Consider the following 58,712-nt stretch of genomic DNA (forward strand, 5'->3'; position numbering starts at 1 on the left):
ACTTACATAGTCACCAACAGAATTTGTAATATTTACTTAATAAATTAATGAATTTATCATCAACTAGTGATAATGAATAATGCCCTCTACAACAATCTATATTTAGCATGAATTTAAAAATTAAATTTAATATGCTTCCTTATTTAATAAATATTTATTGTTATTAAATGCCTATGAAGTGCCAGGCTGTGTAGATTTTGAGTAACTGAATATCATTGTTTCTTGCAACCATTTTTGATGAAATAAGAAAAAAAGGGCAGAAAGAAAGGAAGAGGTTATGACAAGCTGGTAACATTAAAAAACAAGCCACCTAATGAAATCTTGTAACAAACCAAGGTGATATAACCCAAATGTGTGGTTTTCTGGTGGTTTGGTTTTATAAAAGTTAGAGCCTAAATATATAGTTAACTGAATATATTTAACATGCTTCAAAAGAGTGTAACTGAAAGGATGAAATACCTTCTGAGTCCAGACACTCAACCACAGCTTCTGCCAGAGAAAATTGGTAGGTGAAAAGCTATCTCTTGACTTAAAAATTAATTGCATTCTTACCAGCCATAAGAATTTTTGTGGCAAATTATACATTCTTCTGCAAAAATTAAGGAGCCTATACCAGGTTCACGCAAAGATGAGCGATAAAAGAAACAGTAGACAAAACTCAAATTTTCTTCTCAAAATGTCCTATGTCACATAAAGGGCTGTTTCATAGAATATATTTTGTCCTAAATATGAAATCTTAGGTTTTTACTTCTTCGAAATAAAGTTTCAATGGAATATCATTTTTACACAATGTTTAAACGAACTGTAGTAAAAATGTTAACCCATCTTCACTTAAAGAGACTCATTAGATGAAATAACATTCTCCATTTCAGAAAATCAAACCAGTGAAATATTAAATCCTTGTGGCCAATAATAATCCCTAATATCCCCACACACTTTTGCTCCTAACAGTTGAGTTATATGCTTGTTCAGAATTATTATGGTGTATTGCCAAATCTGTCATGCAACTGCATATACAGAATCATTGTGGTATATTGCCAAATCTGTTACACAGTGGCAAACTCAGAATCATTGTGGTATCTTGTCAAATTTGTTACACAGTTATATTATTATAATTGCAAATGTTATTGGTAAATTATAGGAACTGATAAAATAAAAATATGAAAAATGATCTCAGTTTTTATATAAAAATTGGGTTGAAGTCATTGAAAGACTCAAAGGAAATGAATCATTACAAAATGACATTGAATTAGATCCAGGGAAAATAACTAAATTTCAAAGAAAAGTGTAAAGAATCTGGGCAGATTTGTAACTCCAATTGCTTCACAACCAAGAGAGAAGCTGAAACCACAAATGTAGTCAATGTATTGAGGTGTGCTTTATGTAAGAAAGATAGTGCACAGATTTCATCAATAAAAATTATGTTTTTTACTTTCTAATAAAAATTAAAATGTGAGTCACATCAGCAAGATGGCATCATAGAAATACCCCAGTCCTCATCCTCTCCCATAAACACCAATTTGGCAACCATGCACAAGCAAAAGTGCCTTTGTGGGAGCTTTGGGATCCGGGTAGGAAGTTGAGACACCCCAGTGGAGCCCAAGACTGAGGAAAGCCACTTTGAGAAGGCAGGCCTCTGCCCTGGTAGCAGACCTACTGACCATGGAAATGGCTGCAGATCTGGAAGTAGCCCCATATCCCTGTGGACTCCGCTCCAGCCTTGCTCTTCCATGGCCCTGACGCCAGTCCCACCTGTCCATAGAACCAGCAAGAACCATGCCCACCTGCAACCCCAGCAACAAGTCTGCCTGCCACAGACCTGGCTGCAAACTGGTAGCAACCCTGTGATCCAGCTCCAGCTCATTCAACCACAGCCCCAAAGGCAGTCTTGTCCAACCAGAGACACTGGAAGAGCAACACCATCTGGTAATAGGCCCGCTGACCCTGGAACCAATTCAGGACCTAAAGCATCCCTGAGACTTGCCTCCAGCCCACTCAGTCATGACCCCAGCACAGTTCCATCAGTCCAGAAACCTGGCAGGAGAAGTCTTTATTTGCCAAAACCAGTCTGTAAAGACTGGAAGATGTGACTGCTCATTCAAATGTAAAGACATCAATGCAAGGTTTCAAGGATCATGAATAATCAGGCAAATATGACACTACTAAAGGAAACTAACAAAGCTCCAGTAGCCAACTGTAAAAAAAAAAAAAATGGAGATTCATGAACTGCTTGACAAAGAATTTGAAATAATCATCTTAAAGAAGCTCAATTAGCTACAAGAGAACACAGATAGACAACTAAATGAAATTAGGAAAACAAAATATGAACAAAATGAGAAATTCAATAAAGAAATAGAAACTATATCAAAAAAAAAAAAGAACCAAACAGAATTCCTGGAGTTGAAGAATATAATGACTGAACTGAAAAATTCAACAGAGAACTTCAAAAGTAAAATAAATCAAGCAGAAGAAAGAATCAGCAAATTTGAAAACAAGTCATTTGAAATTACCCAACTAGAGGAAAAAAGGAAAAAAGAGTTGAAAACAGTCAAGAAAGCCTATGTGACTTATGATGGGACCTCATGAAGCAAAATGATGTACACATCATGGGAATACTAGGAGAAGAGAGAGAAAGGGGCATTAAAGAAATAATGATAGAAAAGTTTCCCAATCTAGAAAGGGAAATAGACTAGATTCATGAAACCCAAAAATTCCCAAAAGATTGAATCTAAAGAGGCCTACAGAGAGACACTTTATAATTAAATTGTCAAAAGTCAAAAGCAAGGAATGCATCTTGAAAGCAGCAAGAGAAAAGCAACTTGTCACATATAGGGGAGCCCCCATAAGACTATCAGCATACTTCTCAGCAGAAACCTTGCAGATCAAGAAAGAGATGGATGACATATTCAAAGTACAAAAGAAGAAAATTGCCAACTAAGAATATTTTACCAGTAAAACTGTCATTTAAGAATAAGAATAAATAAAGACTTTCCCAGACAACAAAAGGGAGCTCATCACCACTAGACCTGCCTTATAAAAAGTAAAAAAAGGAGTTCTACAAGTTGAAACAAAAAGACACTCAACAGCAACATAAAAGCATATAAAAGTATCTATCTCACTGCTAAAGGTAACTATAAAGACAAACACAAAACATTGAAAAACGTAATGATGCACCTAACTCACTTTTAATGCTAGTATATAAATTGAAAGAAAAAATAGTAAGAATAACTACAACCACAGATTTCTTAATGGCAACAATATAGAAAGAAGTAAAATCTGACATCAATTACATAACGTGTGAGAGGGAGTAAAGTGTAGAGTATGCGATTGAAATTAAGTTTTCATAGCTTAAAACAGACTGCTAAAACTATAAAATATTCACTGCAAGCCTCATGGTAACAAGAACAAAACAAATACAGTAGATATACAAAAAGATAAAGAGAACAGAATCAAATCATCAAACCACAAAGAAAGACAACAAGAGAAGAACAATAGAACTACAGAATAGACAAGAATAAGTAAAATGGCAATAGTAAGTCCTTACATATCAGTAATTACTTTATATGTAAATGGACTAACCTCTTTAGTCAAAAGTCATAAAGTGGGTGGGGCCAGCCCCATGGCCAAGCGGTTAAATTTGAGCACTCCACTTTGGCCTCCCAGGGTTTCACCAGTTCGAATCCTGGGAGCGGACATGGCACCACTCATCAAGCCATGCTGAGGCAGTGTCTCACAGGCCACAACTAGAAGGACCCATAACTAAAAATGCACAACTATGTACCAGAGGGCTTTTGGGATAAAAAGGAAAAATAAAATCTTTAAAAAAAAAAGGCATAAAGTCACTGAATGGATAAAAGAAAAGAACAAGACCCAACTATATACTGTCTACAAAAGACTCACTTTAGATTTAAGAACACACACAGGCTGAAAGTGAAGGGGTAGAAAAAGAAATTGTCTGCAAATAGTAATCAAAACACAGCAGAGGTGGCTAAACTCATACCAGACAAAATAGACTTTAAGTAAAAAATTGTCTCAAGAGATAAAGAAGATCATTATATAATGATAAGAAGTCAGTTCAAAGAAAGATATAATGATTGTAAATATATATGCACCCAATATCAGAGCACCTAAATATATAAGGTAAACATTGACATAACTGAAGAGAGAAACAGAGAACAATACAATAAAGTAGGAGATTCAATACTCCATTCCCTAAAAAGGACAGATCATCTAGACAGAAAATCAATAAGGAAACAGCAGAACTGAGCAATATTACAGACTAAGTGGGCCTAACAGACACATATAAAACATTCCATGCAACTCATTCAAGTACACATGATACATTAATGAGGGTGGAGACTAGATCACATGTTAGGTCACAAAACAACTCTTTAACAAATTCAAGAAGAGTGAAATCATTCCAAGTATCTTTTCCAATCACAATGACATGAAACTAGAAATCAATAATAGAAAGAAAATATGAAAATTCACAACCACATGGAAATTAAACAATACACTTTTAAACAACTATTGAGTCAAAGAAAAGATTCAAAGGAAATTAGAAATTATCTCAAGACAAACAAAAATTAAACACAACATACCAAAATTTACGGGATACAGCAAAAGCAATACTAAAGAGGGAAATTTATGGCAATAAATGCCTATGGTATGAGAGAAGAAAAATAATAAAGAATGCAACTTTACACCTCAAGGAATTAGAAAATGAAGAACAAACTAAACCCAAATTTAGCAAAAAAAGGAATACCATAAAGAATAGAGCAGAAACAAATGAAATAGGGGAAAGAAAACCAATTTTAAAAATCAGAGAAACTAAAAGTGGATTTTTTGAAAAGATAAACAAAATTGACAAATCCTTAGCTAGACTAGGAAAAAAAGAGCAGATTCACATAAATAAAATCAGAAATGAAAGAGAAGATATTACAACTATTCTCACAGAAATGAAAAACATCATAAGGGACTATTATGGACAGTTATAAACCAACAAATTGGACAATCTAGAAAAAATGGAGAAATTCTTAGACATACAACCTACCAAAAATGAACCATGAAGAAATAGAAAGGCTGAACAGATGAATAGCAAATAAAGAGATTGAAGGAGTAATCAAAACACTCCCAACAAAGGAAAGCCCAGGGCCAGATGACTTCATGGGTAAATCCCACCAAACATTTAAAGAATTACTACCAGTTCTTAACCTCTTTCAAAAGAGAAAAGAAGAGGGAACATTTCCAAACTCATTTTATGAGGCCAGCATCAACCTGATAGCAGAGTCAGACAAAGATATCACAAGAAAAGAAAACTACGGCCAATATTCCTGATGAACATAGATGCAAAAATTCTAAACAAAATACTAGCAAAATGAATGGAACACCACATTAAAAGAATCATACACCATAATCAAGTTGAATTTACCCCTCTAAAATCCACAACAATGCAAGGACGCCCACTCTCTCCTCTCCTGTTCAATATGGTGCTGGAAGTCCTAGCCAGAACAATTATGCAAGAAAAAGAAATTAAAGCATCCATATTAGAAAGGAAGAAATAAAACTATCTCTGTTTATGGATGTTATGATTTATATGTAGAAAACCCTAAAGACTCCACACACACAAAACAAAATTGTTAGAACTAACAAACAAATGTAGTAAAGTTGCAGGATAAAAAATTAACATAAAAAAATCAGTTGTGTTTCTATACACTAACAATATCTTACACAAAAAGGAAATTAAGCAAACAATTCCATTTACAATGGCATCAAAAAGAACAAAATATTTAGGAATACGCTTCACCAAGTAGGTGAAATATTTGTACACTGAAAACTACAAAACATTGCTGGAAGAAACTTTAAAAGACACAAGTGGAAGGACAGCCTATGTTCATGGATTGCAGGAATTAATACAGTTAAAGTGTCCATACTTCCCAAATCAACCTATAGATTCAATGCAATCCTTATCAAAATCTCAATGGCATTTTTTGAAGAAATAGAAAAATCAATCCTAAAATTCATTTGGAGCTACAAAAGACCCTGAATAGCTAAAATAATTTTGAACAAGAAGAACAAAGCTGAAGGTATCAAACTCCTTGATTTCAAGGCATAATACAAAACTACAGTAATCAAAATAATATAGCACTAGCACAAAGACAGACCAATAAAACAGAATAGAGAGCCCAGAAATAACCCCTCTGGTATATGGTTAACTGATATTCAACATGGGTGCCAAGAATACACAATGGGGGAAAAATAGTCTCTTCTGTAAATGGTGTTGGGGAAATTGGATATATAAATGCAAAAGAATGAAATTGAACCCCTGTCTCACACTATAAACAATAATCAGCTTTAAATGACTTAAAGACCTAAATGCGAAACCTCAAACAATGCAACTCTTGGAAGAAAATAAAGGGGAAGGTTTGTAGATACTGGGCTGGGAAGTGATTTCCTGGGTATGACACCAAAAAGCACAGACAACAAAGACAACAATAGACAAGTGGGATTTCATCAAATTAAAAAGCACCTGCACAGTAAAGGAAACAATTAACAAAATGAAAAGGCAACCTATGGAATAGGAGAAAATATTTGCAGATTATCTATCTGATAAGGGGTTAATATACAAAATATATAAGTAACTCATACAACTCAAAAGCAAAAAAAAAAATGACCTGATTTTAAAATGTGCAAAGACACTTGAATAGACATTTCTCAAAAGAAGACATACAGATGGTCAACAGGTATATGAAAAGGTACTCCACATCACTAATCATCAAGGAAATGCAAATCAAAACCACAATGAGACCTCACACCTATTAGAATGGTTATTATCAAAAAGCAAAGGACAATAAATGTTGGTGTGGATGTGGAGAAAAGAATTCTTGTACACTGTTGGTAAGAATACAAATTTGTGCAGCCACTATGGAAAAAAGTATGGGAGGATGCAATTTGGGAGGACCAGCCACAGGCCTGATGAGCACAGTGGTGGCAGAGTCGAGAGGGTGGTGCAGGTTTAGTTTGACATAGCCTACTGCTCAGAATACTAGGAATCAGGCTCTGGCTCAAGCTCCAAGATGGAGCTAAGGCACATGCTGTGTCTGGGAAGCCTGTGCTCCTGCACCAACGTGGCTGGTGCAGGCCTCAAGCCAGATACAGGTTGAGGAAGCCCTACCTCCCTGTTCCAGTTGCCATGGTGATGGGAAAATCCAAAGGGCAGGTTTAGGCCAGTGATTCATATACCCTGTTCTTCTTAAAGGGAAGAGAGGACTATCGAGGACTTGTCTGGTTGATGGGTGGGTGAGGCAGAAAGGGAAAACTAAAAAAAATAAAGAAAAGAAAACAGTATGGAGCTTCCTCAAAAAATTAAAAATAGAACGACTACCTGATCCATCAATCCCATTCTGAGTATATACCTAAAGGAAATGAAATCAGTATCTCAAAGAGATACTTGTACTCTTGTGTTCATTGCAGCATTATTGACAATAGTCAAGGTATGGAAACAATCTAAATGTCATCAACAGATGAATGGATAAAGAAAATATGGTATACCATATGCATGCAATGGAATATTATTGAGTCATAAAAAAGAAGGAAATCCTGACATTTGTGAGAGCATGGATGAACCGTTAAGGTATTATGCTAAGTGAAATGTCAGACAGAGAAAGGCAAATACTGTCTGATCTCACTTATATGTAAAATCTAAAAAAGCTGAACTCATAGAATTGTGGTTGATGGGGCTAGGGGTGAGGGAAATGGGGAAATGATAGTCCAAGGGTAACCACTCAGCCACGGGGCCGGCTTCAAAACTTAACAGGTTTTAACAGGTTATTTAAACAACCCACAATTCAACTAGTGTTTAAATAACTTTTGGGCATGACAAAAATTAAATAAATTACAACATCTAAAGCTCTTAGAACATTACTCAGCACATTCATAAAGTATTATGTAATTACTAGCTATCATTATTATCGTTGCTGTTAGTATCATTTATCATCTAAGTAATTAAATAAAGCTTGACAAATACTTTCATCTTTCCCTATTCTTAAAATCTGACTCTAATGTTTGTTTCCAGACTAATATCTCTCTCTAAAATGAAAGCTTTGACACTGAAAAGTTCCACAGTGAGCATGAAAATCACAGAGAACAAAGTGGATTCATATGGTGAAAAGTTAGGAAACAACTATGTGTGTGTGTGTGCACACACACTCACACATATTGTTTGTTCACCAAAGGAAAATTCAACCAGCAAAATATCCCCTACCTTGCTTCATATTCAAAAATAAACTGCATACAGATAAAAATAAAAATATAAAACACAAATACTTAAATTAGGAAAAACATATAGGGGAATATTTTTAAAATTTGGGGGTACAAAAAGAATTCCTAATTAGAAAATAAAACCCCAAGTCAAAGTCAAAGTACAAGCAATAGAGTTCCTACAAGTGACAATGATATAGGACTTCACCAGTAATCATAAACTTGAAAAAGAAGAAAATATATATCATGTACCCTTCTCTATCAGATTGGGAAAATTTTAAAAGATGTAGGAAAATACATAGTCATAGGCATTGCTGGTAGAAGATAATTGGCAGAGTCATCTTAGACAGGTGATGTAACAGCATCTATAAAAAGTTTTAAATGTGCATACTTTCTGACATAGCAAATGCACAGGACAGATTTCATCATACAAAAATACTTCTACATGCCCAAAAGTATGTTATATAAGGACAGTCACTGAATTCTAGTGTTTGTACTAAGTTGTTTTAATTCAGGCACTAATCCCTGTGTATTGCAACGTCGGGTCTAGTAAAATAGATTATTTGTGAATACCAGTACTCTTTAGAAATCTAAAGGAGCAAGCAGATTTTAATTTAAAATATAAAACACTGAACTTTTCACGATTTTGAGAAACCATGGCAAGCATGTTGTTTGAATAGAAACAATCTGAGGATTTGCTATGCTTTTATCTTTGTACATTCAAATATTTTTCTCATCAAAAATCAGAAAAGGTCGTTAATGAGAGAGCACAAATGAGAAACACTGACCTTGAGAACATCTCTGTAGATATATATTGCCCTAACTCCAAGCTTTGCCCAAGATACCTGTGCAAAGATAAGGCAAGTACACGCTGACAGAGTGACTATGGTAACCCATTAACTGACCTTTCTGATTTTGAAGGTAGTTAATATGTAACCAGCTGAAATATCCTTCATTATCATTACTATCAGGAACTACACCTAGCCTAAAGGTTCTCATTTCTCAAGCAAAGTGAACTAAGTATAATAATTGGTACCGTTAGAGCAGCTATACTCAGTTCCTGGCAAGCACTGCAGAATAAAAGAGAAAAATAAATTTTGATTTATTTTTATTAAGCCCCATATACCTCCTAATCCTATTTTTTTCTCAGTTCCCAAATATTCCTCCTTTGTTCTTAACAGCTTGTGTTTTCCTGTAGTTTTCTGCCTTACTTTTTTCCCATCAACTGCCTTTCTTCTTTCTTCTACTTTCTTTTCTCTCTTACCCGTTTACCTCAGCTTTCTAACAGTAGTTATTTGCTAAAACTTGAAAATTGTGTAGAACTTGTCTAAGTTTTGTGTTCTCTTTTCAGTCAGGGACTTGTTACTCAGGTAACCTAGCTGTCTTTATTTGGATGCTGTCCTATATCAAAGCCCAGGGCAGATATGAAATCGACCACTTTCTCAGTTATTAAGATTCATAATATGAATATTAATTTTCACTGGGTCAGTAAGGTTTACAGTTTTAAAAACTGCTCCATATAGCATCTTGTGTAAAACTACCCCATGAAGATGATAGCACAGATATTACTATCCCCCTATTTATTGGTGAGGAAGCTGAGGCTCAGAGCCTTTAACTGAGCTATCCGGGACCACATGACTGAGTCAGAACTAGGACTCAGGTGTCCTGACAACTATCTAGTCATTTTTTCCCCTCTAGCTCATTTTCCCTCTTCCCAAGAAGAGAAAGTTCCATCTTGGTGAAGGCCGCATTTTAGATAAAACTTTTCTCTGTTTGTGGTTATACTTCTCCTGAGGATAATTCCTCCATCCACTTACCTAATACATCCATCTCACGCATCTTCAGAGTTCTCTCCTGGGATCATGCATCACTTCTCATTCCACAATGTTCAACCTCTCCCCTTCATTTGATTCTCCCTCTCAGCATTTAAAGAGTCGACATTTCATTTGAACTTGTTCAAGTCTCTCTCCTCTTAAAGAAACCTCCTCTCACTCTAACCTCTCTGCCAGGTACTGCTCTGTCACTCTCCTCCCTTTACACAAACTCAGGGAAACTGGCTCCAGTTCCTCATATTCCTCTTACTCCTCCACAAGCCCTACAGAGACACTGAAGCAGCTGGGTCTCAATGTTCTCCTTGTCCCTAAATCCAGCAGAAAAAATGATCATTGAGTCTTGCATTTGATTTCACAGTGACATTTGGCATGAATAGCCAGGGATTTAGCAATAACAATCTTTACAGATCATCTTTGTCATTTCTGATAAGACACCAAATGAATGCTCTTGATGTTCTTGGTCCCTCCTACTTTAAGTAATTCATCTTGCAAACAAGTGTTTAGTTAGTTCTAGTTTCTCAAAAACAATTTAAGTTCTGTTATATTTTGGATAAACACACTATTAAATCATGAAAGCTTTAGAAATTATTTTTTTTTAATTTTGTATGCTATTAACATTGAGGTCTTAGCATAAAGCCCCATCACTCTGACTAGTAAAAATCTTCTCTTGACTATTCTGATCTTAAAATTGTCCATTCTTTGGGGCTCAGAGATTCCCCACACTCTCCTGACTGTGTTTCTCTCTCTCTCTCTGGCCCTTCTTGTTCCATGTGGGTGCTCCTGCCCATTGCCTTGACACTAGTGTTCCTTGGGGTTCTGTCCTGATTTCTTTTCTCTTTTCATCAGCATATCCTACTTGGGTATTATCATCCATGTCCATGGCATCAGCTCTCCCAATAAGCTGATAAATCTCTAATCTACATAAGTAGACCAGATCTTGGTAAACCAGTAGTGTTCAGATTGCTTTAACTTTAACCTATAATAAGAAATTTTGTACATGTTCATTAGCTCACAATGTAATACTATCACAATCTCACAATGTAACTTTTACATTGTGACCTAGGACACTCATAGTTAAGGACAAAGATGATCAAGATAGATAGTGATAAGGAAAGAGAAATGATATTGGTTAAGATACAAGTTTTTCTGCTCTAACAAAGAGATCTCAAGATGCAGTGGCTTAAATAAGACAAAGTATTTTTCTCTTGCATGAAAGTCCACACTAGAGTGGCCTTTGGATGATTCAGGAACTCAGACTGTGTCTTGCTTGTTGTTCTGTCTTCCTTGACAATGGCTTCCATCTTATGCTGTGTGATAGAAGCTCAGATACCATCATCATGTGCACATTCCAGCCAGTCGTAAGGAAGAAAGGTGCAGCACAGAACCTAACTTTCCTTTTTAAGCCACAAACTAAAAGTTGCATACATCACTTCCACTCACAATCCAATCACCAGAACTTAGTTCTATGTCACGTCCAGCTTCAAGGGAGAAGGCTATGAAACAAAGTTCTAGCTAAGCAGTTTGTGCCCAGCTAAAACTCAGGAGTTCTGTTATTAAAGACAGAATTGGAGAAGGGGTAAAAGGACACAACCAACAGGTTCTACTGCATATATGTGAAATAGATGTTTCCAAAATCAATATTTTCACTTATTCTGTTTGATACACTGGTTTCTATTTTATTATATTCTATTTCATTTTTTAAAATCTTAGTCATGACTCAGTGATCATGATATTATAATTTACTATAGATGGTGACCTATAATTTGAAAAACATTGCTCTAAACCCACTATGTCAAATATGGTAACCAGTAGCCACATGGGTTATTGAGCACTTAAAATGTGACTAGTATAAACTGATATGTCTTGTTAGTGTAAATTCCACACCAGATTTCAAAGACTTTGCACGAAAAAAGAATGTAAAGTATCTCATTAATAATTTTTATATTGATTAAATGTTGAAATAATATTTTTGATATATTGAGTTAAGCAAGATATATAATTAAAGTTAATTTAATCTATTTCTTTTTGTTTTGTAATGTGGCTACTAGAAAACACAAAATTACATAGGAAGCTCACATTATATTTCTATAAGACCACACTGCTCTAAGCCCTAGATGTAAATGTTAAACTCTCTATGAATATCGATACTTAAATATCCCACAAGCACATTCTAAAATAGACTCTATCTTCCCAACTCTCAGCCCTCCGTCCTCCTTCTATTCCCACCCTGTGTTTCCTCTGTTTCTCTCAATCTCTTAAAGGCAACACAATTCACTCAGTGACCAGCCAGGAAAATCGAAAGGCACATTCTCTTTTATCCATCACATGCACATATATGCCCTATGTGCTATAATTTTACCTCTTAAATATGATATAAATCCATCAACCTCTTTCCAATCTTATTATGAATTCTCTAGTTCAAAATGTAATCATCTCTCACCTGTATAATTGTGTCAGCTCCCAAATGGTCTCCCTGCCTCCTGGACTGCCCTCTTCCAGTCAGTGTTCCAAATTTCAGTTAGAGTGATCTTTCCAAGAAACAGATCTGGGAAAGTCACTCCACTGACTATTCCCCAAACACCTTAATAGTGCCAACAAGTTCATTTTTTATTTGAAGCCAGCTTGCTTCACCACTTTTCTAAGTGTATAGGTATTTTCTCCATTCGAAATACTTCTCATTTTACTGAACGTGTCATGATTGTTCTCACCTCCTGAGCCTTTGTAAATGTCATTCTTAATGTGCACGTTTCACCTCCTTCCTTCCTCTGGCTAACCACTACTCTTACTTCAGAGCTTAATTTACATTTTTCTTTCCCTTAGATTTCCTTTCCAAGGCCCAAGTCTGGCTTGTGTACACCTCTTATGTGCTCCCAGAGCATCCTGAATTTCTCTGATCATAATGTTTGACCACCGTATTTTTGTTGCTTATTTCTCTGCTCTCACACCAATAAAAATGTAAGACCTCTTAGTATGGATCCGTTTCTACATATTTGATCATTCCATCTCCATGATTTTGCATGATATCCGGCCCTGCTAGGCTCAACAAATACTTATAAAACAACCAAATGGATAGATAGATGGATGGATGGATAGAATAGTGTATATGATTAAAGACTGGTGAGGAGTAGCATATTTAGAAGGCAGTAAGGAAATTTGTACAGTAGCTGGTAAAGGCAATTGGATCTTTTTAGGCACAATAAGTCAAAGCTTGTTTTTGAGGTCAGGCTACTTCTCCTTCCATCTTTTCACTTTCTTAATTCAGGAAAATATTTTCTATTGTTCCTTTTCCAGGGCCTGGCTCTTCATCTGCAATCCGGTGATATCTCTAAGGGCAAAAACCTATTAGCTTAATCCAATATCATTTCCACAGAGGACTGCTGAATTCTGAAGCTTCTTCAACATTTAAGGTAGGCGTTTCTAGTGGAGGACGTGCAGGCACACTGACTTGTAGTGAAATATCTATTTTCAGCCTGCCCAGTGTTGCTTAAATTGTAGCTTCCCTTGCCAACTATTCACGTAAGAAATGTGAGGAAAGCCACAAAAAGTGCTGTGGGGAAGTGGAAAGGAATAAGAGAGAGAAAGGGTCAAAAGCTGATTAGCTGCTTTACGGTAAAACCCAGAGAAAGTGAGCACTAACCGGAATGTGGATTTTATCCCTCCGGGAATTCTATTTAGCCCACGAGGAATTAACCTTGACTGTAAGTAGGCCCCTGAGAGCAATGACCCTTTCAGAAAATGTTCAGAGACTCTATTTTGTTTAGACAACTTGTGTGGGTGGAAATTCCTGTTTGCACAGAGAGCAGCATAAAGCACAGTTGCTCTGAGGAATGCTTGGGACCAGACCAATTGCAGGGAGTAGGGTACAATACAGTCTGATCTCCCTGAGTCCCTTCTTCCTGCAAGATGGGAAAGAGCAAATACCTTCATCCAAGTTTTATTCTCCTCCTTCTGGTCTTCATGCCTACAAATGCCTCAGTCTCTGGAAAACCGTGAGTTTCACGTAGAGCATAAACTTAAAGAGTCCTTTCATTTATTTCAGATTCTTCTTTACATCATTCATTTGCCTTTCCTATGAAACTGTCACTTTCTTATCTCTAAGGTCTCTTCCAATGATGAGCTTTCATAAATCTGGATTCTTCATTCTTCACTTATTCACAACCATTTTTCTCCAACACTCTGGATCTCTGAATCTCTAAATTCTCTGAGGATATATAAAGACTTTCTAAGGGGCATTGGAAATTGATACTTTTAAAGGAATCAATTTTCAGATCCTCAGATTCCTATTGATCTGCTTGAGACCATACTATTTATGGTTTCTTACCTCCCCTTCTTAATTGCCTATCTAACACTTCATAAGAGAAAGACAAACCTCTCCCTCAATCAGCTGTTACCATGAAGCACTGTCCTGGAGTATAAAAATCTCTAGGGTGCCAAATAAAGGAAGAATTTGAAATACTGATGATGCTGAGAAAGAAAAGGACTCTCATGACGGGAGAAAATCCTTTCGCAGATCAAGTGGTGATGAATTCTCTGTTTTAACAAAATTGAAGGAAGATCAAAAGGAAATATCAGGTGATAGATGATTAGAAGCAATTCTTGATAACAGAGCACTGGGTGATTTGGAACACATACTCTGGAAGGAGTGATATAATTGTTGTATCTGTCATTTATTTACTTTCACGTGAGCAGTTTTTCACAGCACTTGTATCTACACAAACCAAAAATAGCAAAAGAATTAATATTAGACCTTGTTTAATTCTTGCAATAAGGAATATCCATCCATGGATACATAAAAACAACTCATTATTCTTATTAAAGATGTGCTTTGAAAGTATTCTATATCTGTAAAGTGGAAACAAAGACTTGCCATACCACTTTCATAGGGTTGTTAAATATATATATATGTATATATATATTCAGTGAAATTCTGTAAATTGATTTTTGTAGTGCCCCACCTGAGAACGTGCTTCCTTTGTCCAGCAATCCTAGTGTAAAATAGATTTACAACATTAATAAATAAAATTAGTGTATTTTTTTTAAGATTTTATTTTTTTCCTTTTTCTCCACAAAGCCCCCTGGTACATAGTTGTATATTCTTCGTTGTGGGTCCTTCTAGTTGTGGCATGTGGGACGCTGCCTCAGCGTGGTTTGATGAGCAGTGCCATGTCCGCGCCCAGGATTCGAACCAACGAAACGCTGGGCCGCCTGCAGCGGAGTGCTTGAACTTAACCACTCGGCCACCGGGCCAGCCCCCAAATTAGTGTATTTTTATTTGAATTTATATGCACACATATTTGGGTTCCTTAAAGTGAGGTATACCTGCAAATTTTAATCTATTTAAGGCTCACTTCAAGTAAAATGTTCACTGCCATGGTGCTGATGATGGAAAGGGGAACAATTCTCACCCATGTCATTCAACAGCAGAGATCAATTTCATGCTTATCAATATGTCTTCTCTTGGTATAGAACTAATGATAGTAACAATAATTGTGATGTAAAATAGTGCTGTTGATAACAATACCTCTCCTCCTACACTCTCCTCTAACTGGACTCCCTCATTCCCAGGCACTATATGGTGCTGGTCCCCTCCCTGCTCCACTCTGAGATCCTTGAGAAAGGCTGTCTCCTTCTGAGCCAACTGAATGAGACCGTGACTGTAAGTGCTTCTTTGGAGTCTCTCAGGGAGAACAGAAGCCTCTTCACTGACTTGGTGGCAGAGAAGGACTTATTCCACTGTGTCAGTTTCATTGTGAGTATGGCTGTTTGACTTAATATACTTGGTTCTATTGGTCAGCACGATAGGGATCTAGAATTCAGTCAAGATAAGGCTTTGAGAGGCTGGCAAGGACTTCAGGAAGGAATCTAAATGTAACAACTAAGTGTGGAAATCAAGGAGCAATGCACTGGGGCCGCCCAGTGGTGCAGCAGTTAAGTTTGCACGTTCTGCTTCTTGGCGGCCCAGGGTTCACTGGCTCTGATCCCGGGTGCAGACATGGCACCGCTTGGCAAAAAGCCATGCAGTAGTAGGCGTCCCAAGTATAAAGGAGAGGAAGATGGACATGGATGTTAGCTCCAGGCCAGTCTTCCTCAGCAAAAAGAGGAGGAGCAAAAAAGTTTGGCTCAGGGCTAAACTTCCTCAAAAAAAAAAAAAGAAGCAATGCATGAATTTCCAACATGGGAGACAAATATTTATAAGCATATTAAAAATAAACTTAATAATCAAGGAAAATTCCTGTTAGAAAAAAAGCAGTATGCACCGGACAAAGGGAAAATGTGACTTCTTAAAATGGAAAAAAAAATATTAATGAAGCAAACTAAGCCCGTGTTCAACATAAGCCCCGAGTGGCAGGCTGACAGGAATGCATCACCGCATACTCTTTCTAAAAGTGAAAATTGTAGAAATTACCATGAACAGCTATCCAACATCTCTTCAGAGTTGGTCGTACGTAAAATGCTTACAGCCTACAGCAATAAAATATTGTAGTTTTCTTCCTCATACCCTTATGAGATGCTTCTACCATGCCCTTTTAGCACATAACACTAATTTGGTCAAGTTCAGTGTGCAGTTGAATCAAGACTGTACTGGCTGATCTATAAGGAGAGATGAGTCTCATTTATGGTTTCTCTTAGTGATGTGTTTTCCTCCATCTTGTGTTCTGTCTCCTCACTTGTAAAATGACAGAAGTAATTCTTGTCTGTGCCAACTCTCCCTGCTGAGAATAAGGGAGTGAAGTTAAGCAAAAAGGGCAAGATCTCCAGTGAGGAATGGAACCAGGGATGCTTGGGGACACTTGATAGACTGATTGGGTTCTCAGGGTCTTTCCTGTGTTTCAGGTCCCAAGATCGTCATCCAATGAGGAGGTGATGTTCCTCACTATCCAAGTCAAAGGAGCAACCCAAGAATTCAAGAAGCGGACCACAGTGCTGATTAAAAAGAAAGAGAGCCTGGTCTTTGTCCAGACAGACAAACCCATCTACAAACCAGGGCAGACAGGTACGAAGAGGCCTACAGTCAGGAAAACTTCAAAAGGAAAGCTCTTTCTTCCCTTCACATTCTCCAGTTAAAGGCCCTATAATTTGGGTTCCTTCATAGTTTGTCTTACCAGCCTATAGACCTGGTTTAACGTTTCTGGAGCTCATAGAAAATATTTCCGTTTCAGTGAACTTTCGTGTTGTCGTGTTGGATGAAAATTTTTATCCCCTGAATGAGTTGGTGAGTTTCCTAATATCTGTATAGAATCATTATTATCTGTATAAACAGGGTGGGAGTCTGTTTTTTTGGTGTTGGGGAAGTACCAGGCTTGGGGAAGTACCAATGTGACATCAATAACAGTAATTTCTGGCATTACAGTAGTGCAAGATCTTCATTTAAAACATAATCCCTTGTCAAGAAGGAGTTAATTTTGTCTACCTTGGTACTGATACTCAGTTCTCATGCAGTTAAATTTACTCTTTAGATAGTTCTCAATTAGGCAAATTAGAAAGATATGTTAAATAGTAGACACAACTAAATCATCAAGTAATTTAAGTTCAAATAATTTCTCCAAGATTTGGAATTTTTCTAAACACACCAACCAAAACCTCTTCTACAAAGAAAGATGAGTGTAATTAATTTTGTTACTCCAGGCTAACACTTGATATTTATGGTAAGAAAAATCTCTTTCAATTTTAATACAGACATCAAACCAAAGCCTTGATTTTTCTTTCCCAAATCTGTTCCTCCATCACAGAACCCACAGATACAGAGGGCAACTGAGCCCATAGCTCTGTTAGTGTTTATTTCTCAAACTGTAAAATTTTATAGAAAAAGGAGTGTTCTTTACTGGGATGCTATAAGCATTTAAGTAATGTTAGTAAATCTCTTTCCTAGTGAATAGCAGTACACATATATTTGTTACTGATGGCCTAGTAAGGTCTTACCATTATTTATAAATTGCTTAAAATGGATTAATTAAAAATTATGTAAAAAAATTAACCTGGAAGTTTTCTGTGTTCAACTACAGATAGAGTTATTCTACATAAAGCTATCTTGCTTACAAATCATAATTGAGAATATTTGAGAACAATTCTAAACTCCTTTCTTTCTCTTTTGTCTTTCAGATTCCACTAGTATACATTAAGGTAAGCAACATGAAACATTTGATAATTATAAGTAAAGTAATACATTTAGGGGAAATATTCTTGAGAGGTTCTTGCAATATCCCAGACACTTGTCATTAAGGAGAAGCCTTCAAACTTATATAGCACTAGATGGTTCTAACTCTCCACTCCTCACCATGACCCCATTTGCCCTTTTTGTTGATAACATGGGATTTTCCTAGATTTCCTTTTTTGTTTCTAATGCTCTAGACTATTTTGTAAGTTATAATTAATGTATCCACAGGACCCCAAAGAAAATCGCATTGCACAATGGCAGAATCTTAAGCTAGAGAGTGGCCTCAAGCAACTGACCTTCCCCCTCTCATCAGAGCCCTTTCAGGGCTCCTATAAGGTGGTGGTACAGAAGGAATCGGGTGGAAGGGCAGAGCACCCCTTCATCGTGGAGGAATTTGGTATGGATTATGGAAAATCATGGACCGTTTTTCTTCAGACTTAAACTTCTAGGGCCTAGAATTTGAGCCTACTTGGATTCCTTCCATTTCCCATGGAAATGGGTGAGATTGGGCTTGGAATAGAATTAATTATATCTAACTTCAATGAGAACCTTCAATGACTTGTGAATAGGACTTCATAAGGCTTGGTTATTTTTGTAGCAATTTTTAATTTCAAAAAAAATGTAAAGCATTCTTGTTTTACTGGAGTCTGCCATAATTCATTAAGGTTACAGTGATCTGTCATAGTCCTTCAACCAGAATCTCCATTTAAGAATAAGGTAGATATATTGGAGAGAAGAGTTACCTTTGCAGAGCCCTAAAATGTTATTAGGGAATTGTTATGGAGAACCTGAAAATACTAATTCCCCAAAAGTTGAAAACCAATCACCAACTTCCTTTATCTCCAATGAACAGTGCTTCCCAAGTTTGAAGTGCAAGTAACAGTGCCAAAGATAATCACCATCTTGGAACAAGAGGTGAATGTGTCAGTGTGTGGCCTGTGAGTTGACTTTTTTAATCTTTTGAGGGTAATTATTTAAAGGAGACTCACCATTTGGAATATTTTGGCTGGTTTCTCTAGAAACAGTGGCGGAAAAAATACTTTAAGTAAATGGGAGCATCCCCATCTCTAGAACTTTCCTGTTGCTTTTCTGTTTTTCCTTCTTACTTTCTTGCATGTCCTTATCAGTATTATTGTAACTACAATGGGGCAGGCAACTGTTCCTAGACAGACTACGCTATTAGGATCAATTCTGAAAGTGACAAAGCTGCAGATGTACACACACACACACACACACAAATGGGATAATGTTGAAGGGTACTGACTCACTCTTCACCAGATTGTCAAGGAAATTCAATCCTCAAAAGACCATTTACCTGACCTTGCATACAGAATGGAAAAATAGCTTAGATTCAGAATTTGTAGAAATAGGCATATTACTGAAATCTCCTCTAACTGATTGGTCTACCTAAGACATGTCGCATACCTCTTTGTACTGCATTTTTACTGACGAGACTGGACAAGACCTCTCAAGTATCATGTTTCCAGGATCTTGTGCGTCCATCTCCAGCAATCCAGCAGTAGGACTAGCAGAAAGAGCAGGCAGAGTGAAGAAACCGGTCCTGCCTAATGACCACATATGTAACACACTCACTATTCAGCTGAGTCCCTGCCCCAGCACTGTCTCAGAGTAATGGCCACCAAGTTCCTGTTCCCATATACCTGGTGAACCAATACTCTTGTAAATAGAGATATAGAGGATATTTTAAATAGGGAAGGAAACAAACGCTCTAGAAAACACAGCAATCATCATATTTATGGCACAATCCCATTTTTGTAAAAAGTAAACAAGGAAAACTCTACATAAACAGAGATGGCTACACATAGGGAAAGGATGATGGAAGGAGAGACACCATCCTATTAACAGTCTGTTTTCTTAAGTAGAATTGAGGGTGTTTGTTTCTTCTCTTTGTTTTCTTGGTATTGTTTTTCTCTTAAGAACAGGTTTAGCTTTTGTAGTAAGAAAGATATTTTTTAAAAGATGAAGTGGAAAATAAAAAATTAGGGGAAAAAAGGCATAATGAAAGAAAACTATAGTAAATTTCAGCATTTGCACTGGAGAGTTTTTAAAAAGAAGGGTCATCATTTAGTTCACTGGCCCTCCACATTATGAGCCCTGCAGAGATTAGGGGGAAGTACAGAGAGTAAACGCACAATAGCTAAAGGGGAAATATAAATAGGCAGAAAATGGGGATGTTCAATGTCTGTCTGCTTTGATTCATTTGGCAACCTCCTATGACAGATACACGTATGGGAAGCCTGTCCCAGGACATGCGACCGTGACCATGTGCAGAAAATATAGTAACCCTTCTAACTGCTTTGGCAGAGAGTCAGAGGCTATCTGTGAGAAATTCAGTCAGCAGGTAGGTGGAAAACTATTCCTTCTAGGGATAACAACAGAGGCACTGTTGATAAACAGTGAGTTCAACGTGATGCTAACTTGGAAGGAGAGCAATCTGTAAGAGAATTCTATGCTAGTTATTGCAGTTTTTAAAAAATTACATGATTTAGCACAATGGGAATTATTTATTTCCTGTAATTATTTATTGTGGGTGTTCTTGGTGCATCAAGCACCCAAAATGATGGAAGTTGAGCGAGCTCCACTACCTGGCATTCAAAGTCTTCTTGGGCATCCACTTGTATGATGGAAAAAGAGAAAACATCCACCTCCTAACCACCTTGGCTGGGAAGGGTGTCGGTATTGCTCTCTTTCTATTAGCAAGAGCTTGTCACATGGCCAGGGAGGTAGGAAACACAGTGCCCTGATGGGAAGCCACTCCGCAGCCACAGTTGTATACTCTGGGAGGGGAACCAGACTTTGGTGAAGAGTTAGCTGCCTGCTACAGTGAGATTACCCAAAAATTTTTAAGGCATTTCTATCTCATCTACCCTAGTGAATATCAGATATCAAGGAATACACTTGTCAATTATAAACCAGATACTGTTGTGAAATGTAATAATAATTAATCCCTAGAAAATGTTTATTGTGTTCTTATCATAGGAGATCCCTAGGCTATGTTTCCTTCCAAAATCCCAACAGATTAACTGATCACTGATCTGTCCAGTGTTATGTTGTTGTATTATATTTTTTCCCCTCTTAGCTAAACAACCAGGGCTGCTTCTCTCAGCAAGTGAAAACCAAGATCTTTCAGATGAAGAGAGAAGGGTTTGCAATGAAACTTGAAGTGGAGGCCAAGATCCAAGAAGAGGGAACAGGTTTGTGTACTACATGGTATAAAAGAAATAACAATGTATAAAAGAAAAAACAACGGACATTGATTTATTTCCTTTGCCAAATTATAAATTGAAAGAGAAGAGGTCACATAAGAAGTTCAGGGAGACCATCCTTCCAAAAAAGAACTTATTTATTTCTTCTTTTTCAGAGGTGGAATTAACCGGAAGAGGATCCAGTGAAATAACAAGAACCATAACCAAACTCTCCTTTGTGAAAGTGGACTCGAACTTTAGACAAGGGATCCCGTTCTTTGGGCAGGTGGAGTATTTTACAATTCACCATCAGACTATGTACTATCACCTAATAAGCAGAGCATAGTCTGCTAAAAACCTTACCTGGCTAATGTTATCTGTTGATTAATACAACCAAAGGCATAAAACCACATAAAAAGAAATGTGTTCCTCTATAAATTTGTATATGAAATCTATAAACTCATTCTAAAGCACTATCAAAATAGAAGATTTTTTTCACTTCTGGAACAGCATTGTGTGATGTCACTCAACCTCCTTTTGCTGATTTACCAGGCAGTCTCAGATTTTTATATTTTCTCACAAGAATCTCAAAATTCCTGGTGGCCACTTACATTATTCTTCTAACACTAACTTTGTTTGGAAATGAGTGGGTAAGTGGCTTTAATTTTTATTTTGAAGTATAAAAGATTCTACTGTACCTAGTGTTTTTTATGAATATTATATTTACATTAGCTTTTCTATAATACTTGTTATATAAATATAAGTATATTTTTAAAACAGTACACATAAGGGTAAAATACTGCTATTTAAGGTTCCCAGATTTTAAAATTACAAACTTTCTCACAGGCCTACAAAAAAATCTTCTATTGTTATCTTTCTATTATAAGCGGATGTACAAATGGATCTTTCTGACTTCAAAAGTCTGAGATGACAGTTTTATGTACCTCAGCGTCTAATTACTGTGTATCATGTTCTTAATGGACATGTTATAGGATTTTAGCTGTGGAAAGTGTAAAAGACAGAGAGACTAGACTTGACAAAAAAGTGCTGCAGTAAATTTTAGAATGTGTTGATCATGACAGCAAACATTCAGAAACTTTGGTCACTTCCTAAAATGAAAGTATAGTCTATTTTTTTTAACTTCTCAGATGTATATAGTAGTTTTTTGATATTTTATTCCTGCTAAATAACTATCCCATTAGTCATAAGGCTTTCTCACCAAAAGAGTAAGGATCAGAGTCGTGTTCCCATACTTGTCTTCGTACATACAGTCGACATTTCATTGTCAAACTTAGATTTTGTTAAATAATTACAGATACTGATCCAGTCTGCCAGTTGGCCTTCCTTCTGCCAAAATAGCTTATACTGAAAAAGAATCACCATCTTTACAATCTGCACTGGACTGCTCATCTCCTAAATTCAATATTAGCAGTATTTTGACTTTAGGCCCTTATTTAATACTTTGCGAGTCTTCTTAATTTTACATTTTCCACATGAGAAGAGCCTCATAAAATCTGCCTACCTTCCAAAGGTAGAGAAGGTTGAAAATCTAGGTTCAGAAACACATACCATATATAAAACAACTAGGGAAGCACTCGGGATAATGTATTAGCAGTTGCCTATTTGTGCACTTACTATATTTCAGAACACGAATCCATAGAAAGTTAACAGTCTACCACAAAATAGGTGTTTTGGGTTCAATTAAATTTGGCTAATGGATTAAAAATTTTTATTACTATATGATTCGTGTGTTCTGTGACTCTCCAAGAATTATATATAATACACAGCATTTTCAAAATATCCACACAATACATTTTTCAGGTCACCCCTATTATCTCTATCATTCTCTATCCCTTTACACTGCTTTATTTTTCCTCTTAGGACTGATTACTACTAAATCAATATATATTATTTCTTTAACACCTGTCTCTTTTACTAGACTGTAAGCTCTACGACGGAAGGAAACATTTTGTTCACTGCCATACCCTCAATGCATCGAACCATGCCATGTCCTATATGCCAACATATAAGACACATTCTATTTTGTGATAAAATGAATATGTTTGGTGTCTATTGGATATTAGCCATCTAACCGATCCACACTTTTTAATCCTCAGGTGCGCCTAGTAGATGGGAAAGGTGTCCCCATGCCAAATAAACTCATCTTCATCACAGCAAATGAAGCTAACTATTCTTCCAACACTACCACTGATGAGCATGGGCTAGTGCAGTTCTCCATCAACACCACCAACATCATGGATACCACCCTCACCGTCACGGTAAGTTTGGAAAGAAGTTACTAATGACCTGAAGTAGCCTTGGAAAAAAGGTTGCTACCTAAAAGTGATAAAATTTCCAAATTGTATTTAGTCCTATGGAGAGAAAAAAAATAGCAATTAGAAACTTACCTACGGTCAACTTTGAACAAGTTTACAAAAAAGGAGGCAGTACGGTGTTGTGGCTAAAAGTGTGAGTTCTACTTGTGCTTGGAATGTAAAATGGTGAGACCACTAGGAAAAACAGTATAGCAGCTCCTCAAAAAATTAAAAATAGGACTATCATATGATCCAGTAATCCCACTTCTGGGTATACATCCAAAAGAGTTGAAAGCAGAGTCTCAAAGAGGAATTTGCACACCCATGTTCATAGCAGCACCATTCACAATAGCCGAGAAGTTGAAGAGACTCAAATATCTGTCAAGAGATAAATGGATAAATCAAATGTGATATATACAAACAATGGAATAGCAATAAGCCTTAAAAAGAAAGGAAATCCTGTCACATGCTACAACATGGATGAACTTTGAGGATATTATGCTAAGTGAAATAGCCAGTCACAAAAAAACAAATGCTGTATGATTCCACTTAAATGAAGTATCTGAAGTGTCAAAGTCATAGAAACACAAAGTCAAAAGGTGATTGGCAGGGGCTGGGGAGAAGGAGCAATAAGGAGCTGTTAAAGAGTTTGAGATGGTTATAGAGTTTGAGTTTTGCAAGATGAAAAAGTTCTGGAGAACTATTGCACACTACTTTACACAACCAAACCGTACACTTAAAAATGGTTAAGATGGTAATTTTATGTTGTGTGTTTTTTACCATAATTTTTTTAAAAGTATAGGTTCCAGAATCAGATAAAGTAGGTTCAAATCCTGGCTCAACTCTGTATTAAGAGCAAATAACTAAAAATCTCTATACTTCATTTCCTTATCTATAAAATGAGTGTAATATTAATACCTAACTCTTGGGGTTATTGTGAGGATTAAATGAGATAATACATGTAAGCGCCCTTTAACCATTAAATATTATTACCTTAAAAGTATCATTTTAACATCATTAGCATTTAGGTTAAACATATAAACCCCATCAATTATCGTTCTTACTTTACTTTTGTTGTGCCGTTCTGATTTTCTCCAGATTTTCATCCATACCCATATAACTTGCTTTGTATAGCATATAGTCCTCTATTCGTCAATGGAGACGTAGATATACCTTTATAGATATATGGATACACAACAAATATTATACAATAATAGTGATGGAAAACTCTTGCCTCTTAGGACTTTTCATATAAATATAAAATAGGAATAAATAATATATTTTATTGATTCAGCTTTAAATAGATGGCATAAAAGCCCATAGCCCTAATAACTCAAAATTGAATGTTCACTCATTTATTCAATCAAGAAGTGTTTTGAATGCTTTCTATGTACAAGGCACTGTGCTAGTCCTGAAAATGAAAATATTATTTTTAAGTGCTCCCTCTTTTTGAAAATCATTTGTGTGTTATCACTAGAACATACACTGAGTTATGAACAAAGTGTTTTGCTGACACAAGGATTCAGTCATGCTACTTGGGAGGTGAGGATGAGGATAGGAGAAGCCTGGAAAGAATAGAGAACAACTTCTTCATGAAGAAAGTTGAAACACAACCCAAATAAGGCCTATAATCCTTCAGAATCCAGAACCACAGAAAGCATTAAAAATACTCAGCCTAAGACAGTGCAGGAGAGGTAGACTTCAGTTAATTCACCAACCCAACTCTGGAACCAATGCTGTTTACAGAAAGTGTTCTCAGACTCCTAAGGTTGCAATATTACATTTATTCATAACACCTATTTGAGGTATACCTCAAATACCGGCCACGAGTCCTCTACTTTCTGAAATGCAATTCTTCAGTTTCTGGAGATTATTTAGTCTCTTCAGTGAGGTCTCATAGCTCCAGTGTTTCTGTCCTCATAGGTCAAGTGGCCAAAGAAATGTTGCGCAAGCTAATCACAACAAAGGATGCCTCCTTTTATGCTCTTTAGAAATATAAATACCAACATACGGAGCCTCTGCAGTGTAAAGGCCTGTAATACAGATGAACAAAATGAGGGGCCCTTCTCTCTCACTTTTTACTGTGCAGCAAAAGATTTCTAGGTACTAGTTAAGGAGGAAAGTAAATAAATGCAGAGTTGTGAGAATATTGATTCTCTATAACATATAATCTATAAAATAATATTGGTTTTTTCTTTCATTAGGTCAAACACAAGGATCATAGCCCTTGTCATGCCTTTCAATGGCTGTCAGAAGAAAACGAAGAAGCTCATCACACTGCTAATCTTGTATTCTCCCCAAGCAAGAGTTTTGTCCACCTTGAGCCCATGCCTCGTGAACTGCCCTGTGGCCAAACTCAGACAGTCCAAGTACACTATATTCTAAATGGACAGGTCCTGCAGGAGCTGAAGGAGCTTGTGTTCTATTATCTGGTGAGAAGGGAGGCCACTGCATTGACTCACCTGTAGAGACAAAAGCTCTCTATGGGACAAGGAATTATGAAGGTCTTTAGGCATCACTATTTTGACTTCTTATCCATATTTCTTTCGAAAATTCGACTTCTCTCAGGGCTAATTATTGCCAGCAGGGGCTCAATAAAACACGCATCACAGGCTGGAAGGCAAGACTTAGGGTACCACCTCTGTCAGACAAATTAATTCCTTTTCATTTCCTTTTTTGCAGATGATGGCAAAGGGAGGCATTGTCCGAAATGGAACTCACACACTGCCTGTGGAGCAGGGAGACAGTAAGTATATCCGTAATTCCATATTTCTTCCCCACTCCAACACATCAACTTTATACTGCAGAAATAACAGGAATAGTCTCAAATAAAGAGAGAGAACTTCCATCTAACCCCGAAAAAGAAGAAGTTGAGGGGAGAAAGCAATAAGGTTTCTTTTTTTCACCTTTTATCAGATATTTCTTTTCTTTTCCTCAGCATATTCTGTTCAGATTATTTAAAATGTTGATATTGTTGTTTTATAATCTATGCTTATTCTAAATTTTCAAACCATAAATATTCATAGAACTTCTCCTCAAAATGACATTTCAAAATTGTTTTAGACAATGGAGAGAAAGTAAAATTTTGGAGTGTCTTCTATATCCTAGGCTTGTGTGGAGTCATTTGTATCTTTATATCATATTTTGCTTTTGAAGATAGCTATGGTTTATGAAGAGTTAAAGTGGATACTTCCACCACTGAAATAGACTCTCCCCATGAACAATTATGGAACAACATAAACCTCTGAAGGTTTCTCCTACTCTAAGGGAGAACCATCAGTGAACTGCTCTTCTCTTGCCTCTTCCTAGCAACACAGAAGCACCATGATAGACTTACAGAAGTTTAATGCAATGTCTAAAGAATCTACGTAGGCATCAAAAAGTAACTTTTAAAAGAGCACAGTACCCTCTTAAGAAGAAAAGAATAGAATATTTGGTTCATAGAAGGTTGAGGAGGATATAAGGATAAATACAATGTGTTAATCTCTTACTATTACATCTCACAACTTTAGGTTCTATTTCCCTTCTCAGTGTGAGGTATAGATCAGATGGGAGCCAAGTGGATGTCTCCATACACTTAGATAGCATTAGTGCCTTATATAGCTGAGCTAAAACAAAATTGGTGAGAAATCATTATGATTTAAGTGACAAGAGAGGGCTTTGATAAAGTTTTTCTCTACAGCTAGAGTTCTTAGAGATAAAACGTTTTTAGAGGTAGTCATCCATCCATTACATCTACTGTTCATGATATCTATTACACCTACTAATAGAAACAATCATTAACCAGACCAGGCTCCTAAAATGGCCTTGTGCAACAGAAAAATTTCATTTCAGCCCTGGGGAGATGTCTAACTCATAATCACTTCCTGAATCTCTCTGTGCTCCAGTGAGAGGCCATTTTTCTGTGTCAGTCCTGGTGGAGTCAGACATCGCTCCCATTGCTCGACTGCTCGTCTATACCATTTTACCTGATGGGGAAGTGGTTGGGGATTCTGCAAAATATGAAATTGAAAACTGTCTGGCCAACAAGGTGGGTGCTTTATATCACAAATTTTCAATGTTAAAACTAGAAGTTACTATTGTTATCAATTATTTTCTACTTGCACACATTGGGGCCAAAGGGGTTAAATGAATTCCTCAGAGAATTTCAGCAAGGTAATAGCAGTCACAATAAGAAGCCATGTCACTTGACTCCTAACGCAAAATTCTCATGCATTGTCTCTTACCACGTGGTACAGTTCAGAGTACCTCGTTCCCTTCTATGATGAAATGTTGGGAAATTGGTGAGGAAGTTTTTAAGACTACTAAAGAGCCAAAAAAAATACAAGAGCATCTAGAACTATTTGCATTCTACTCACAGGTAATAAACACTTCACCATGTATCAAAGGTAAAAATAGTATTTCAAATTAAATAATTTATAAGAATAATTAGATATCATGATAATGGCTCAACCGATTCTTGAGAGTGAAGTGTAGGGGAAAGACAGCCTCGAGTCTCATACAGTGTCAACCACCACAAAGTCCAAAAGACTGATTGTGCATTAAATGTGAGGAACACTCAGGAAATGCTGGCAAATGCATGATTAAATCAGGAAATTTGCCTTTCTGACTTTTCTCCACAATTCCACAGGTGGATTTGAGCTTCAGCCCAACACAGAGTCTCCCGGGCTCACCCGCCCACCTGCGAGTCACAGCTTCTCCTCAGTCCCTCTGCGCCCTCCGTGCCGTGGACCAAAGTGTGCTGCTCATGAAGCCTGAGGCAGAGCTGTCCCCGGCCTCAGTGAGTTCCCGGCAACCTCAGGGGCCAGGAAGGGCCAGGCAAGAGTCTTCAAGCAAGAAGAAATGCCTATCTGAGTAGGATAGGATCTATTACTATTAAATTTATCTAGGAGTTTATAGTTTTGAGCTCTTTCATGTGCACTTTTTTTGGTGAGGAAAATATTACATGTGAATATATATGTATAAAATCATGTATCATTCAAAGTCTTTGAGACCCTAGAGCTCTATAAAACCAATAACAGGATTTTCAAACTAGCTTCAGCATTTTAAAAACCCTAACAAAATGGTACATTTACTTGCACTGACTGCACAGGCTAAATGAAATATCAAATTTCTGTCATTATAAGCCTTATATCAGTTGAAACACTGGACGTCCCAAGATGCACACAATTTCTGAAGGCACATGTGTACTGTCTCTGATGAATCAAAATTAGGAATAATGATTACTATACGACAAATGACAGTGACAAATGAAATCTTTTAAATATTGGATTAGAGAAGAAATAAAGGAATATGCTGGAGTGGAACAATCAGAAAGCACTTAATAGCACGCAGTAATAGTCGTTTGCTCATATCTTCAAAGTTTCAATAGGAGGCCAATTGGAATAACCTCTTACTGAAGGTTTTTTACTCTTAAAATTTTACAAAGGGAAATTTACATTTTTGCTTCCCTAAAAGAGAAACTTCTAGGAAAGGATTTTTTACTCTTCAGTCCTTCCAATTGGATTTAATTGAAAATATTATAATACTTCTAAGTTAAGTATTAAGTAGTACATTTCAATAGTAGGAACAAGGGTAATATATGGAAAAATAATATTAATGTTTTATGTTTGTATAATATAATTTTAAAGTTCTCTAAGTTTTTTTTTAATTAAAGCAACCCTGGTGGACAGATAAAGCAAAAATCCTACTTAATTTGTTAATAAAGCAGAAGCATTCAGATATGTAGCAGTAGATCTGGGTTAAAACACTGGTTCCCCTCAATCCTTGATAATGTTTTACTAATGAAACACTTTGTTCCTAGTAGCAAAAGTTATTCATTCAACATGTATTTATTTAGTGCCTACTGTGTTCTAGGCATGCCTACTGTGTGTCTAAGTTCTGGGGATTTAGTAGTGAACAACTGGAAAGACAAAATCCATGCTATCATGGAACTTACATTTTTATACATTAGACAGACAGTAATTATGTAATATTCTTTGGAGGAAAAAAATGCTGAGAGGGGAGATGGAGAATATAAGAGGGAGCTGCCTTTGAGAAAGTGTCTAATTTCATTACACTACTCACTTTGCTAATCTATTCTTGTCAATCAACTTTAAAGTCCTATGGATATAATACAGCGCACCTATCAGCATTTTTATGTTTGTCTTACTCTTCCCCTTCAAATGAATTTGAAAGCATCATTTCTAGTATTTTACAGTTAAAATTTTATGTATTGTGTGAAGATCTGGAGCATTTTGCTCCCATGAATAATACCTAAAAAATACTATCCTAACCTATATAGACGATATATACTTATTCATGTGTCGGTTTAGAACATGTGTTCATTTACTTGTTATAATCGGAGTCATTTGCTAAGTTCAGGATAGAGATGAAAACTATCATTTTCATTCTATCATCCAAAGCTTTGTACAATGTCTCAGAAATAGCAGACCTCAATTTCTCTTAATAAAACTTTATTTCATTCTAGAATGGAATCTAGGGATTGCCTCTGAACTGTGAAACAAATGATTATGATCCTTGAATACTTAGACGGGAATATTTTTATTTTTTTTCCTAAAATTGTTACACATCTTCAAAATCATCTTCTTAATCGATTATCTAAGTAACAGAGGCACTCAAAGAAAGAGTATTATTCTTTTCTTTTCTCCTTTCACTTAAGAAAAATAAACCAAAAATATGTTTGTCCTTTTGTCCTTGCATTTGTACAGGTTTATAGCCTGCTACCAGTAAAGGACCTCACTGGTTTTCCTGAGAGTTTAAATCAAAATGAGGAAGACGATGGAGACTGTGTCAATCACCGTAATGTCTATATCAATGGAATCATGTATTCCCCAGTATCAAATACAAATGAAAAAGATATCTACAGCTTCCTAAAGGTAAATTCCTGATATTTTAGACAGTCAGTTCTTAAGGTTCACAAAGTATTATATATGGAAAAAAATATTTATTTTAATGCTTTCATATCAGAGTTAAGGATAATGAGACATCAAGAGTTAAGGACAGTGAGACGTAGTGACTTCTCCAAGGCCACTGCTACTCCAGAGGCAGGAGTGGAACTTTTTGGACTATTAATCAAGTTTTTTCTTTTTACTGAAATTTATTTCCTCATGATATTTATAAATATCACATATGCAAAATAATTACCATTGACAGAATTTTACAAACAGAATGAAATTACCTCTGTAAACATATCTATATCCATTCTACATATGTGAACATTAAACATTTAATATTAAGCTAATCACATTGTGTGTTAAATTCATTGATAAGAAGTTATGTGCCTATATACATTTTCTAATATTTATGTACTGATTAGATAATAATTTCCTTTACAGGATATGGGCTTAAGGGTATTTACCAACTCAAAGATTCATAAGCCCAAGGTATGTACCCAGCATGAATACTTTACAACACGGAAGTATGGAAGACTATTAGCTGCTCCAGGTAAAAAAAATTAATAACCTAATATGTTAACCCAAATAAAAGAATTTTTTAAAAGATAAAATGTAAGGGGCTGGCCCTGTGGCCGAGTGGTTAAGTTCGCGCGTTCCGCTGCAGGTGGCCCAGTGTTTCATCAGTTCGAATCCTGGGCGCAGACATGGCACTGCTCATCAAACCACGCTGAGGCAGTGTCCCACATGCCACAACTAGAAGGACCCACAACGAAGAATATACAACTATGTACCAGGGGGCTTTGGGGAGAAAAAGGAAAAAATAAAATATTTTTTTTAAAAAAAGATAAAATGTAAGAAAATTAACAAAAACGGACTGATTCAGATATATTAATGTTCTTGCTCAAGGTCAAATGGCAATACAAACCCCAAAATTCTGATTGGGTCAAGCCTTCACATATGCAAAGCTGGAGAGAATACAAGGCAGATGATGAAAAGTGTTGTAAGAGAGGTGCAGATATGCAGAATGAAAGAAAGGATTGATTCTGATTGAGGAATCAGAAAATCATTCATAAAGAATCTGCCTCCAGTAAGTGGAGATGTATGGGGTTGAAAAGGGAAGAGAAATTTTCCAGGCACAGGATTAGTGTAAACAGAAATAAAAGTGTTCACAAATGGTGACTACATTCTTACCAGTCAAGTAGAGAAGCTCTTTACCTTCCCCAAAACATCAGCCAATATTCATGTTGAAATCACACTCATTTTTCAATGCTGTGGCTACTTCTTTGATGAATCAGACCGTAATCAAGTATTCATTTATAGTCTGATATTGTCAAATTGTGGCTGAATATAGGCTGAGTACACACAAAAGAGTTTGTCAAAAATCAAGGAAAACATTCAGCGAGAAGCAATTGGCTATATGGAATTTTTAGAAAGATTATTCTGTATTTTTTATTATTTACAAATTATATTCTAGACTTCTTTATCAGTAAGATTTATAGTAACCTTGTGTACGTACAAGTGTATATATGCACACATTTTTTTCCAGAGAGCTGGTTGTTAATTGTTTACCAGCACACCATTAACAGAAGGTAAACAGGGTAAAACATCCTAACTCTGATTGTCTGACACATATGGAAATAAACAGCCTTTTTTATCCTTGATCCTTTCATTCTTATAAACTATTTCTCAAAGCCACTGTCATGATGTTTGGGTACGATTTTTCTTTGCTCCCACAGAGGAACACGTCAAATGGGAACTTTGACTGCTGCCCTCCTCCCACCCCCATGTCCTAGCACTCTCCACCCAGCACAAGGCGCAAGAGCCACAGAGGACTCCTTTCTGGTCCACAGACAATCCAAGGCTCTTTCTGGCTCTAGGTCTCTGTGTTCTCTGCTTGTACTTCTCTGCCCTCAGCTCACTCCCAGCTTCTTCCAATACTTCAGAATTCAGCTAAAATATTACCTCCTCAAAGAAGCTTTCCTTTAACACCCAAGCGTCCTCTCCTGGTTCCTGTCTATTTCATCACCCTGCTTCCTTTGTAGCACTTATTACAATCTCTCATAAGCTTTGTCTTTATATTTATTGTGTCTATCTCCTCCCTCACCCACCATAGGCTCAGTTGAATTGAGAGGAAGCCACGAGTTTTTCAGGGAGATACATGTTTCAGAGCCTCCCACAGAGACTGTGAGAAAGTACTTCCCTGAGACCTGGATCTGGGATTTGGTGGTAGTAAAGTAAGTAACTTCCTTTATATACACAATGCAACAAGATAGATTCCTTACAATTTGCAATTCTTAGCTAATTTTTCAATATCCAAGTATTTCTTTTAGATACATTGCTGTTTTCAGGAAAGGTCTAACACAAATACTTCTGTTAAGAAGTCTCACTAACCTAATTGTATCAGAGCTAAGAAATTTTGCCCAAATTTAATTCTAAGATCTCCAGAAAATGGGCATAAGGACTAAATGTAACCAAGCACTGCACCGATTAACACCTATAAGAGATTCTTCATTGGTTAATAATCGAGTTAAGCACAGAATCAGTCAGGCCGACTATACACAACGGGAGTGGAATTAAAAATTCTAAACCTGGCCTCAGCAGAACAATATTTTAGAGAGGAAAATTTAAGAACAATCTCAAATTACATATTTAGTTTATAACTATATTATCTATAATAGATTATACTACAACTGAATGTAGATAGGAGATTCTGATATAGACTAGGATTGAAAACAGTCAGAGTTGGAAGAAAATGACTTATATGTTCCCATTTCAAGCCTTGATTATACTCTCCATTATTGGTGTTTCTACTGAGTGCATGCAAGTCATGACCACAGAATCATTTATAGGGATTCTCTTCCTAGAAAGGATATATTTAACTGCTTACTTTTTGTTCTTCACATTGCCATCCTCCCCAGCTCATCAGGTGTGGGTGAAGTAGGAGTAAGAGTCCCTGATACCATCACTGAGTGGAAGGCAGGGGCCCTCTGCCTGTCCAGTAACACTGGATTTGGTCTCTCTCCAACTGCCTCCCTCCGAGCCTTCCAGCCCTTCTTTGTGGAGCTCACAATTCCCTACTCTGTGATCCGAGGAGAAGCCTTCACACTCAAGGCCACAGTGTTCAACTACCTCCCCAAACGCATCCGGGTAAGGACCTCTCTTTCTAAAAGTGAGCACAAGGTAACAGTCAACTAAATTAAAAATTGCATTGCTAGGAATACTGACAGACTCCTGTGTACACGTTGGCCTGACCAGAAGAGAAATTCATATGTTATATAACTACAGTTTCTGATATCTCCAAATACCAAATTGCAACTTAAAAAAAGTTTCTGACCCTTATCATAACCCTTTAAAGTTAGGAAGCTCATGCAGCATGCAGATTTCTGACATGAATAACAAAAATCAGTATGCTTATTCTGATGTCTTAGATTCTCCAAGATTTCAACCTCTACATTCTCAAATATTTATTTTCATATATCATTAATTATACTAAACCTTATTTTAAAAGTTATTTATGAGCATCTTACCTCTGCTGAAACCATAACTGTTTGTAAATCTTGTATGCTCTCCTGAAAGAGCTGAAGGAATGGTCAAGATCCCAGGAAAGAAGTGGAGTTCCCACAGGCAACATACCATCATGACTCTTCCTCTCTTCTGATCCCACCACATGAAAGAGCAGATTATCCCCAAATACTCAGATTTAGATATCAAGTCCACCTATAAGGTGCTCGGTCTTCATTTATATTATTTCCAGTATGAGGCAACATGAAATCTAACCCGTCCCCCACTATGCTTTATTTTGAGGCTTCTCCCTTTGGTTCCTTCTCCCTCTGATCTGTCTCTTTGTCTCATGTATGTGATTTCAGGTCAGTGTGAATCTGGAGGAGTCTCCTGCATTTCTAGCTGTCCCAGGAGAGAAGGAACAAGGGTCTCACTGCATCTCTGGGAATGGCCGACAAACTGTGTCCTGGGCAGTAACTCCAAAGTCATTAGGTGAGGGACAGTCTCCTGAAGACAATTCTCTACTCAAGGATTGTATTTATCTCTGGGATCCTTATGTCCAGTGCTGCTTCCCTCAGGCAAAGACCCTCCAGATAGTAGGATTTTTTTTCTTTGTCTTTCATTCTACGATGTCTAGAATATCCCACTTCCCTCACTTCCATCTCCACCTTGGAGTCTCAGTATCATTAGCCTTTAGTGCTGCTTCTATTTCTGCTCCTGTGTTTTTATAGAACAGAAAAAGGTTACAAAGCATTGAACATTTATAAATCTTGGGGTTTGGAGGCATGGAGGAAGAGAGAGATGTTGCTCACCTCTGTTGGCCCCTTTTTTCAGGGAATGTGAATTTCACCGTGAGTGCAGAGGCACTGGAGTCTCAAGAGCTGTGTGGGACTGAGGTGGCTGTGGTCCCTGAATATGGAAAGAAAGACACAATCATCAAGCCTCTGTTGGTTGAAGTAAGTCAGTCTGCCCATTTGATAGATCACAATGTGTCAAGAAAAGCAATGGCGAATCTAGTTAGGGTTCCAACTTTTAGATAAGAAAGGATAAGTAATATACGACCATGAGATATTTCACGATATTATTGTTCTCTCTCTCTTTCTCTCTCTCTATATATGTATATATATTCCCCTAACTTTCTTATCTATCAATCTGTCTCCTTCATATTGCTTATACTTATGGAATTTATTTGTGTAATACATTAGAAATTCAGTTCCCATTCTTTTCTTCACTGTCAGAAATTTGTGGTTCCCCTATCAACACATAAGTCTTAAAAGTCAGTCCATTCTCACCTTTAATTTTTCTTTCTTTCCACCTAAAGCCTGAAGGGCTAGAGAAGGAAGCAACATTCAACTCCTTGCTTTGTCCGTCAGGTAAGAGTCAGCCATCATAATTAAAGTTTGTATAACATTTGAAGTTCAAAGAATTTTGTATAGTATTCCTACACTTTCCCTATGAAGTAAGTAAGACCCAAAGAATCCTCAGCCCATTTGACAAATGAAGAAACTTGTCTGAGAGAGGCCAAATAATTTGATCATGAGAATATCCCTAGCTCAGCATTCTGAGTCTTTATCTCTTATAACATCTGCACAAACACCAAAATGTCTTTCTGACCAGTATATGATGTGGTCACAGGTAGAAAGTGGATAGAATAAAAATGAATATTGCCAAAGGGATATTTTCTTGAATATTGTTATACAACATAGGGGTTGCTAAATTCAGGTCACTCCAACACTGAGTTTTGCACGGGCAGCAACATTTGATAATGAGACCATGCTATTTCCTGAAGAGAGAGTTAGCCTTTAAAATTCCTGTCATACCAATATTTGTTTGATGCCAATCTTGTACCTAATCCCCTCTCAGTCATTTGATAAGGGACTAAAGAAGTTTACAGTAAAAGATATAACTTTATTTTGGTGGAGAATTTTCTAGTCTAAACAAAAACATTTATAGAAATTTAGTACACTAAGAAACTTGTCAGCATAATGTGTTCTCATCTCAAACCAGTGTTGAATCAACATCACAGTATGTTCCTTTCCTCTCTCTGTCTACTTACTAATTTCTATTTACTATGTTTTTTATATTGTAAAGACATAAAATATGTAGAATGTGTTCTAAAAAAATAATTACCTGGTTGTTTAGTCTTATTTCTACATTTAAATGAATTGGCTCTTACCACCAAATCCTTTCATCAGGGCTTCTCCTCCTTTTCTGAGTTCTTATTTTGACTTAGCTCTTCTGCATCTAGGGCTAATCATCAAGTAGTATTATTAAAATTAATTTTAATTACCTATATAATACAAAAATACATTCTCCTTTATAGAACAAAGCAGAGCCTCATATTAAAGGATAATGTCACCCGTTTTCAATGTTTTTCAATACTTTAATGATCATCCATGTGCCTTTAGAAATAATATGTGTAGATGAATTTGTTTGTGTAGGTGTGATTTACATAAATGGTATGAGTTTCATTCTATAACTTTCTGGTTTTTTTTTTTTTTTTACTCAGCAATCTGCCTTAGAAGTCTATCCATGTTAAATTATACATCTAGATAATGACTTTTAATTCCATACTGTCAATATATCACAGTTCTGCTTCGTTTGGTTTTTTTTTTAAAGATTTTATTTTTCCTTTATCTCCCCAAAACCCCCTGGTACATAGTTGTATATTTTTAGTTGTGGGTCCTTCTAGTTGTGGCATGTGGGACACTGCTTCAGCATGGCCTAATGAGCAGTGCCATGATCATGCCCAGGATTTGAACCGGCGAAACCCTGGGCTGCCAAAGCGGAGCATGTGAACTTAACCACTCAGCCACAGGGCCGGCCCCTCTGCTTGGTTTTTTACCCATTCCCAAATTGATTTTTCCAACTATTTGCCAGTATAAATAAATAAATAGATAAAAATCATCCTTGTGTACATAGGCAAGTATATCTAAGGTAGATACCGAAATGTGAAATTCCTGATTAGGAGGCAGTGTGTATATTCTTAGTTTTAACAGAACTGAAAAAAAAAATCCCTCTCTTTATTACCCAAATATGTTTATATTTCCTCCAGTTTATACTTCCCTACAGGATCACCATAATCTGTTTCCATCAAAATTTTTAGCTTTCACCAAAAATTTGGATGAAAAAATACATTGTTGTTGTTTTAATTTATACTTCTCTAAGTAAAAGTGTTGAGTTAAGTGTATTTTTGCATATTTATGAATTGCCATCATATCCTTTGACCATTCATGTCAGAGTAGTTTGTTTTTTTCTGATTCAGCTATATGGCCCTGATTCTTTATATATTGAATATGTTGCAAATATTTTCTTTCACTTGGTAATTTAGCTTTACTTATGGCATCTGTTTTTTCACAAAAGTTTTTTCTTGGATGGTAAGAGAGCTTTTATGGATATACAAGTAATACATACATAATTAATATAACCATGTCTATATTTAATATATAATTACACTATGCATTTACACACATAATTAAATTTAAATTTTATTATGTAATTGTATGATTAATATAATTACTAATACATACATAATTAATGTATACAATTTGATAAGTATACATCCATGAAACCATCACCACAATCTATACCATAAACCTATTCATCACCTCCAAGTGTTTCTTTCCATTCTCTTATTCATTATTATATTTTTGTGTGTGATAAGAACCCACAATACAAGTTCTATCCTATTAGCGAATTTTTAAGTGTACAATATAGTTTAGGCACTATGCTGTATAGTAGATCTCTAGCACTTATTGATCTTGCATAGCTGAAACATTGTACCTTAGGCAAAAAGTTTTAATGTCAGCCTTATCAGGAAGGGATGCAGTATGAGAATAAATACTACAGTAATTCACCAATATTAAAATGGCAGTAGATGTATACTTAGCAGCAATTATTTTATTTTTAATGCGTCAAATATGGTTCATCTTCACCCCCTCCCTCATGTCTAGAGCTTCCATAAAAATACTATCTTCGTATCTGGTGAAATTTGACGGAAGTAAGGACATAGCATTATTTTGGAATTCAGGAACTTTCTGGAGATTTTTTTTGTGCTTACGTATTTTTTTTTTCATACAACCATTGAATGAGGAGTTGAGGATGGACAGTAAATAGATAATCTTGTGAGAACTATTCTTGTGTTGGCCATAAGATGACAACAACAGAATCACAACGTCATCGGCACTCGTTGATTTGTAGCCTTCTTTTTGAATGCAACTCTATATATGGGAGGAAAAGATGGTTGGGGAAGGAGAAGTTCTGGAAATCTTAGAATCCCATTCATTCATTTTCAAGATAGAAAAAACTAGAATATTTTAAAAAGGACAAGTTTTCTGAAGAAGTTTAGGTGTAAGGCTTAGTTTTAGCTTCTGGATCTTGGAGCTCTTCAGAAATACATATAGCAGAAATAAATTTCATTATGACTGATTTCTTTCTTTCTCTAGATGCTGAGGTGTCTGATCAATTATCTCTGAAGCTGCCGCCAAATGTAGTAGAAGAATCTGCCCGAGCCTCCTTCTCAGTTTTGGGTGAAGCTCCAGCCCCTAGTGGACTAGTCTACTCTATTGACAGTTTCTACTCTATTCCTTTTCCATAAATACTCAACAAATTTAATTTTAACTTCTTTTTTCTCTCCTTCTTCGGGTTTGTTTATTGCTTCCAATCATACTTTTGTCCCTGGAAGACTTACCTTTCCTAAAAAATCCTCATTTCTTTAACTCAGATAAAGTATTCATTTCTTCTTAATAATTCTAATAGGTTATACTGTCTAAGCTTTATGACTTCCCATCTCTCCCATTCTCTAGGAGACATATTAGGCTCTGCCATGAGAGACACACAAAATCTCCTCAAAATGCCCTATGGCTGTGGAGAACAGAATATGGTCCTCTTTGCTCCTAATATCTATGTTCTGGATTATCTAAATGAAACACAGCAGCTGACTCCAGAGGCCAGATCCAAGGCCATTGGCTACCTTAACACTGGTGAGTGACTTATGAGTGAGTGAAAACTTCACAACGTTATTTAACTGAATTTCCTGGTAGGCTTGAGTTATTTATCGATACTATGATATATTAGCTTATCATACTATGATAATTACTATGATAAGAATACTATGACAATTAATTTCATGGTAACTATCCAGTGTCCAACCTCTAATAAAATGTTTAGAACTCAGAACCTTCTAACAAATGACAACAAAATTTAGGAAATATTACAAGGGAGACCAAAGCATTTTAGTAACTTCTCTGTCCCCAGCATGTACAATCTGTCATGTTGTTTCATTAACCTTCCATTTCAGGTTATCAGAGACAGCTGAACTACAAGCACCATGATGGCTCCTACAGCACCTTTGGGGAGCGACGTGGCAGAAGTGAGGGCAATACCTGGTAAGGGAAAGGCAGTTTTTCAAGCTTCTATTTTTGTGCCAACTCTCTTACATATATTATCAAAATTATATTCACAGTAACTCTATCATATATGTATTATTAAACTAATAGATGGTTATACTAGATAAATACACCAAGACTAGCAAAGTAACAAGCAGAAAAGCTGAGATTCAAATACACGTATGTCAGATTTGTCCCCAAAATTCATAATAAGGTTTTTTCTAAAATAGCTCCCATAACCATTAGTTTTTTAATGATATGGCCAGTGAACATATCATGTAACTTCTAGATAAACCATGTTATCTTCAGCTTAGCTTATGTTTTTTAGATTATACTCAACCCGACTGAGAATAAATTCACTAACAGGAGGAAAGAAATGAGAAGGACCCAGTGATATGAAATATTGTTTTAAAATCCCTAAGGCAAAACAATGTTAGAAGAAGTTATTGCATGTAAGACCTGAGAACATTCTGCCATCTACAGAAGGAAATTTCTAAAGGAAAGAAAGATTTAAAGCCTTATTCACATAAGGAAAAATAAGTACCATTAGAAATACTTAGACTGTCTGTAGCAAAGAGAAGGGGAGTCAGCACTAAATCTAGCAGATTCATCAAGTAGTCTAAAAAAGATGGGAGCTCTAAGTACATAAGAATTCCTATTAGATGACTCACATCAATGTAAGAAGTGTCATATGAAGCCTGTTGCTGTGAAGTGGTTATAAAACCATTGTAACAATGTAAATATCACCACTTCCTCCCCGCTCAGGCTCACAGCCTTTGTACTGAAGACTTTTGCAAAGGCTCGAACCTATATCTTCATCGATGAAGCACACATTACCGAAGCCCTCACTTGGCTCTCCCACAAGCAGAAGGACAATGGCTGTTTCAGGAGCTCTGGATCCCTGCTCAACAATGCCATTAAGGTGAAGTGTTCTCGGAGCTAGTTTTGATTTGTCCATTACGATGTGTACAAGAATGAGGAAGGAAATAGCAATGTAGGAAATCCTTAGAAAAGATATCAGAAGAAAATAAAACCTAGATAGCACCAGGAAAAAAGGGATGGAACTTAGACTGAATGTGATACTTTGCCCCCATCGAGAAGAACATGGGTGAAGGGAAATCCTGTGACATAGTGGAAAACAAAGAGCTGAATTCTCAGTTTAATTACTCAAATCTCTCTCACTCATCATATTTATAGGGTGGAGTACAAGACGAAGTGACCCTGTCTGCCTATATCACCATTTCCCTTCTGGAGATTCCTCTCCCAGCCACTGTAGGTACCTTTTCCTTCCTCTGATGAAGCCTAGTTTGGGATGCGATGAAACTGCCAGCCTGCTGCCTGAAATATCACCCCACCAAAAGCCAAGTGTCAGCTTTCCTCCTACGCAATGTCAGTGCTTCCCAGATCAATAGAGAATTTGGTCAATTTACTAAAAAAGATTTGTACTTTCCCAGGGATACTTCTAGGCTATTTCTCCCCTAACAATTCCCCACCAACACACACACACACACACAAACATACGCACAAAATGAATTCTAAAGATATAGCATATATTCCTGCCTTATGGATGTGAGAATAACAGATGAAAAATACCACCCACTCTATCCAGAAGAATAGGAACAGATGGACAAATGCATGTGAAAAACCTCTTTACCTCCTGTGCTATGATCCATGTGTTTACCTGGGAATGCTAGCCTCCTTGTTCACATCGCTCAGTTCCCTTCTTGTTCTCCCTTCACAGCACCCTGTTGTCCGCAATGCACTGTTCTGCCTGGAGTCTGCCTGGAAGTCAGCAAAGGAAGGACCCCATGGAAGCCACGTCTACACCAAGGCACTGTTGGCCTATGCTTTTGCCCTGGCAGGTAACCAGGACAAGAGGAGAGAAGTACTCGAGTCACTTAATGAGGAAGCTGTGAAGGAAGGTAAGAGCACACCTGAGATCTTTCTCCCATTGCACATTCTCTGTATCAAGAACTACACTGCAAAAGCCTCCTGTGCCTACCTCCCGTGATCCCTTTCCCCTCTTTTCTTTTGTCTATATCATTATAGAATCTAGGGTTTCTTAATCAAGCCACAAATCAAAAGATAAGAGGTAGTACACTGTGGTTGTGAGAAGCTCAGCCTCTGGAGACTAGCTCCAAAAGAGATTATCTGTGTGACCTTGGGCAAGTCACTTAACTTGTCTGTGTTTCAGTTTCTTCATCAGTAAAATGGGGATAATATTAAGGTTGCTGTCAGTGTCAAATGAGTTAATACATGTAAAGCACTTAATAGAGTCTATGGCACATAGTAAGTGCTGTAAAAGTACTAGTTAGTATGATGAAGATATCAGTTGTTAATACATACCCAACCCTGACCTGGTGAACCATATCATCTTAAACATAAGAGAGGATTGAAGAAAGTAACCCCATGAATAAAGTCTGGTATTTTATGCTCATTTCACAAGACTGATAATATTGATAAATCTATTTATATTCACATAATACTTCTGTGTATACCATGGTCTATATGAGGGGTCAAAGAAATAGAAAATAAAATGCAAATGATAATAAGATAGCCTATAAAAAATATTCTACTTTTCTCCCTTGACAGTGCCATTAAGTGTTTATTTTTAAATTGTTTTGGGAAATATTTCAGATATAGGCAAAAAGCCTTAAAGAATCATTAGCAAACATCTTTATACTCCCAGCTTAAAAAATAAAATATTCCAATGCCAGAAAAATGCCCTGTGCACCACTCCCACCCCCAAAGGTAACTGTTATCCTGAATTTGTCATACAATTTCCATAGATTTCTTTATGTTTTTACTGTATCTTGAATATTCAGAATTTTTACATGTTTTTCATCTAAGCAGTATCACACTTTTGAGTATTTCCGCCTCTTGTTTTCTTATCTGTTTCCTTGTTTGATTTGGGGGGTTTAAGTTAAACACTATCCTAATAGGAATTCCCTCTATGGGTGCCTGCAGCTGTAGTTCATTAATTTTCACTGCTGCATAATATATTACAATATATAAATAGGTTATAATTTATATGGAGAGTCTCTCCTCATGGCTCTTTTCTTGTTCCTTGTTTGTTGCTATTATAAACCATGCTGCAATGAATACTCATATCCATGTCTTCTTATGCATGTGTGTGAGTTTCTCTAAGTTATACTTAGAGAAGAGTCATTGCTGATAAGTAGGCTAAGCATATCTTTTCCTTTGCTGGAAATTGCTAACTTGCTCTCCAAGAGTAGTTTACTTCCCACAGCAGTGTGAATCAGTTCCCATTTTTTCACACACTTGTCAGCTTTTGGTAATTTTAAGGATTACTGTATTTTTTTCCCCAATCTAATGAGTGTGAACTCCCTTATCTCACGTGATCTGTGATCCTCACCGGAAACCGCTAAGGACAGGCTTTACAGAAAATTTAACAAACCCCAGATAGGGTCTGGATAACATTAGAAATAGGAAATTACCAAACCAGTGGGAGAACTTGCTCGACTATTTCTCCCAGCAGCCCAACAATAGCCACCATTTGAAAACTTGGATGGCTATGGACTTCTGACTCCAGCAACATCGTCTACTTTAGCCTGGCTGAAACAAACCAAGTTCAGATGTACATAGAGGGAAAAGCATCTAGATAAGGTTCAAGAGAATATAATGGGAATGCGACCCGACTTTAGCTCTGGATTGGGTACTTTCACCTTAAATTAAAGGTGTATATGTAGTCACTTATAAATCTCTTTTCTCACCCCCAGATAATTCTGTCCACTGGACACGACCTCAGAAACCCAAGGCACCAGTGGAACATTTTCACCAACCCCGTGCTCCCTCAGCTGAGGTGGAGATGACATCCTATGTGCTCCTCGCTTACCTCACGGCCCACCACACCCCAACCTCAGAGGACCTGACTTCTGCAACACACATTGTGAAGTGGATCACAAAGCAACAGAATTCCCAAGGGGGATTCTCCTCCACCCAGGTCTGTGGTTTGCCAGAACCTTTTACTTCACCTTTAGGTAGCAAAAGGTTTGAATGAGATATAAACATCCAAGAAAAAAATGCAGATGAGAATAATGTGAAATGAGGAAAATATTATTAATATTTGGGGATAGTGAGAAATAAGGGAAGATGAAAGCAAAGAGGGCTAAAAAGAAAATGTCTAGAATTCTCAGACCCATCCCGCATTATTATCACAGTCTCTTCTTTTCAATAACCCTACCTCACTAAAGCAATAGGGGGGCGCCAGGGCCCTATCCTCAGTGGCCACAGCAGAATGAATGAAAAGATCTACCATTTTTCTGGAAATTCTAAGTTGCTTTCAAACTGTTCCCGGCATGCTACTCAAAACCCAATAATCTCTCCTTGCAAATTTCTCCCTTCTTAGATTCCCTTTAACTGGTTTCTTTTAAATCTGACACATTTCATGCTTCTTCTCTCTACCTGTTAACACAAAAACACTTGTTCATCAGGAGCATAAAGAAGTATTTTTATTGTTCCAAACTCCTGAGCCTAACTATATAATCTTATATCTAAAAATTCATCAATATGTACATAGCAGGAAGTTCCATCTTCAGAGAATTTAGATGTTAGCCTATACATCCTAAAAAAGAAAAAGAATGTGACAAAATGATATCCCATCCTTTTTCCATTGTGTTTAATGTTTTATTTTTCCTTATGAATGGAAAAAAACTGAATAATTTTGTTAAAACAGTTATCATTCATTTCTAAGAAATATTTATTACTTAAATGATGTCCTCCAGATTCAGCACTGATGAGAACTGAAATATGACATATAGGGGAAATCCAAACTTCCAATACAAAAGGGAAGGCCAAATTAAAGTGTCAATAATCAAGAAGACAATTATAATTATTCATCATTTATTTCCTTTGGAGAAACTGAAGCACGACCCTAATCATGGTGGCAAAGGATGTTGGGTTCTCTCAGGCACTGACCTCAGCAGCACAGGAGAGTTTAGTTTGGGGTGAGAGTCTGACTGAACTTGGTTGGGTGGTGGCAGATATGACCACAGTTGTCAAGTAAGACATCATAGGTAAATAGCTAATGCCAATAAATGATTCCCATTCATATATATTTTCCACATTCCATATCCCACATATATTTATAGAAAGAAAAGGATCACTTTTCTGAGAAATAAAATAAACTCTAGGGCATATAGTCCAAAGCAGATATGTGAATGCTATGCTTCTGTCATCTATCTAAAGATTATAATCAATCTTGAAATCAGAACTCCAATATTTAAGTAGTGAAGGAAACAGGAAATAGGAAATCAAAGTCCTTTTTGCGGCAGCTAACATGAGCCTTTGGGCCCTCAAAGCGTTATCATACCTGAGCAGGTTCTCTCACTTGTCTCTTTCAGGACACAGTTGTGGCTCTCCATGCTTTGTCCAAATATGGAGCAGCCACTTTCACCAGGACTGGGATGTCTGCAGAAGTGACCATCGAATCTTCAAAATTTTCCAAAAAATTCCAAGTGGACAACAAAAACCGCCTGTTACTACAGCAAATTTCATTGCCAAAGGTGCCTGAAGAATATAGCATGAGAGTGACAGGAAAAGGTTGTGTCTACCTCCAGGTGAGACTTGGGGCAGATGAAGCTAGGGGGTCCACAATAACCATTCACGCTGAAAAGTCCTCATTCGGCAAATGATGGGACAAGTCAGAGAAAGAGTTGAGGAAGTTAAGGGGAATCCTGGGGAAGGAAGAAACACAGATTTTTGTCTTTGATGTTCCACAGACGTCGTTCAAATACAATATTCTCCCAGAAAAGGAAAAGTTTCCATTTGCTTTGGAGGTGCAGACTTTGCCCCAAACTTGCGAAGGATCCAAAGCCCACACCAGCTTCCAGATCACACTGAACGTCAGGTAAGACATTCTGACTGTACTACCTAATTCCAGCATAGCAACCAATCTTATTACTGGAATTCCTCATTAAGCAGAGCAATATGACAATAAATGTTTGTGCTACATTTTAGTGAAAAAGCAATGTGTTCTCACGATACAAAATTTCTCACTGATGGGGTTTACATTGTACATCTTCTGCCTCCAGGATCTATTATTGTCGAACCTCATTATTTAAAGGTCATTAATGTCCCTCAATAATAACTAAAGAAAGAAAATTATCCCTTGCCTCTGACCTGAATTTCTCATTTCATTCTAATGCAATTATTATCCTAATTTCATTCCAATGTAATGAAATCGTAAATTATTCTCCTTATATCCAGAATAGAGATGGAGAATTCTTGAAAAGCATGAACATAAGTAGTGACTCTCTCATTAGAATTCCTACTGGCAATAATCAAATATCAGATTATGTACAAAATAATCAACTTGGAGAAAAATACATATATGTGTAGCAAAATTCAAATAGCTACAGGGCTTACCAAAAAAATGTATCTGTCCACAAGAGTATTACGACCAGGTTGGGGACACTATTCAGGAGAAAAGTTAAGATATAGTATATGTAACAAATAACTGACATAGATTAGAGATCTCAAGCCTAGCTATGCATCACTTGTAGAGTTTTCTTTTTTTTTCTTTTTCCTTTGAGGAGGATTAGCCCTGAGGTAACTGCCACCAAACCTCCTCTTTTCGCTGAGGGAGACTGGCCCTGAGCTAACATCCATGCTCATCCTCCTCTACTTTTTATATGTGGGACGCCTGCCACAGCATGGTGTGCCAAGCTGTGCCATGTCCGCACCCGGCATCCGAACTGTCAAAACGCCGGGCCGCGGAGAAGCAGAACATGCGAACTTAATGCTGCGCCACGAGGCTGGCCCCCTGTAGAGCTTTCTTAGAGTCCACACACGTGAAGTCCTGATTCATCATGTCTAGAGCAGGCCTGGTCTCCAGGGCTTTAACAGGCTCCCTGAAGATCCTAGTGCACAGCCAGTTTTCTGAACCACCTGAGCAGAATATTTTAGGAAGATTCCTATGTACCTTTCAGGGCTGTTAAGTGCTTACTGTGGACATAGAAAAAGAGAGTATTTAGTGACACAGAAAACCCTGCTTCTTTTCTTCCCTGGATCTTCAGTTACACTGGGAGTCGCCCCGCCTCCAACATGGCGATTGCTGATGTGAAGATGGTATCCGGCTTCGTTCCACTAAAACCAACAGTGAAAACGGTAGGTTTATTATAAGCCCTGGAGTCTCTATTTTATTTACTGTTTTTTATATCTCAAGACTAAGACAACATTAATATTAAAATACTATTAAATAAACCTATATGAAAGACTTATACTTTCTCCAAACTCAGAAATATAATTCAGCATGTTTGTATGAGTGCATAACACTCTGCTGGGAGCCACACCTACTAGGAAAAAGAAATTCCTGCTTTCCTGGAGCTCAGAATCTTGTTAAGAAGATAAAGCATATGCATATGAACCAGTGAAAAAAATATGAAAATGACAACTTGACATAACGATAAGTATTACAGAAGTTTAAAGAAAAATGAGATCGCTATAAATTAGAGCAAGCAAAAAAATTAAAAACAACAACAAAAAAGCACCTCCTTCATTTCAATTATCTTTCATTTCTAATTTTACCTCACCTTTTACCTTTGTCTTTACTGACAAAAGGCATTGGAAGAAATTTTACCCTCAGGCTTAAGTTCGTAATAAAAATTCTTTTCTCTGGGTTCCCCAGGAGTTTCATATGTTTATTAACATTAGCGATGTTTTAATTTTCTTCAGCTTGAAAGCTCTAATCATGTGACCAGAACAGAAGTCAGCAACAACCATGTTTTGATTTACCTTGATGAGGTGAGAGCCCTGCCACTCTAGTTATAAAAAATATAGATAATAATCCCTCTCAGGGAGCTGTCTGGGAATAGAATGAAAGGATTTTTGAGATATCACCTCCATACTAAAAATATGAGAATTCTAACGTTAACTACAGTATAACATTCTCCTCTTCTTCTTTATTTATATTTCACCTGGGACTATGGAAAGAAATGGCTTACTGTAATATTTGGATATGAATATCTCCAGGACCCCATAAGCAAGAAATTCTCCACAAAATGTGTTTATTATGTCCATAAGTTACTTGGAAGATATTGAGTAATGTAATGTAATGAACATATTGACTAATCCTCTGGGAGTAGTCAATTATTATATCAATATCACATCGACAATATAAAAGGGGAAAATACTATCAATTTCAGCAAGGACTTGAACCATAAAATAATAAGATCAGTCCACTAATAAACCAATCTCATTTTATAGCTATGTGTTATAGCATGGTTTATTCATTCACATATTGATGGATATTGTAGTTTACAAATTTTAAAAAACTTAAATAAGGCTGCAATGATCAACCTTCTGTATTCCTTTTTTGAGTCGACACATGTATTTCTACAAGATAGAGAAGTGAAACTGTACCAAATCTCTGGATATTTAAAAATAAACATAGCTATTCAACCAATAAGAATCATATATCATTCACCCCCTGTGGACAGAGCCATATACTAGCATTAATGGGGTATATGAATGGTTTTAGTTTTTTGAAGAAATAATTTGGGAAAGTTTTCATCTACTCCGGGAGTTTTCCACATAATTTAAGGACCTGTTTGTGAATAAAAAGTTGCTCTACCCAAAAACAGATGAATTCTTAAATTCATTCAAAGAATAGAGAAGAAAGCTCCCTGAAAGGTCATTTAATTCTCTTTTGTTTTCTAGGTGACAAATCAGACACTAAGCTTGTCCTTCACAGTTGTACAGGATATCCCAGTAAGAGATCTGAAACCAGCCATAGTGAAAGTCTATGATTACTATGAGACAGGTGAGTATGAGCAACTTTCACATAGAAATTAAATTCCTGATCACAGATATTTAGATCTGAGAAATGTGTTGAGGCAATTTATTACATTAATGACTCATCACTTTATTTTGTCTCCACCAATCTGATTCTTCTCTCTTTGTCTTTGTACATACATTGTAGAAACTACCTATAGTAAGACTATGTCAACTACTAATATAAAACAACCATAAGATATTTATTTCCCTTTTCTTGAGATAAATCAACTATAGGATGATATGAGATTTAAATAAGTATAACATCTGAACTGTCCTTCAGGAGTTTAGAGTAAAGAGAAACATACAATGTATTTGAAAAGTTAACAACATAAGACAGCAAGCCATGCATCAAATGAATGATGCTGATGCTTCTATACAATTCTTCCCCCAATAAAGATTCTTTCACTGACCTGTATCCCATATATGTTTACTTTCCATCACTTCACCTAATGATTTTTGTTTTTATTCAGATGAGTTTGCAATTGCTGAGTACAATGCTCCTTGCAGCAAAGGTAAGCAATTGACACTCCTTCCAAATGCAATCAGAACCCCTCTGACTTGTCCCTCAAATCTCCTCCATAAAATTCCAGCTAAATATTTTTCATAGACATCATATTGCTCACAGCGCAATTTATAGAAAAATGGATTTATTGGGAGGGGGCCACTGACAGTCAAACCTCAGATAGTTCATAGGATTGCTTATTGGATAATTACAAAAATGGATCTCATTCTCCACTATGCTAATTAGGTTTCCTTAGCATTATGTTACCCAAATCTAAGGGAAGGAATATTCCACTGCTCAGAGCTCCAAGTCCATCTTGATTTTCTATTCTTTCCACTGTCGCAGATCTTGGAAATGCTTGAAAACCAGGTGAAAGAAACTGCTTTGCTGGAGTCCCTGTTCCACAGATTCAGGTCTCTGTGGAAGAAAAGGGGTTTTGTATCTCTGAGGACTTGATGAATAAACTTTTTTCCTGGTCAATATCTATCACTGTTTCCTCATTCATTCAATAAAGATTTATTACATTTCCGTATGATTCCTAACAGACTCCCAAGATAAACATTCAAAGTAATAAAGAGCTGAGGGACTTCAGAAAATGAAAAATATTACAGTGAAGTTGGCCTGAATAGATTTTGTGTAGGGATTGCAGGAAAAGAAGAAAGTATTGGATTACATATTAGGAGGGTGTAAAGTGTGTTTGGTTATGAGAATACCCTAAGAAAAAGCCAAAGAGTGGATTTTATGAGAAAATAAAAGGCTGATTTGGCTAGAAAGCACTTTCCACATTAAAGGGAAGTAATGAAATCCAAAGTTGGATAGATTACATTGATAGATAGCATAATTAATTGAGACTTGACCTGAATTGGGAGTTATGTGTCTTCAGTTTGAACTACATCTGCCATTGACTGATACAAATGATCAGTCAGTCAACCTTGGGTCTCAGATTCAATAAAGGATGACAGATTGAAAACGTTGAAGAGGTTATACACATAGAAGCAAGTTTTCTTAAAAGAAAGAATATATAGGACTCAAAGCCCAAATAGGAGAGTTATATTGGGGGATCGTTTTCCTGGAACTTGAGCCAGGATAATAGATAGATACAAACTAAGGAGGTATTCAGATTCAGGAAGTCAGAGCTCTCACAATATCTAGTCTCTACGTTTTCTTTGTGGTAAGTACTGAAATCATCTATTATATAAATAGAGGGGCAGGAGCTTCAGCGTTTGTAGAGAAGATCTCTGGAGTCCTCAGAGTCCTAGGCTTCATTTGCTTTAATTTGACAGAAGCCTGGATGGTATAAACTAAAAACTCTAAAGGACTTTGAAGTTTAAACATCCTTAGCTCTGTTTCCAGGCTAGGCAAAAATAAAAGATAAAAGCTATCACTTTTGTGCCAAGTTCACTCTAAGCACCTCACAAGTATTAACATATCAAACCTATGAAATAGGTACTATTGTAACAGAGCAGAGACCAATGTAACTTGCCCAAAGTTACTCAGCTAGTAAAAGGGAGAACCAGAATCCAATACCAAGAAGTCTGGCTTCCAAGTCCATGCTCATAACCTCAAACCATGCTTCCTCTCCAACTCACTTCAGACAAGAAGGCCAGGAGAAAACATGTCTCAGCTGAATAAATGTTATAATTAGTATCAATTAAGCACCAAGCCAGGGTATGGAATATAAAAGAAATTAGGGATATAGCTAAAGGAAACAAGCCAGCAGAATTATAATAAATTTTACCACTTAGTTCGAGTCCCTTCTTCTTACCACAAAAAAGAAATGGTAATCATGTGATGTGATGGTGTGTTAACTAATGCTGTGGTGGTAATCATTTTGTAATATATAAGGGTATCAAATCAACATGTACACCTTAAATTTATACAATATGTTAATTATATCTCAGTAAAGCTGTGGGAAAAAAACAAAGGGACAGTCTACAAAATAACTGACCTGTAATTTTTTAAAAGCAATGTCATGATAAATAAAGTCAGAAGAACTGTTTCAGACTGAAGGTGAGTAAAAAGCATGATGATGAAATACAATGTGTGATTTTGGATTAAGCTTTGGTTTGGGCCAGGGGAAAGGTAGAAAGAGGGAGACCGGGATTGTCATTAAATTATTGAAACGATTGGTGAGAACTGAGTATGAGCTATATAGTAGATAATAATATTGCATCAATGTTAAATTTTCTGAATTTGGTATCTGTATTGTGGCTATCTAACAGACTGTTCTTGTTCTTAGGAAATATAAGCTGATGCATTTATGGCTAAAGGGGCATGATATCTGCAACTTTTAAATAGTTCGGGAAAAGCAAATGTGGCAAAATGTTAATAATTAGTGGATCTTGGTGAAGTGCATTCAAAAGACTTTGTACTATTCTGCAACTCTTCTGTACATTTGAAATTATTAAATGATGTCTTAACATCCCCCCAAAATCAATGTAATCCACCATATTAATAGAGTCAAGGGGAAAAGACATGTGATCATCCCAGTAATTGCAGAAAAACTATTCAACAAAATCCAACACCCTTACATGATAAAAACACTCAATAAACTAGGAATAGAAAGGAAACTTCCTCAACATGAGAAAGGATATATTTGAAAACCCACAGCTAACATTACACTCAATGGTGGAAAACTAAAATCTTTATTGTAAAGATCAGGAACAAGACAAGAATGTCCACTTTTGCCACTTCTATTCAACATACTACTAGAAGTTGTAGCCAGAACACTTAGGTTAAGAAAAAGAAATAAAAGGCACCTCGCTTGAAAAGGAAGAAGTGAAACTACCTCTATTTGTAGATGACACCATATGTAGAAAACCCTAAATAATCCACACCAACAAAAAAAAGGTTAGATATAATAAGCAAATTCAGCAAGTTGCAGGATACAAAATCAATACATAAAATCAGTTGTATTTCTATACACAAGCAACAATCTGAAAAGTAGTTAAGAAAATAATTTCATTTACAATAATATCAAAAAGAAGAAAATGCTTAGGATTAAATTTCACCAAGAAAGTGCAAGACTTGTACTCTGAAAACTACAAACATTGCTGGAAGAAATTAAAGAAGACCTAAATAAAAAGATTCTCAGGCTCATGGATTGAAAGACTTAATATTGGTAAGATGACAAAGTAATTTATACACCAATTCATTGAAATTCCTATCAAAATTTCCACAATTTTTTTTTTAAGATTGGCATCTGAGCTAACATCTGTTGCCAATCATCTTTTTTTTTTCCCCTTCTTCTTCTCCCCAAAGCCCCCCAGTACATAGCTGTATATTCTACTGTGAGTGCCTCTGGTTGTGGCATGTGGGACACCACCTCAGCATGGTCTGATGAGAGGTGCCATGTCCATACCCAGGATTGAAACCGGTGAAACCCTGGGCCGCCTGAAGCGGAGTGCACGAACTCAACCACTTGGCCATGGGGCTGGCCCCTCAACAGTGTTTTATGCAGAAATGGGAAAACCCATCCTAAAATTCATACGTAATTTCAAGGGACACTGAAGGCAAAATAGTCTTGGAAAAGAAGAACAAATTTAGAGGACTCACACTTCCCAATTTCAAAACTTGACTACAAAAGCCATAGTACTCAAAGCAGTGTGGTCCTGTCATAAAGATAGACGTATAGACCAATGGAACAGAACTGAAAGCCCAGAAATAAACCCTCACATTTATGGTCAATTCATTTTTGACAAGGATGCCAAGACAATTCAGCGTGGAAAGAATAATCCCTTCAATAAATGGTGTTAAAAAAAACTGTATATCCACATGCAAAAGAATGAAGTTAGACCCTGACCTTACTCCATATACAAAAATTAACTCAAAATGGATCAAAGACCTAAATTTAAGAGCTAGAGCTATAAAACTGTTAGAAGTAAACATAGAGGCAAATTTATGACCTTGGGTTTTGCAGTAGTTTCTTAAATATGATACTCCAAACACAGAAAACAAAAGAAAAAATAACCAAACTGGACTTCATTAAATTTAGAAACTTTTGTGCATTCAAGGACACTATCAAAAGAGTGAAAAAACAATCCACACAATGGGATAAAATATTTACAAATTGCATATCTGATGAGGGTTTAACAACTATAATATATATAGAACTACAACTCAACAACAAAAACAATTTTAAAACCCAGTTTAAAAATGTCACAGCACTTGAACAGATATTTCTCCAAAGAAGATATGCAAATGGAAGATAAGTATGTGAAAGATACTCAATACCACTAGTCATTAGGGAAATGCAAATCAAAACCACAATGAGATACTACTTCCTATCTACCAGAACAGCTGTAATAAAAAAAAGAAAAAGAAAATAAGAAGAGTTACCAAGGATATGAAGAAATTCTAACCCTTCTATATTGCTGGTAGGAATGTAAAATGGTTCAGCCACTGTGAAAAAGTTTGGTAGTTCCTCAAAAAGTTAAACATAGAATTACTATACGATTCAGCAATTCAGCTCCTAAGGCTATACCCCAAAGATATGAAAAGAGGAACTCAAACAGATAGTGGAATAGCACTGTTTATAGCAGCATTATTCACAATAAGGTAGAGATCAAGTGTCCCTCAACTGACAAGTGGATAAACAAAATGTGGTACGTACGTACAGTGGAAAACTATTCCACCATAAAAAAGAGTGAAATTCTGATACTGCTACACATAGATGAAACTTGAAAACACTATGCTGAGTTAAATAAGCCAGACCCAAAATGACAAATATTGTATGACTCCGCTTATATGAAATATTTAAGATAGGCAAATTCATAGAGACAGAAAGTAGATTAGAGAACATCAGGGACTAAGGACAAGTGGAAGATTGGGAAACTATTGCTTAGTGGGTACAGAGTTTCTCTTAGTTTCTCTTAGGAGAGATTGAAACATTTTGGAAACAGTGATAATGATTGTACAGCATTGCAAAAATAATTAATGACAATTGTATATTTAAATAATCATTGAAACGGCAAGTTTTATATTATATCTATTTTTACCACAATAAAAAAAGCAAAAAAAAATCAGCAGCTAGATATATCACAGTGAAAATTCAGAACAAAGACAGAGAAAATATATTACAATCAACAGATCAAAAGTATACTCACAACAGACTACTCAAAAGCAATCACTGAAGCCAGAAGGTAGTGGAATAATATACTCAAAATATTGAGAGAAAATAACTTCAAATCTAAAAATATATACCCAGATAAATCATCACTTACAAACCAGGGTCAAGGAAAAAACCACAGTTTTTTTAATCGACTAAAAAAAGACTGGGAGAGGATATTTTTAGTTCAAATAAACAATAAAGTATTAGTATCTAAAATATATTTTTGAATCCTATAAATCATCGTGAATAAGACAAATCAATAGAAAAATGGACAAAGGATATGAGACAGTAATTCACAAATAAAGGAAACATAAGTGGCTGATAAACACAAGACTGCTTAGCTTCATTAGTAATCAAAAACATGCAAATTAAAACAGCATCATTTATACACATCACATCAAGAAAGATTTAAAGGTTGATAATAATAAATTTGGCAAGGTTTCAGTAAGATGAATATTCTTATACTTCCCTAATTAATGGGAATATATACCTTGAAGAACAATTTGTTAGTATTCTAAAACATATATACTGTTAGCAATTCCACTTGGGTATATTCCATAAAAAAAAAATTCCATATGTGAACAAGGAGATGTATACAAGAATAGTCATTACAGCATTCTGTTACTGGAAAAACTAGAAACCCTAGTTTGGATATTAAAATGGTTAAATAAACTGGAGTATTGTGCAGATAAAAATGAATTAACTGGCTCTAGAAACCATACAATTGAGAGAACAAAGCAAATTTCAGCTGATTATATGAATAATGCTGCCATTTATATAGAAAAACACAGAACAGAATCTTATATGTTTCCTCTTGGTATACGTGGATGTATATAAAATAACAATTTGTTTTTTGAGGAAGATTAGCCCTGAGCTAATATTTGCTGCCAATCCTCCTCTTTTCGCTGAGGAAGACTGGCCCTGAGCTAACATCCATGCCCATCTTCCTCTACTTTATATGTGGGACATTTGCCACAGTGTGGCTTGACAAGCGGTGCCATGTCCGCACCCGGGATCTGAACCCTCAAACCCTAGGTCCCCAAAGGGAAATGTGCAAACTTAACCAGTCCACCACCAGGCTGGCCCCATAACAATTTTTTTTTAATTCTAAATACTTCTCTGGGGAGTGGGGAAGAAACCAGATGAAGGATAGTCAAAGAGGATTTTCACTTTACCTGTGAGCACCGTTTTTTTTTTTTAATTATGTCTTAATATATTACTTCTCTGTTTTTAAAAGAATGGAAAGAAAACTTTCCAGAAAAAAACTTATTAAATTAATAGTGGTTACCTCTGGAAAGGAGAGTAGAAGAGCAGGGAGTGGCCAGTGAGAGACTTTCTATTTTTCTCTGTCTAGTCTGCATTTTTACCCAGTGTGTATTCATATATTACTTTTGTCGTTTTTTAAATGTTGAGCTGCTTCACCACTTTGTAAGCAATATTTAAGGGCTGAGATATTATTGTTATACATGTGAAATATGATTATGAATTTCATTCTGATTCTTTATTAGAACATTTGGAAACTCTTCTTCCATTAGACAAAATTTTTAATCCTTTACACATAAATGGCAGATTTTACCCAACTGGGTCAAGGAAGGAGAGAATTGCATCAAAATCAATGGAAAGTTTATGTGACCCTTTAGGAAAAACAGTAAATGCAGTTGATTTTCATTTGAAATGTTCAATGACTCAGTTTGCTTAATATGCCTTACAACTCGGAAAAAACAGTAAAAGAAAAATAGTAAAGCCTAGATTTGCATTCCAGATTTTGGGATTTTTTTTAACATTTTATTGAGATTATGATAGTTTACAACCTTGTGAAATTTCCGTTGTACATTATTGTCAGTCATGTTGTAGGGGCATCACTTCACCCTTTGTGCCCATCCCCCACCCCCCTTTCCCTGGTAACCACTAATCTGTTCTCTTTGTCCACATGTTTGACTTCCACATATGAGTGGCATTGTACAGAGATTGTCTTTCTCTATCTGGCTTATTTCACTTAACATAAAACCGTTAAGGTCCATCCATGTTGTTGCGAATGGGATGACTTCATCCTTTTTTATGGCTGAGTAGTATTCCATTGCATATATATACCATATCTTCTTTACCCAATCACCAGTCGATGGGCACTTATGTTGCTTCCACATCTTGGCTATTGTAAATAATGCTGCAATGAACATAGGGGTGCATGGGACTTTTGGAATTGCTGATTTCAAGTTCTTTGGGTAGATATCCAGTAGTGGGATGGCTGGGTCATATGGTATTTCTATTTTTAACTTTTTGATAAATCTCCATACTGTTTTCCATAGTGGCTGCACCAGTTTGCATTCCCACCAGCAGTGTATGAACGTTCCTTTTTCTCCACAACCCCTCCAACATTTTGTTTTGGTTATTTTTGCCATTCTAATGGGTGTAGGGTGATATCTTAGTGTAGATTTGACTTGCATTTCCCTGATGATCAGTGATGATGAACATCTTTTCATGTGCCTATTGGCCATCCGTATATTTCCTTTGGAGAAATGTCTGTTCTTGTCCCCTGCCCATCTTTTGATCAGGAGGTTTGATTTTTTGTTGTTGAGTTGTGTGAGTTCTTTATAGATTATGGAGATTAACCCCTTGTCGGACGTATTACTTGCAAATATTTTTTTCCCAATTAGTGGGGTTTTTTTAAAATTTCAATCCTGTTTTCCCTTGCCTTGAAGAAGCTCTTTAGTCTGATGAAGTCCCATTTGTTTATTCTTCCTATTGTTTCCCTTTTCTGAGAAGAAATGGTGTCCAAAAAGATCCTTTTAATCCCGATGTCAAAGAGTGTACTGCCTACATTTTCTTCTAGAAGCCTTATGGTTTCAGGTCTCAGCTTTAGGTCTTTGATCCATTTTGAATTTATTTTGGTGAATGGTGAAAAAGAATGGTCAACTTTCATTCTTTTACATGTGGCTTTCCACTTTTCCCAGCACCATTTGTTGAAAAGACTTTCTTTTCTCCATTGTATGCCCTCAGCTCCTCTGTCGAAGATTAGCTGTCCATAGATGTGTGGTTTTATTTCTGGGCTTTCAATTCTGTTCCATTGATCTGTGCACCTGTTTTTGTACCAGTACCATGCTGTTTTGATTACTGTGGCTTTGTAGTATGTTTTGAAGTCAGGGATTGTGATGCCTCCGGCTTTGTTCTTCTTTCTCAGGATTGCTTTAGCAATTCGGGGTCTTTTGTTGCCCCATACGAGTTTTAGTATTCTTTGTTCTATTTCTGTAAAGAATGTCATTGGGATTCTGATTGGGATTGCGTTGTGGATTCCAGGTTGTTTGTTTTTTTTTTAATTCCTTCATAACTGACCCTATACTTGTATCCTTAAAAAAAATGCAGGGTGGCAGAGACTTTAGAATTCCCATAGTCAGAAGTTTAGCAGGGGAATAATTGAGCCATTATTTTCACTTGACTATGGGCTTGAGTCCTTTTTGGTATAGCATTAAAGAAATAAGATTTTAAGGGCTGGCCCCATGACCCAGTGGTTAAGTTCCTGCGCTCCGCTTCGGTGGCCCAGAGTTTCGCCAGTTTGGATCCTGGGCAGGGACATGGCACCACTCATCAGACCACACTGAGGCAGTGTCCCACATAGCACAACCAGAGGCACTCACAACTAGAATCTACAACTATGTACCGGGGAGCTCTGGGGAGAATAAGAAGAAGGAAATAACAAAAAGAAGATTGGCAACAGACAGTTCAGGGGCCAATCTTGAAAAGAAAAAAGAAATAAGATTTTTATTTTCAGATGTTGATACTATTACCAAGGTATTTTATTTTTCAATCATTTTTAGAAATGAATAAAATTACTTAAATTATCAAACTCATTTAAAAAATCAATACGTTATAACTTTATGGATAACAGTGGTCTGAAAAATGTTTACTGTATTTTTCACATTGGGAAATTTTGATTAGTTTCTAGTTAAAAACTCGTTAAAAGTTAATGTCATAAAAGAGTTAATGGGCTCACAATCCTAGAAGAAAAAAATTGATCATGTCCAGTAACTGGGCTTTCTGTACTTGAAGGTGTTTAATGTTTAACCAGACGAAATGTCCCTCAGCAGCATAGGAGTCAGGCAAAGTGCAGCTACATGTCCTCTTGTGTAATTTATTTGGATAGGGTTCAAATGCAAGACTCAGACTTGTGGGATGCAAAGAGAAGACAGGAGAGTTAACTCAGCCACACAATAATCGTTATGTTAAAGGAACATTTTATAAAGTTGATTTATGACATCTAACCTCACAATCCTTATTTTGTCTCCAAACTCAAATACTCATGCTTCTGTTCATGTCAATCAATCATGCATTCATTCAACAGTTATTTATGGAGCAACCACACTGTGGCCCAATAGGAAATGAAACAGACAAAAATCCTCACCTTCCAAGACATTATATTCTAGAGGGAGGAGACAGATAAAAAGCAACATGAACAAGGAAGTTAAACTGCATTTGAGGAATATTTCCTGCTATAGGAAACAAAGCAGGGGGCAAGATGGGAGTAGGGGTGACAGGTGGTTACAGCTGTAAATAGGGACCCAGGGAAGACCTCCATGAGAAGCTGACTTTGAAGCAGAGACTTGTAAAAGGTGAAAAAGTACCATGCTTCTTCCTCTCTCAGCTTTCCCTCTTTCTTGTTCTTGATCCCCTGTCTTTCACTCCTTCCACCTTTTCTCTCTCTTCCTCTTAACTAGAGAACCTGTGATGAAATAAGCATTCCAAAGCTGTCGAGTCTGTA

The 58,712-nt window shown here is 36.5% G+C and overlaps 1 protein-coding gene across 1 annotated transcript; it reads left to right on the top strand.

Annotated features, from left to right (window-relative positions):
• The first annotated feature begins 13,917 nt into the window (after positions 1-13,917).
• LOC124250922 (alpha-2-macroglobulin-like) lies at positions 13,918-49,335 on the top strand. The gene is made up of 36 exons (XM_046683235.1): positions 13,918-14,080; positions 15,657-15,840; positions 16,926-17,085; positions 17,252-17,304; positions 18,192-18,212; positions 18,475-18,643; positions 19,100-19,184; positions 20,488-20,608; positions 21,347-21,461; positions 21,629-21,738; positions 23,570-23,731; positions 25,972-26,199; positions 26,450-26,513; positions 27,655-27,797; positions 28,398-28,547; positions 30,478-30,645; positions 31,105-31,213; positions 32,777-32,897; positions 33,582-33,810; positions 34,530-34,656; positions 34,999-35,120; positions 35,486-35,537; positions 38,610-38,693; positions 38,970-39,146; positions 39,464-39,551; positions 40,317-40,473; positions 40,749-40,823; positions 41,293-41,473; positions 43,292-43,515; positions 44,915-45,130; positions 45,293-45,420; positions 46,589-46,679; positions 47,247-47,315; positions 48,231-48,333; positions 48,818-48,859; positions 49,195-49,335. The coding sequence occupies exons 1-36, from the start codon at positions 13,995-13,997 to the stop codon at positions 49,209-49,211; spliced, it is 4,431 nt and encodes a 1,476-aa protein (XP_046539191.1). The 5' UTR covers positions 13,918-13,994; the 3' UTR covers positions 49,212-49,335.
• Positions 49,336-58,712: the final 9,377 nt, after the last annotated feature.

This window comes from Equus quagga, chromosome 1, assembly GCF_021613505.1.
Source record: "Equus quagga isolate Etosha38 chromosome 1, UCLA_HA_Equagga_1.0, whole genome shotgun sequence".
In the NCBI taxonomy this organism is placed as follows: Eukaryota; Metazoa; Chordata; class Mammalia; order Perissodactyla; family Equidae; genus Equus; species Equus quagga.

Bases quoted from the DNA above. Each gene is read 5' to 3' on its own strand.
- LOC124250922 (XM_046683235.1), top strand. From the start codon at position 13,995: ATGGGAAAGAGCAAATACCTTCATCCAAGTTTTATTCTCCTCCTTCTG. The intron at 18,644-19,099 runs GTATGGATTATG...TCCAATGAACAG, and splicing joins CTTCATCGTGGAGGAATTTG to TGCTTCCCAAGTTTGAAGTG. The intron at 46,680-47,246 runs GTAGGTTTATTA...AATTTTCTTCAG, and splicing joins TAAAACCAACAGTGAAAACG to CTTGAAAGCTCTAATCATGT.